General features: G+C 38.9%; 3 protein-coding genes across 8 annotated transcripts in view; 1 reads left to right on the top strand and 2 right to left on the bottom strand.

Moving 5' to 3' along the window:
* Window positions 1-2,658, bottom strand: part of NEMF (nuclear export mediator factor) — an 87,932-nt gene extending 85,274 nt beyond the window's left edge. Inside the window, exons 1-3 of the mRNA XM_069091965.1 lie at window positions 2,250-2,658; window positions 690-758; window positions 457-559 (exon numbers count right to left, since the gene is read on the bottom strand). Coding sequence (XP_068948066.1) covers window positions 457-559; window positions 690-758; window positions 2,250-2,308 — 231 coding nt within the window. The 5' untranslated portion in view covers window positions 2,309-2,658. The remainder of the gene's footprint in view (window positions 1-456; window positions 560-689; window positions 759-2,249) is intronic.
* A 14,268-nt stretch (window positions 2,659-16,926) lies between these two features.
* On the top strand, window positions 16,927-31,150 carry LOC138164280 (cyclin-dependent kinase inhibitor 3). Of its 6 annotated transcripts, none has more exons than XM_069091958.1 (8): window positions 16,929-17,082; window positions 17,879-17,961; window positions 22,755-22,810; window positions 25,485-25,529; window positions 26,445-26,667; window positions 29,284-29,315; window positions 29,990-30,090; window positions 30,750-31,150. In XM_069091958.1, exons 1-8 carry the CDS (start codon window positions 17,074-17,076, stop codon window positions 30,834-30,836), a joined length of 636 nt encoding a protein of 211 aa, XP_068948059.1. In that variant the 5' UTR covers window positions 16,929-17,073; the 3' UTR covers window positions 30,837-31,150. The 6 variants fall into 6 exon arrangements, with proteins under 6 accessions (XP_068948061.1, XP_068948059.1, XP_068948058.1 ...); XM_069091957.1 differs by having other exon boundaries at window positions 29,987-30,090; XM_069091959.1 differs by lacking the exon at window positions 16,929-17,082 and adding an exon at window positions 17,436-17,584 and having other exon boundaries at window positions 29,987-30,090.
* Window positions 31,151-32,549: 1,399 nt separating this feature from the next.
* On the bottom strand, window positions 32,550-69,653 carry LOC138164281 (protein cornichon homolog 1). The gene is made up of 5 exons (XM_069091963.1): window positions 69,468-69,653; window positions 53,731-53,799; window positions 49,364-49,476; window positions 48,633-48,776; window positions 32,550-36,979 (listed from the first exon to the last, which is right to left on the bottom strand). The coding sequence occupies exons 1-5, from the start codon at window positions 69,546-69,548 to the stop codon at window positions 36,952-36,954; spliced, it is 435 nt and encodes a 144-aa protein (XP_068948064.1). The 5' UTR covers window positions 69,549-69,653; the 3' UTR covers window positions 32,550-36,951.
* Between the last annotated feature and the right edge of the window lie 2,436 nt (window positions 69,654-72,089).

Here is a 72,089-nt window from a genome sequence, read left to right as displayed (position 1 = left end):
TATACTATTTAGTAAACCCATCAAAAAAGGAAATGAAGATAGTCTGACCATATTTGTTCTTAATAAAGCCATGCTGTCCCTTTGTGATTACCACCTCCTATTCTAGATTTTCGATAATTATTTATAATTATTAATAATATTTAATTTAATATATTAAATATATGAATTTCATTAAAAATTATTTAATTGAATAATTAATTATAATATAATTAATAATGATAATAATAATTATTAATAATACATCCTAGAAATCTACCAGGAATCAAATTCTACCTCTGCATTCAGAAGATGAAATAAATGAGGTTAAGAAAAATTAAGTGAATTTGCACAGCATGTCTTTATTTTAGTAACACTAAAAAAAAAAAAAAGAAAACCAAACAGGTAGAAAATGAATTAACTCTAAATGAGTAAACTGCAATTTTAAAATTTAGCTTCTCCTGTCCAAGTGAAAGTTACCTTCATTGCAAAGCTAGATGGCATCATATTCTTTGGCCATTCAAACTCTGTCGTGTGAATTCGTATACCAGATTCAAGTAAAAGTGTAACTTTGAAGTCTGGTCTGTGGAAAAAAAAGAAAAAATATGCCTAAAAAATACTATTTGCCAAAGAAACAATTGTGAAAAAAAATTAAGGTTAAAATTAATTTAAATTTAAATAATCAGATAAATAAAAATATAAAATACTCTTACTTTTGAAGGCGTATAAGGTATGTCTTATTATCCACATCATAAATATTGTGTACTCTCATTCCTAACAAGCTGTAAGGCAAAAGAAAATATGTAACAAATTACATTTGCAGAACTGAGAAAAACAATGGTAGAATACAGGGGTGCATCAACAATATACACAAATTTACAGATCTAATCCAATCTCTTTTTCCTCTTTTTTTTTTTTTTTGCCTTTTGGAGGGCAATTGGGGTTAAGTACCGTAACTTGCCCACCACACGGCTAGTTTTTTTTGTGTGTGGGTGTTAAGTGTCTGAGGCTGGAACCAAAGGCCAGGGCTTTATTCACTGCGCCACCTAGCCGCCCCCTAACCCAATCTCTTAATTCCATAGATGAGGAAACAGCTAGACAGGTTAAATAACTCATAAACTCACTGAGGTAGGTATGCACAGAACCAGGAAAGAAACACAGAACTTGAGAAAGAAATAAATCACATTTAGAAGAGCTCTCAGGTCATCTAGTCCAATCTACAGCAGAAAAAGAGTCCCTTTTACATCTTTGACAAGTTTGCATCCAGCTTGACTGCGTGAAGCTGTCCACTCCACTTCTGGACTGCTCTAACTGAAATACTTCCTTCCACTAAAATGAAATCTGCTAATCCCTAATGTATCTATCCTCCAGCTTCTTTTCCAAATGAAAGCCCTTCAAATATATGAAGAAATGATATATCCCGCTCCCCTCTGGCACACACAAACGAAACATGGCCAGCTTCTTCAACCAATCCACATCTGGTACGGTTTCCAGTTCATTCCATTATGGTTGCTATCCTGTAGACTCAATCAAGCTAAATCAATGTTTTCCCTAGAACCATACCCTTCATTTTCATTTTGAACGCTATGTCTCTCCTAACGCGGTCTAAAATAAGATTTTTTTTGCTACCACGCGATACTTTATTCACAATGGCTTGAGGATAGAGATGTGAGATAGAAGACTAGCTAAAAGGGACAGAAAAGGACTCCGTGACAAGGGGCAATCCTAATTCCAACTCCTCTGACACCGCAGATCCTTTCCTACCCCCCATCAATGTGAATAAAGTGTCACAGGAGAGTCCCTGCCCCCCAAATTCTGACGTTAGACTGTACTAATAACTAGTGTAATGCAGTGAGAATGCTAATAACTCTCATTTTTCTCTTTTTAGTTAGAATCTGTGACTTCATCGCGCGCTGACACATGGAGTCGTGGGTAAGGTTGGGAGATTGAGCGTTCACCCCTGGAGTTAAGTTTAACCGTCTCTAAGCGCTGGTATCAGTGGGAGGCTAACGTGGCCATATGGCCACAGGTAAATGGCTCTCCCAGACTTCAAGCCCACCTCTGCATCCTCGCTGGGGCTCGGCTCGCATGTTTTAAAGATTAAAATGAGCTTTTACAGAATCTCGGTGCACGCGAGGCAGTCGTAAAAAGGAGTCGCGGTCGGCAGGGGATTGGCACTGATAAGTTCCAAGGCGGAAAGGGCCCACTCCGGGCCGGCCCAGCGGCCGCGCTGCGCCCGAAACTGTCAGGTCTTTCTGGGCGCCCCACCCTACCTGGCATTGAACTCGGAGACGATGGCGCAGATGTCGACGGAGCTGAACCGAGTCTTCATGGTGCGGGATCCCAGCTGCCCACCTTCCTGCCCGGCTCCCCACGTCGGCCAGCCCCTACCGACGCCAAGCCGCTCAGCCCGCACGCAGGCGCAGTAAGCGAACTGACGGCAGACCGGCGGACCCAAAATTCATTGAAACGCGCTTCCAACTCAAGCTGCACTGTCTACTTCTAGGTCCTTAAGTTAGAAACAAAGAGTCTCCGGTCCGCTAGTCTACCCTCTGGACGAATCGCCTGACTGCATATCACGCGAGAGCAGCCGCTGCTGCCGCCTTTCTTTAGTTTTCATCCTTTACGCATACTTTCCGAACTGAAGTCTTAGCGACCCCTGCTGGCACAAAAATGCTTTGCCGTACGTTTCCTGATAATTTTACTCGGTGTCCAGCAGGGGGCGGTACAGAGCACCGCTTTAGGGCGGAAATTTGCTGTTTGCAAGTTGAGTTGTCCGTTTTAACGAAGAGAAACCAGAGCAAAGTTCAACCAGCCACGCCACACGTGACGTTTTGTTTTAAACATCCTCTAGTGGACGGAATCAACGCTCCACTGAATCTTTTTTCGCCTTTTATTCCAGGCCCGAGGAATACATGGAAACGATTGGCCCCCAACCGATGGACGTGTTTTAACTTCTAACGTGATGCATCCATTAAATGCAAAATGCGGAAAAAAGAGACCGTGTCTCACTATCTTGCCCAGGCTGGAGTGCAGTGGCTATTCACAGGCGCGATCCCACTACTGATCGGCACGGGAGTTTTGACCTGCTCCGTTTCCGACCTGGGCCGGTTCACCCCTCCTTAGGCAACCTGGTGGTCCCCCGTTCCCAGGGGGTCACCATATTGATGCCGAACTTAGTGCGGACACCCGATCGGCATAGCACACAGCAGCCCAGAACTCCTGGGCTCAAGCGATCCTCCAGCCTCAGCCTCCCGAGTAGCTAGGACTACAGGCGCGCGCCACCACGCCCGGCAGGGGCGCGGGCCGAGCTGCGAGACCTCGAGGCTGCGGGCCTGCATGACGTAGCCCGGAGAGGGAGGGGAGGGGCGGGGACCCAGGGCCCCGTTAGACCGCGGCCTCTTCTCCGTAGGGGGGCGGTGCGGAGAAGCTGGGGCGGCTCTGTAGAACAAAATCGGGGCCAGTCGCCTGGCGAAGGTGGAGAAGCCCCGTGCGCCCGCCCGTGGCTAAAAGCGTGGCCAGACCCGCTCCGCTCATTTTCCCCGGCTGTCCCTCTTCATCCTTGACCCCTGGCTTCCTTCGGTTCCACCTTTTCAAGAGCCCTGTCTTGGTCCCTCTTAGTGACCTCCAGTTTCTCCTGTGGGTGCCATCGTTTGCATGTTGTCCTCTCTCGTTAGGCGGTAAGCTTCTGCCAGGCGGGGACTGTTTTATGCCCTTCCACATCCCCATCGCTTAAGTGTGCCTAGCGGGTGGTAAGCACTGAAACGCTTGCTTACTTGACTTGGGTAGCCCCTTAAAACTATGCCAAAAGGAAGGTTAAAAATAAAGAACAACGAAAAAAAAAAAGAATCTCTTAAAATATTCCTATCAGTAACAGCATTCTTTTAGCCTCCCAGTTGTTACTAGTAAGTTGAAAAGGGATAAGGTAGAATTTTTATTTATGTTTAAACCCACTCATTTATTGCTACATCTGACAGAGAAAGTTTACTTTCAGTGCTTTCTCTGACGGAGCTGATGAGACTCGGGGAATTAGGGAAATAGAGCACTGCCTACACATAGAAAGTATGGGTGTTTGAATGCCAAATAGGAAAAACAAAACACACAAAGAAAGCTTCATTGTTATAGTGGTTCTTGGCTTTATGTTTCCCAAGCTGAAGTATTCCATAATTAGCGGCAGACCATCAGTATCTGGCCACTTTATACCTTCCCTTTTTTCCTTAGTAAAAAACGTGATCAAGAGAAGATACTGATCTGCTGGGCTGAGACATCTTCTAGGGAGCTGTTCGTTCATTTCACAGCCAGCTGAACTCCCCTGGACATCTCCATCAGCCCTAAAAAACCTCTTCATCCTCCAAGATTTAAGATTTCTTAACCCAGGGAACTGTCACTTTATCAATATATTATACCTTCTGGACTCTCCCTCTAACTAGAGGGTAGAGGGCTCATCCCAGAATCTTAAAGGAGGGAGCCCAATCCAGGCACCTCCTAATTTCCCATCCTCTGCACTCCTATGGACTTCCTCATGCTCCAAAAGATGGTTAGTTTCCCATCCTCTTCATCTTCCTTTTGTGCCTTGTCTTCCCCAATTAGGTTGTAAGCTCCTTCAGTTCGAGAACTATCTTGGCACATAGCAGGTGCTTCATAAATGTTTAGTGACTATCTGGCGTATGTGCATTATGGTCTCTCTGTAGAACATATATTTTGGCTCCTTAATAAAAGACATAGGGAACACTATCTGCCAGAGGTTGAGGTCTGTGACACCGTACTAAAGGTACCATTACCTTGTTGGGATGATTGGTCACCACGTATTCTTAGCCAGGTTTAAATCTGGTCAATGATGGTCTAGGCTCTGGGAACTCCCTTGAACTCTTATAATGGCAAGCAAAGAAGTAAACACCTTGTTTCATTTCTTTAACACAGAAGTAGTTAACACCTCCTTTCAACTCTTCAACACAGAAGTAAACACCTTGCTTCAGTTCATGATTGTATCGAGTATTAAGATCCAGAACTTGTGAATCCCACAACTTGTGAACTTCTGTTGATAATGCAACAGGAAGGGGAGGAGCTAACTTATATAAGAAGAGGCCCAGGCTGGAGAGACCAGAATTGAGAAGGGAACTCTTGTGGTAGAGAAGGAGAAAACTTGTGGTATCTCAGCACTCTATTTGTCTCTTCTTTCTGTGTTGATATTTTTTTTTTTTTGTGATACTTTGTACAGAAGCCCTGAGACCTTACTGGAAGCCCTGAAAGAGGATTTTCTGGTTGTCTGTTCACAGAAGTCCTGGAGGAGGGATTCGGAGGTCATGGGATTGTACTGATGATCTGTGTTGGGTTCTCAGACCTTGTTTTGTGGGTCTGTGTTGATTTCCATGTTGATGATTTAGGTTGACCTCTTGGACCTTGTTTGTGGGTCTCTGTTGATTTCACAGGCAGATAGTGAATTGATGATGGTGCTGGCAATATGCATGAAAATTATTGTGACTCTGTTAAGCTTTGTCTTCCCAGAAACAGGAACTGTGAAGGACTTGAGGTGGACTGGACACTGTGAGCTTACTGGACAAGGGATTGGACGAAGAACTGGACAAGGAACTGGGAACTGCCTGCCTTTGAACCCAGGTGACAGCTGTGTAGATTTGGGCAGGAGCTGGGACCATGGAAGAGGAACCACGAAAGCTGAGAGCCAGCCTCAGTCAAGATGAAAAGAACTCTTCTTGGGTACCTGATGCTGACTGAGAAGATTATGATTTACTGTGACCTAGGGGTGGAGAACTTTGACCTTTGTCCATAAAAGAGACAAGCCTCCTTAAGGATGATTAAATTAATTAAAGACTTTCTAAATGACTGAATTACTAAATGATTGTACTTTGTTTAAAACTATGTGGCCACTTTGGTGAAAACTATTTGGCCATTTTAGTGATAAATTATTATAACATTGTGAATGCTGTACTTTGATTTCTGTGAATGTTTTGCCTTAATTTATTGTTGAATAAATAGAGAGTTCACTATACTATGTAATCAGAACCTTGAAGCTGTTCACAACAGCAGTCCTCTGGAAAGCTGCTTTACAACTCTCCTGAATCTTCCCACTTGGTCTGGCTTTTTCATGCCTAAATCTGATACCCTTAACCTAACCAGGCCCCACATTGCTACCACAAGATTGCCTCCACCTGCTTCCCACCCTTGATACCATCAAATTCCCATTCTCTTGGTTCCAGGGAATCTGACCTCTAGTTATCCCAGTCTCATCAAGATGCTCCTTAGACCCCTGCTTTAGTCACCCCAGACTACTAGAACACCCCTAGATCCTTCCCACAGTCTTTCTGTATATAAAATCCATCTTGCATTCATGAAGGTGCTCAAATTCAATGTAGTTGAGATTCACTCTGGCCTGCTTGTCAACACAAGTGTTATAAGTGCTCAGGCTCCTTAAGAGTCTACCCAGTAGGGTGAATCTTTAATAAACTTTGCTTTTCTTTGGCAGAGAGAAAGCTTAAGTCAAATTCATTCAACCGGACATGATATGTCAGTATTTTGGGGTCCCGAGCACCCCAACACTTTAAAATCCAACATATGGTTCCCTCACTAGGAAACACTGCTAATCTCAAATTCTTCTCCAGCTAAGACTGGAAGGTATCTAAGCCTCACCCTCTCCCTATCCCCTTCTGGATCTCCAGTACCTTGGAGGTGCTTTTCAGCCCTGACCTCTCAGGTTCCATTAAGACAGACAGCTTGGAGGTTATCTCATTCTCAGCCTGACACTTTCAGGTTCTCAGTCCAGTGGTTATGTTGGAGGCCATTGACCTGGGCACAGCTTCTGAAGCATGGAGGACAAGGACAGATGCCCCCTCCCGAAGTGTATGCCCAGTCCTTTCAATTCTCTCAATGCCAGGGAATTGGGAAAATTTCAGGTACCTTTTTGTGGGGTTTATTTCTCTTGTTTTATTTTGTTTGTTTTTCAAGCCTTACTCCCAGGTCCTCCTTTAGGGAGGAAGGGATTTCCAGTCCCCACACTTATAATGGGTCAATCCTTTTTAATTTCCAAAAATTCACTTTTGGATTGTCTTTTACAAAATTGGGGAAAATTTAATTTCTCTAAAGAACTTAAAAAGAAAAAATTGATGTTCTTATACAACACCGTTTGACCTTGGTATCATCTAGAGGGCCACAAAGCCTGACCGATTTGGGGGAATTTAAAACATAATACTCTCTTGCAGTTAAAATTATATTGTTGCCCAGAAGAAAAATGGATAGAAACTTGCTACATAATGGTCTCCTCCCACTCTCTGGGAATCCCATTCTCAGGAAAGATAGTAAGATACTCATACTTATAGCCCTTCCCAAAAGGGAGAATGGGGGCCAATTAAATGGCCCCCCTCAGGGCTTTGGCCCCCTCTTCTTCCCTGCCTCAGTTCTCATCACCCTCCCAGCTCCTATCCCCACGCCAATCTCCCCTAGCCCCTCCTGCTGCTCCCCAACCTCCCCTAGCTTCCCTTGTTTCCCATGCTCCCCCCTCCTTGGTCACCCCCTTTTCCCTTTGGTTTTCCTTCCCTTTTCCTCTAGCCTAACACCCCTCATTTCCTGCCTCCTTCACCTTCCACATCTACTCAGCTTCTCCCCCCATGGACCCTCCCCCAAGGTGATTTCTGCTCAGGTTCCAGCCACTGGTCTTACTGAGATGCCTCCCTTTGCAACCCATTCACTGGAGGTGAGACTCACTCAGGCCTCAGGCTCTGGGATATCTCCCCCTCTGATGGCTCCCCTCCTCAGTTACCAGCTGACCTATTCCCTTGCCAGCTGGATTTCCCCAGGGTTTGCAGCCTAATTCAGTTAAACCAGAACTCCCCAACCCCTCCCTCTCAAGAAATGGGACTTCTATCACCCTTCCAAAGGCCCCATCCCACAGTGCCCTCAGGGCTTTTTCCTCTGAGGGAAGTGCCTCCCTCACCCAGTGGGGAAATTAGAGTGCATGTTCCATTCTCTATTTCAGATACACTCAAGTTAAAGAGAAATTGGGGAGATACTCTGAAGACCCTAAGTTTACTGAGGGTTTTAGGACCATATTTCTACAATTAGGGCTTTCTTGGGGTGATATGAATGTCCTCTCCACTTTTTATTCCACTGAGGAGAAGAGGAGAATCTGGGAACAAGCCCAAAAATTTGGGGATAGTTTGGCTAGCAATGACCCACAAAATACCCCCCAGGAACAGTTGCTGTTCCCACTAGTGACCCAAGATGGGATTATCCAAAGAGTGAGGAGGGGAGGCTAGGTAGCACAGTAAATAGGAGCACTGACCCTAGAGTCAGGAGGACCTAAGTTCAAATCCCACCTCAGACACTTAACACACACTAGCTGTGTGACCTTGGGCAAGTTACTTAACCCCTACTGCCTGCCTTCCCCCCTAAAAAAAAAAAATCAAAAAAATAAATAAAGAAAGAAGAGAGTCTACTCCTGATGCGCAGATACCAATCACTTTAAAAAAAAAAAAAAGAGTGAGGATAGGGGAAGAGATATTTTGGTATTTTGCCTGTTAGAAAGCCTAAGAACTGCATTTCAAAAGCAAATAAATTTTCAGAAAATTAGGGAAATTATTAAGTGAGAAAAGGAAAACCCTGCTCTTTTCCAAGACTAGCTGATAGAAGCTATTAAGAAGTATATAAATTTAGTTCCTCACTCTGTAGAAGAGACAGTAATCCTTAACATGTATTCCGTTAATCAGTCTGCCCCAGACATTAGGAGGAAACTGCAGAAATTGGCAATGAAACCCCAAACACCTCAGGCCCAATTACTGAAAATGGCCTTTAGAATCTTTAACAACAGATACCTAGTTGCCGCAGAGGAGAGAGAACACAGGCAGATACATATCTTCCAGTCTTGTTTTTCAAGCCTTACTCCCAGGTTCCTCCTTTTCTTGTTTTTGCAGCTTATGCAATATTGAAATTAATTTTTCCTTGAATATTTAGTAAATTCATTTATGAAGCAAATTTATTCTGAGTTTTGTCTTTAGGATTACATTTATGGTTTGTTCAGTTTCTTTTCTCTTTTATGAGCTTGGGTTATTTAAATTCCCTGTTTCTTATTTGGCTAATCTGGCTGGGTATTATTGTATAATTGTGTAAATATTCATTTCATTTAAATGGTCAGTCTTGTTGGTATATACTTGGGCAAAATAATTTCTAGTAAGTTCCTTTATTTCTTCCTCTTTTGTTGTTAATTCTTTTTTCATTTTGGATATTAGTAACTTCATTTTCTTCTCTTTTAAAAATCATACTAGCCAATTGTTTTTCTTGTTCTTCCCCACCTCCCCCCCTAAAAAAAATAGCTCTTTGTTTTCTTGATCAATTCTTTTCTTTTACTTTCAATTTTGTCAATCTATGATTTCCAGAATTTCTATTTTGTCATTTGGTTGGGGGTGTTTGTTGATTTTCTAGTTTTTCCCAATTCATAATTCTTTCTTTTTCTTCCTTTGTGAATAAAACTATTTAGAGATATACATTTTCCCCTAGGAATTAATTTGACTTAATCCCAAAAGTTTTGATACCTTGTCTCATTGATTGTAACTTTCCTTAGTGAATTGCCTGTTATTTATAGATTTTTTTCTTTGATCCACCAATTCTTTAGGATTAAGTTAGTCTGTAATTAATTTTTAAAATAATTTATTATGAACTCATCTCCAATTAAATTTAATTCTTTTTTTTAAATATCATTTATCAAATATAAATTTTATTGCATGGTCGTCAAGAAAGTTTGTGTTTAATAGGTCTTGTTTTCTGTATTTGTTTGTGAAATTTATGCCCCAATAAATGATCAGTGTTTGTAAAGTTGACAAATGCAGCTGAACAAATAAGGATACTTCTTATTACCATTCAGTAATTACCAGATAGTTAGTCTAATTTGAAAAAATTATAATCAAGATCTTAAAGTTTTTTTCTTTTATGTTTTTGTTAAATTTGTCTACTTACATGGAGGTATCTAATTCTTATAGTTTTACTATTTATTTCTCTCAGTAAATCACTTAAAGTTTTCCTTTAAGAAACATTTAGATGCTATGCCGTTTGGTGCATATATTTACAATATTGATACTAGTTTATTTTTCTATGGTGCCTTTCTGTATAGTACAATTTTTCTATTCATCTATTAATTATGTCTATTTTTGCCATTGTCTTGTCTGAGATCATTTTTGCTATCCCCCATTTTGAGTTAACCAGAAACATGACAGATTTTATTCCAGTCCATTATTTTAGCTTTTTGTGGATCTTTATGTATCAAGTGTATTTCTTATAAACAACACGTTATTGGACTCTATTTCCTAATCCAGTCTGCAATCATCTTCCATTTTATGAGTGGGTTTATCCCATTCACATTCATGATTATAAATGATTGTATATCCTACCATCTTCTCCATTTTTCTCTCTTTGCCACCCTTCCCCATTTCATTCTTTACAAATAAGATGGTGGCCAGTAAGGAGTTTGCTAAAACCCTTTTGTTCTGTCCTTTTCCAGCTGTGTCATGATCTATAATTGACACAATCTGCCTCTGTGTCCTTGTCCTGCTTTTCTCCCACTTACCTAGTTCCTAATTACATCATGCTCTTTACTTGTCCTTTTTAATCTCTCCATTCACCTTCCAAAGTTGGAGTTTGTTTTGCATCACTATTACTTCCCTTCATCTACCCTCCCTCTTAATCCTCTTGTCCCCTCTCCCCATTCCCAAATCGAGTTTAATGTATTTCTATACCAAGCTCTTTGTGTTCAATCTCTCTTGTTCGGTTTAGATGAAAGTGAGGTTCATGAGACCTGCTGTCCAACTCCCTCCTACTTGTTCATAGTCCTCTTGTATACCCCAATTGTGTAAGATAGTAAATTCCATCCCCCTTTTCTCCATTTTTTCCCTGAAGTAATCTGCTTTTGTTCCCTTTTCTTTCCTTCCTATATAATTCAAAGTGGAACAAAATCAGCCCCATGTTATCTATGTTAGTCAATTACCTCTATGATACTCGACAAGGACATTAGGGGTTTTTTTGGGAGGAGGGAAGGTTTTTTTTCCCCCTAGCCCCATTATGATATAAACACTTCACCATCCTCTGGTACCTTTTCTAATTGTTCAAATTTATTTACCTTTCTACGTAAGGTCCCTTCTGGTTCTACTTATATAATCTATGATCTAATCTGTGTGGGTACTCCTTTCAAAGAAGATATTAACATCTTATCCTTTGTGATTCTCATCCATCTTAAAAGGCTTAAGGCTTCCTTTGAATTCTTTTAATATTTTAGGGGTGCCAATGTGGCACTTTAGCTGTCCTGTTTATTTTCATGCTTGTAAATGAACTACTCACTTCTCTTTTTTGGTCATACACATGTCATATCACAGGGGAATGGTATAATGGAAAGAGAGCTAAATCTGGAGTCTGAAAAGAAGGGTTTCACTCTATCCCAAAGCTGTTACTTAATAGCAAGATCCTGACCTTCCCCTTGCCTCAGTTTCCTTATTTGTAAATTGAAGGGGTTCTTGGAATACTGAGACTTTAAGGTCCCTATTAGTTTTAAATTCTCTGATCTTATGTCTTTTATGCCATATCTCATAGGAAAGTCATTGTTGGTAAGATGACTTTCTTAATGTAAACCATTGCCCAGGTTCCCAAACCAAAAAAAAAAAAAAAAAAAAAGGAGGAGGAAATTTGACTCTGGACTCATATAGAACCTGGATTCATCTTAGGGGATATCCTGACCTTCTAGTGGAGTCAAGATTTTTCTCACATTTTATGGGTTATTATATCCTTATATTGGAGTCCTGGGGAAACCTTTTAAAGTTTAAGTATTGTGCATGACTAGTGTATGCCCAAGAGAGACTAAAAGGGCCCCTTTCTAAAAATATCTGGTATAAAACAGCTATTTGTTTTCTCCACCACAAAATAAATTATTAAAACAGCAAAAGCTCGTAAATATGCCTTAACAAATACTTAAAACAAAACATTAATCCATCATACCTATTATATTTCACCAGGAGGCAAGGAAGACTTTGTGAGACTTCTAAGCTAGTATTTTGTCTTTATTCTATAAATGTTTAGTACAACATAAAAGTTGAAAAACATCAGAATAAATCAGACACATAATTAAACTCATGGTAATGTGCACAAGGCACATTTCAAGTAATTGTTAAAATAATGAAGTACAATCGATGAATGTTTGTTTTAAAATGCATAAATACACAATAATGATTCAAAAATAGACAAAAAGTTTTTTAAAACATCTGCATAGAAAAGGCAAACAATCGCTTCTTATTATTATGCTTGTTATTATGTCATATATATATATACATATATATTGTTTATTACTTGTATTATCTCACCCTGTGATATGCTCTATGTTCACCTAATCATGTCCTGCACCATGAGTTTATGAGTTTTCTCATATGCTGGCAGTACCTTGACCCAGTGGTTTAACTTTTAACTTATAAATACAGATTCACTACCAGGTTCCTAATCCCATAAACCTTCACAATTAATGCATCTTTGTATATTCCTTACCACTCTTATTCTAGATGGTTGGACACTGTTTGATATTTTGAACTATTGCCAACTCTGACAGTTTCAAACGCAGAATATAGTTTCTCAAAAGAGTCAAGTCAATGACTGTCCTGTTCTAGCAATCTAAAAGCACACAAATGGCTAGAGTTCCTTCTTCAATCTTGGAACTGTTAGATTCACCTGAACCTCAGTGTTCTTTGACCTTCTAAGAATTTTTACCAGTCTAGTTAAAATGTCATCAAACTGTTGGGTGATGACACTGTTTAGGTGATAGTTACAGTATCCTAAGATGCAAAGAGGCATTTCATTCATTGCTGTGCACTGATGGCAGTTCTTGACAATTAAGCCAAATTTTCTCATGCTATTTAAGGAGAAGCAGTCCAATATGATGTTGTGAATAAAATACTAACCAGGAAACCAGGTAAAGTATTCCTCCCTCATTAAAAAAAAAAAGTTTGGGTGGCTAGGTGGTGCAGTGAATAGAACACTGACCCTGGAATCAGGAGGTCCTGAGTTCAAATCCAGTCTTAGATACTTAACGCAAAACTAGCCATGTGACCTTGGGCAAGTCACTTAATCCCAATTGCCCTACCTTCCCCCCTCCAAAAAGCAAAAAAAAAAAAAATGTTAAAAGTTTGAGGCTGAAACCATAAAGACCATGATTGCTCTTGTCTGATTTGTCAATCAGCTATTGCTTATAATACAGAAGGTTAAGTAGTTGTTCTGCCCCTCAAGAACCAATTGGCACTCCTTTAGCACAGGACTAAAATCCAGCTGGTTGGATGCTCAAGTTAAAACTGCTTGCAAGATCCTGCTCATGTGTTCAACTTAGATACACACTGTCTGAGGACCTCACAAAGTCCAGATCTTCTAGCTTGGTTGGCCCTTTTTTCCCTTCACTTTCAGGATGATCCCATCAGTGGTCATTTTTTTCTTCCAGAAAAAAGTACAATTACAAGAAACACCTTCTCTAGGAAAGCTGGAACTAATAATTCAGGATCTCTGATTATGATTTCTCTTGGTTATCTTCCTACCCATCAGATATTTTCTTTTCAGTCTCCTTCGCTGATTTAAGTTCTACTTCATGGTCCTTAAAAGTGGGCATATCCCCAAGGCTCTATACTAGATCCTCTATTCACTTTCTACTCTTTGCCACTTTCTTAGTGATAGTGATTTCATCAGTTTCCACGGATTTAATTATCATCTCTTTGCAGATAATTCCCAAATCTATCTATACAGTCCTACTTTCTCTCCTATGTTCCAGTCATTCATTTCCAGCTGCCCAGTGGCTGTTGTATACTGGATGGCCCCTATGCAACTCAATATCAACATGTCCAAAATGGAACTTACTATTTTTCCTCCTGATCCACCCCTACTTCTGAAATTCCTCATTTATCTTGATGACACTGTCATTCTTTCATTCACCCAGGTTTGCAACCTGAGTGTTATCCTTGACACCTCACTTTCCTCACACTAGCTCAGGACCTTATCAACTCTTACCTAAGCTATTGCAATATCCTATAGAGGGGAAGAGGGTGATTAACAACAGCATCAAATACTGCAGAAAGAACCAGAAGAATGAGTATTGAGAAAAATCTGTCAGATTTGGTAATTATGATATCATTGGTAAATGTGTATCAAAGAGACAGCTAAACCAACTGTCACACGGATGTCATGAAATAGTATAATGACTACAGAAGAGCACTGAAAGACAAACTGTGGCAAAATTAAGTAGAGTCAGGAAAACAATACAGGCTGACTACAACAATGTAAGTGGAAAGAATGACTATACAACAATTGAAAATGAATGTTGTAATATTATAAAAAACAAGCTGGACTCCAAAGAAGAGATATGAGAAGACATTTCCCTTTGCTCTTTTGCAGAGGTGGGAAAAGGTTGTGGTTGTGGAATATTACATAATGTTACCATATTTTTTCCTAATATATTAATTAGTTTTGCTGATTTTTCTTTTCTCTCTCTCTCTCTCTCTCTCTCTCTCTCTCTCTCTCTCTCTCTCTTTTTCTTTCCTCCAAGAAGGGGGAAGGTGAGACATACAAGGGAACGTTTAAGCAATGCAAAAAAAAAAATCAATAAAAACTTATTTTAACAAACAAAAAGACATCCTTGGTAACTTTGGAAATAGCAGTTTCAGTTAAGTGATGAGGTTGGTAGCAAAGGGTTGAGAAGTGAGTGATAGACGAAATGGGGGTAGTGGGTATAGAAACCTTTTTTTTAAAAAAGAAATTTGACTAATATAAGGAGGAAAGATATAAGATGAGAAAAACTTGGGTATGGTTATAGACATCAGGGGAAGGAGCCCGTTGATAAGGATACATTAAAAAAATAGAAAGGTGGATAATTGTCAGTTTTGACAGGAGAGGATTGGATGAAGTTTTAAGTAGAATGGTTGGCCATAGTAAGAAAGTGAGGGGATAGTGTCAAGGGTTTTTTGAGTTGGAGAGAAGGAAATATTGATGGCTATTTTCTCATTTAAATATGAATCAAAGTCCTTGACTGTGAGGAGAAGGAGTGGGGCTTGAGGAGAGAAGAGATTTGGTATACCTTCTGTGAAGAATGAGATAGAAAATCAATTAGGAAGAAATAAAACTATGTCTTGCGAATAGAAGATCCATTCGACACTAAATTGCATACATTTGTAGTGAGCCCAATCGGCTTGGCTGAATGAATTTCTCCAATTCCATTTAGCAGCATGTGAGTAGAAACAGAAGCAGCAGATACTGCCTCACTAGGTTTTGGATTTGGCAAGATGTGAGTGGTAATAGAACAAGGCAGCACAAGATTAGAAAACAGACGGTAGTGTGGAGTTGGAGTGGTTGAAACTGAAAAAGGAGAGTATGTAGCCAGTGCAGGGATGAGTACCTGAAAAAGTACTGATGATGGGGGATAGGATCCCAATAGGTTCAGCAGGAATTCTGATCTTATCTAAGACCAGAAAACCTGCAATATCGTCTGGAAAGAATTCAAGGTCTCAGGCTTAATTGGAGTGAGAGTTGTAGAAGTTTATTGTTACGCGTCCTTTTAGGGGACCTGCAAGTGAGAGGGGTACATGCTTTTACCTTTAAAGGGTAGGGCTGCCATTGTCAGGGCTGACCTGACAGGAGGGGCCTCAGTCCTTAGACAAAGGTCAGAGCTGACCCAGAGGAGCTTGTGAATCATAGTTCAGATAAGATTTGGGCCAGGTCGTTAAGGAGACAAAAGGCAAGGACAAAGGAGGGTGTGGGCCAGGCCCCGAAGAAATGTAGAGATTAAGTAAGAACAAAGGGGTCACAGCGTGTTGCCTAGGTGGAGTGTGGGATAGGGAGAAGGGGCAGAGCTCAAGGATGGGAAAGGACACATTGCAGTTACAATTGAACAGACTGGTTTTACAAGTTGGTTTCACAAATTGATCTAGACCCCAGGTACCCCATCACTAAGAGGTGGACAGATTGAAGGTCACCCTGAGAAAGATGAAATAGTTTTGGGAGGAGTAAGAGATAGGGAGAGTTGGGAAAAATAGGAGAATGTGATTGGAGAAAGAAATGTGACATTCTTTAATCATGGAAGTAGAGCACTTGTGGATGATGGTAAAATCAAGGGTATGATTGGTCATCTTTATGTGCAGCCGAAGTGGAGTGGAAGGCAGGAGAGTTTGAGGAGGGACTTCAACAAGTGTAATGAACTCCTCAAAGTATTAAGGCAGAAATTGGTCTGTAGAAGACTGGGAGATAGATATTAAATTCCTGGAGAAAGGAGACTGTGTGGAATGGGAGTGGATGGAGGGAGACTGATAGATAATTGCTAATAGGAACTTGATTGGGCGATAAATTTAAATGGAACGATTCTCAAAGTAATAGAATTTGCGAAGTGGTTGGTGGCGGAAGAGTTTGGAAATGGCCCAGAGTGAATCCCTCTGCTGGATGTGTAATGGTTGGTTGGGGTTGGGGGCGGGAACTTGGTAATGAAATTATTGGGTTAAGTCGCTGGGGATGCAGTGTTACAGAGAACAGATGTCTGTGAATGAAGGTAGATAGAAGGGGATTTGATAACTGTGGAATGTAAGTAGCGCAGTGGAAGGGGCAGGCTGTGCTGGAATGACACTTGGCGGGACTAGATTTGTTGTGAATAGTTTTGAGTTAAGGGTTGGGTTGGCTCCCAGTCTGCCAGCTACTTGCAAAACAGAGATTAGATTTAGAGAATAAACGAAATTGCTTTCGATCTGTCTCGTGGGGCAAAAAAAAGAAACCTTCCCACAAGAAACTCCAACGCGGACTTTGGCCCTCCTCACACGCTGCAGGTTCAGCCAAGCGCCCCTCAGGGGGCAGCTACTCCCGCGCGTCTTTCAAAGACCGAGTGGAACCAATGAGCAGTTGGAGGCGGAGACTGCTGTGAGAACGGGGAGGTGAAATAAAGCAGGGGCATCTGATTGGCCACCGGGCGCTCCCTTTCCCCGCCTCACAGAAGGACGGTACCAATAAGCGCTTGGAAAGCGGGAGAAGGCGGACCCTCCAAGGGAAAGGGGGGGAAGCTACGTGCCCGACATCGGGGCTCCCCGCAGCCTCGTCCTGAAGGTGATGAAGGTGGTGAGTATGGCTGCCGGGGGGGGGGGGGGGCTAGGCTTGCTTGATTGGCCGGCTCTACCCTTTCCCTAACCTCCGTGGACTGGGGGTAGGCAGGGGAGGGCCCTTGGCCCGCTGCGCTCACCTTAGGTAACTTTCTGCTCTCCCCGAAGGGAACCTGGGCGAGGACAGGGCCCGGGAGCATCCCCAGAGGCCCTGGGGGGAGAGACCCAGGGTTGGGGGGGGCGGGGCTCCCGGGCTGGACAGGGTTGGGAGTGGGGCAACCGCAGCCCGAGGGGCGGGGCTCAGGGAGCCGGGGAAACCGCTCTTCTCCCGGCCCCCCCCCCTTCGGCTTGGGTCATCAGAGCTTTCATTTACAGTATGTATGTACAGTATGTATGCGCAGTATCTGCCTCACCGAAGCCTCCAAGTTATCTTCGAGAAATCCTGCCCTGGAAACTCTCTGCGTAGTTGAACTGGTTTAGCAGCCGGTGAAAAGGTGCAGGGGTCCAAGCAGCCCGAATCGGTGTGAATCTTGAGGGAGAGGGCTCAGTTAACAGTCATTTGTGGTACCTGGAGGGTGAGGATGCCCTGTCAGTGTCAGCCTCCCTGGAGAGGGCCAGCTAGCTTCCCAAATCCGTGCCCAGAACACCTACTTCGGGCACAGTGGCCTTCTTTTCAGCTCATGTTACTTTTTAAGGACATGTGAACGATAACATCTAAGCAATCATTTTTATGTTGGAAGCAAGCTTTTGCTACAGTGTGGTCCTTTTTGTAAGCTATACACTTATCACTTTGGTATGACTGTTTTCTTTTGAAGCCCAGTACAATGCAGACAAGTGAGTTTGACTCATCAGATGAAGAGCCAGTTGAAAACGAACAGACTCCATTTCAAGTTTCATGGTAAGTTCTTATACTTGATTAAAGAAACGCCTGTATTTTGTTGAGAACATCCTGTTAAGATCTTGGCATGTGACTGAGCGTGTAGTTCAAAGAATGGGGGTCTTGGAGTCAGGAGAGACCTGGTTTAAATCCTGCCTCTGACCATGGGCAAGAATCATTTAACCTCTTTTAGCTTAATTTCCTTATCCAAAAATTTCACAATACCTGTGGTACTTAGCTCTCAGGATTCTTCTGAGGACCAAATGAGAATGTGTAAAATGCTTTGCAATTCTTAGAAATGCTAGCTAAAGTATATTATTATTAACAACACCTTGGAAACGTAAGGTAATTTGCAACCACTGATTATATGCACTGCTTAAGAGAAAAAAAAAACCCCCTTCATTTCCCTCCTGTTTTATAATTTATAAAAAACTGAAGTAGGAGCACATAGCAAATAAGAAGCATAGGCAAAACTCTAATTATCCTTATCTTGGTATCTAAATGTTTTGATTAGTCAGCCATGAAAGATTTGGGCTGAAATCGAGGAACTGGAAATTTGCCAATTTATCATCACAATCTACTGCATTGTGATGCTTTATTCTGGGATAGAAGCTTGGGTTTTTCCAAAGTTTTGCCAGTTGAAATAAATTCTAGCAGGTCCCAAACCATGCAGGAAAATTCAAGCATAAGCCCAATAATAGACTGGACTATTACCATTTTCTGAAACATGTTTCACCGCCCTTTAAGACCAGCTAGGCCTGGGAAAAAAAGTATATACTGGACATCTAATTCTAGCTCTTTCCGTTGATCCACATCCTATGTATTACTCAGAACCACAGTCAGGACTAGTGGTTGGCAAGGGCAAAAGCCATCAGAAAATTCTGTTCTCTCTGGCATATAGGTATTTATTTTTGTGTAGATGATAACATCACACAGGAGGCTGCTAAATGGAACTGGAGGATAACTCATAGTTGTACTAATTGTGTATGATGAATTACGTATTATAAATTTATGTTATCCAATTTTAACTGAGCCCTCAATATAGTAAGACTAATCTTTTATTTCATCCTGATTCCCCATCATTTTCTCCACATACTACCTTCTCTTCCTTCTCAAGAGTCTATACCTTCCTCTCTCTAAACTTTCTGATTTGAAGAACTCAGTTATTATTTTATTGAAACAGTTGAGGCTATTCTCTTCATTTCAAAACCACTTGAACCCAATCCCCATCTTCTCCTTTTTTCTAGTATCTCACAAAAAAGTACCCTTCTTGACAAGATCTATGCATGTATTTGAATCCATTCCCTTCTCTAGCATTTTGTAGCCTCTTTCAGCCCCTCTTTTTTTTAAACCTCAACCTCTCCTTTTCTATTGGTTCCTTTCCTTCTACATTCAGACATACTCTAAAACTCCCCAATCCTTAAAAAACCTTCACGAGGCCCTCCTGCTGTCATCATGTATCTCTTCCCTTTGTCAGCTAAACTCTTTGAAAAGGCTGTTAGTACTTACTGCTTCCATTTCCTCTTCTCTCCTCACTCCTCAACATTTTGTAACTCAATTTCCAACCTCATCGTTCCACTAAAACTGTTCTCCAAAATTCCCAGTGATCTCTCAGCTGCCAAAGCTCATGGTCTGTTTTTCAGCCCTAAATCTTCTTGACTTTTCTGTTGCATCCAACCCTGTTGGCCATCCTTTGTTTTATCTTGGATACCCTCTTTTCTCTCGGGTTTCACACTTCCACTCTCTCCTGTTTCTCCTGTGTGTTTGAAAGCTCTTTCTTAGCCTCTTTTGCTGGCTCATTAACAGGATCACATCTCCTTATTGTTTCTGTATCACCAAGGTTTGGTCCTAGGCTCTGTTTGCTCTCTGCATCCTCTCATCAATTTCCTCTAGATTTTCCTCTAATCTATGTAGATAAGCCATTATTTTTCCTCCCACAGCCATCCCTCTTATAAACTTTATATTTCTCTTGAAGGCACAACATTCTTCCAGTCTCCTAGCTTCTTGTCCTTGGCATTATCCTGGACTCCTCATTATCCCTCATATCACACATCCACTCAGTTGCCAAATCTTGCCATTTTATCTCTACGACATCTCTTGGAATCAATCCTTTGTCTATATCTGTCTCTATTTACTAAACTTTCACCAAAATTATTTCAGGCCTCTCCCCCCGCCCCCGACTCCTAATTGGACTCTCTGTCTAAAATAACTTCTCCACATCTGCCAAAATAATTTTTCTTAAGACCATATCTGACCATGTTTCTTTCCTACTTAACTCCAGGGGTTCCCTGTTCTCTCTAGGGTAAAATATAAACTACTCTGTTTAGCTTTTAAAACTACATAACCCATCCCTAATTTGTCTTTTTCAGACTCACTGGACATTTCTCCTGACTAAACCAGATAGCTTTCTGGTTTCTCACACAAAACACTTCATCTTCTATCTATCTCTTTACTTTTTCACTGGCTGTGCCCCTATGCCTAGAATTTACTCTCTTCCCAATGCCCCAGAGCCTAGCAAAGTGCCTGACACATAACATGTGCTTAATAAATGTTTTTTGATTGAACACAATTTTCATAATAGGCCTAAGAGCATAAATGCCCTGTCTTGGATCTCCTTAGAATCTGTTAGCAATGAGGGGACATAGATTTTATGGTATATGTAAAGCCTTTGTAGGGCAGCTAGGTGGCATGGTGAGCCTGTGGAATCTGGAAGACCCAAGTTCAAATCCAGCTTCAGACAATTTACTAACTGTGTGACATCCTGGGCAAGCCACTTAACCTTTTTTACCTCAGTTTCTCCTCATCTGTTAAATGAGCTGAAGAAGGAAATGGCAAACCACTCCCGTAGCTTTGCCAAGAAAACCCCAAAAGGAAAGAATTTTTACAACCTATGTCACTGATAAAGGACTCATTTCTAAAATATACAGAGAATTGAGTCAAATCTATAAGAATACAAGTCATTCCCCAATTGATAAATGGTCAAAGGATACGAACAGGCAGTTTACAGAGTAAGAAAATAAAGATATTTATAAGCATATGGAAAAATGCTCTAAATCCCTATTGATTAGAGAAATACAAATCAAAACAACTCTGAGGTACCGCTTCTCACCAGTCAGATTGGCTAAGATGACAAAACAGGAAAGTGACAAATGCTGGAGCGGATGTGGACAAATTGGAACACTAATGTATTGCTGGTGGAGTTGTGAACTGATCCAACCATTTTGGAAAGCAATCTGGAATTATGCCCAAAGGGCTATAAATAATTTCATACCCTTTGACCCAGCAATACCACTTCTAGGGTTGTATCCCAAAGAGATCATAGAAGTGGGAAAAATATTTATAGCAGCTCTTTTTGTGGTAGCAAAGAATTATAAATTAAGGGGGTGCCCATCAATTGGGGAATGGTTGAACAAGTGGTGTTATATGCATGTTATGGAATACTATTGTGTAATAAGACACGAGGAACAGATGGACTTCATATTTACCTGGAGAGGCTTATATGATCTGATGCTGAGTGAGAAGAGTAGAGCCAGGAGGAATTTGTACACAATTACAGACACAGCATATGTGTGACGACCAACTTTGACAGACTGGACTCTTCTCAGCAATGCAAAGTCATAAGTCAACCCCAAAAGACTCATGATGGAGAGAGATGTTTACATCCAGAGAAAGAATTGAGTTTGAACCCAGAGTGAAGCAAACTACCTGCCCTTTTTCTTTTTTGGTTTTGTTTCCTCTTTCCCATTCTTCATCCCATCTGATACAATCCTTCTCTATAACCTGACTAATGCCTAATGTGAAAGTATTTGCAGATACTATACTTGATTGTATACTGCCATGGGGGGAGGGGGAAGGGAGAGAAAATTTGAAACTCAAGGAATTGTGATAATGAATCTTAAAGTAAACTAAAAGTAAACAAATTAATAAAGACCAAAAAAAAAAAGTGGCATCCATAAGCCAGGAAAAAAGGGATCACAAAGAGTCAGATAAAACTGAAACCTAAAGAACAACAAAGCCTTTGTAGGCCGTCTTAAAAGTAAAAACCTATTTATAGCAAATACAGCAAAGAAGGAATCCTATATTAAAAACTATACAAATGCAAATTTTACTAATATTGCTTTTGATACTGTTACAGCTGGTTCTCTGCAGTCATCAATCCTGTCAAACGAGTATTTTCTTTAGTCCCTTTCCCCATTCCCCTCTTTACTTGTGCAAGCACCATGGCAGTGTGGTGTGCTTTTGACTTTGTAGACAAAGAAGTAAAAAAAGTTGATCTTTTGACTTACTGTCAAGTAGCAATTAACTTTCAGTTCAAGTAGCATTATCAAACATCCTAACCATCTAAAACAAACTCTATTCCAATTCCTAACATATCAATGAAACCCAAATATCCCCTAAAACCCAGGAGCTAAGAAGAGATAGGTATATTACATCTCCCATTTTCCCTCTTGGTCTTTATTTTTTTTTTTTTGCTAGTTTATTGTGGACAGGCTGTATATTAGTAGCAAATGATAACTACATGCTTATGTCCTACATACCAAGGAGAGCAGAATTTTCAGGTATTAAAAACAAGTAAATTGATATACACTTGCTATGTATTTAAATGTTTTATTCTGGTTGTAAATTGTATAGATTATTAAGGTCATAAGACTAATTCTTTAAAAAATGGTTTAAAACGTATAAAGTTGCTTAATCACTCTAGACTTTGGATATCATTAACACGTGGATTATTTTTATCATCTGGATAATCTAACATAAATTTACATTTTTAATATTTCTAACGATAACAGTCAACACTTTTTATTTCTTTTTAGGCTACCCTTATCCATTGTGAATTGTTCTCAGTTTCTAGGTTTATGTTCTCTTCCAGGTGGGTAACACTGCAACTAGATTTCTACTTATACCATTAAAGCAGTTTTCCATTATTAGTTAAGCTCTATTGGTTATTCACCATATCAAACACTAGAGGAATTTTATATATTACAACTTCGCTGTTTTGTAGAGAGCTATATAAGTATGTTTATTTAGGAGAAACAAAGTGATGGAGGATAATGTATCCCTTAGACACTCCCAGTTCCAGAGTTACAGCTCTATAAAGCCCTGGGAAAGTTGCAGATATTGATTTAAAAAACAAAACAAAACTGAAAGGCAGAAAGATGTGACCTTTATTGAGTTAGAACCACATTGTACCACAAAGGACAGGGATAGGAAGTTACAGTTCTTTGAAGGTCCTGAGCAGCCATTTGTGGTGCTTATTTTTAAGAATTTGGAGCTATATTTGTCTTGTCCTCAAGGAATTTATGGAATAGTAGAGAAACTCAGACAAAGTTTATGAAAACTGCCATTTATAAGGATTATTAGAAAGTTCTTAGAACTTTACAGGTTACATTAAATCATTCAACCCTAAAAAAAATCTTGAACAATATTGATATAAGCAGGGTTTTTAAAAGATGCTCTTGGATTTTTTTTTCTTAATTCAAGCTACATAGAATTAAAAGAACTGTAATTTTTAGAAAACCTATGACAAATGTGGAGAGTAAATCATTTCAGTAGGGCTGTATCATATTAAATGATAATTGAACTGTAAACCAAAATGAGTCTTTCTCTTACACTGGTTTCCTTTAAGCTATAGCCACCCCTTCTATCCCAGCTTCCTCTGGTAAAACACATAGAAGAACTCAGGATTTGGAGTCAGAGGAGATTTGGATTAGAACCCTAGATCTGCTGCTTTCTACTTATATAACAACCTCTAATTAGGCCTCAGTTTCTTTATCTGTTAAATGAAGAAGTTATTGGACTAGATGATTTTTAAGGTTCCTCTGAGCTCTGAAACCTGTGGTCCTTAATTTTCCTGCCTCTTCCCTACTTGTTTTTTGATTCCCTTGGTCTTAAATCATTCAATCCACTTTCCCTTTCATCTGGACCAGTGGTCTCCAAACTTTGGGGCACATAACCCTATCAAAAAAATTTTTAAGCATGAATACCAATTCTACACATGTTACAATAACATACTGGTAATTGTGTAGCTTAGAAAATATAAAAATAGCTACTTTAATAGGATGATATAAAGATGAAATAATGTTTTGAAAATATTTATTGGTTCAAAAATATTTTGCTTTCCCCAAAATATTAATAATGACATTTTTGATGAAAGCAATTGTGATTGAATAGGCTTTGTTATTTTTGAAAATTCTGGTTTAAGAACAAGTGCTTATTATGTGCCAGACACTGTGCTAAACCCCAGGGGATGGAAAGATCGAGGTAAAAAATCCCTCATGGTTCTCACATTCTAATTGGAAAGATAATATATGCAAATAACTGTACCTTAGATACACACAGGAAAAAATGGAGGGAGTCTCAGAGGGAAGGCATTATTAGCATTGAGGGGAACAATGAAAAACCTCTTTTAGAAGGTGGGATTTAAGACTTGAAGAGAGCCAGAGAAACCAGGAATTGGAAGTGAGGAGAGAGAACAGTCCAATTAAGGGGGGCAGCCAGGGAAAAGCCTGGCATATGGAATGTCATATTTGAGAAACAGGAGGCTAGTGTCTCTGGATTGCAGAGTACAAGGAAGGGAGAGTACAGTGTAAACGACTGGAAAGGTAGAAAGGGACCAGGTAAGGTGAACAAGATTTCATATTTGACACTGGAAATCATAGCCACTGGAGTTTATTGAGTTGGGGGGGGGCGGAGCTAGGGAATGATATAGTCAGTCTTATGTTTTAAAAAATTTTTTGAGAGGAAGATGGAGTGAGGAGAGCCATGTGAAGATGCTAGAGGGAAAGGATTTTTCCAGTTCTTCAGGTACCAGGTCAGTCAGTCACAAAAAGAAGGGGAAAGATTTGCAGTGAAGTTAGGTAATTTGCATGGTAACAGGTGAAAGGAGAGGCAGTACCTTTGTACCTTGGGTACACCCTGAGTTAGATATTACCAGGAGGGTACAATATAGCCCAATTTTCCTATCCTCAATTGGTTAGCATTTGAATTATATCATTGCTGTTCTAATCAGTTTAGAGACAATTGATCTAACTACTGAGCATTCTGGCTCACATTTATTACTTAGCCTGTATTCAGGGATCCAAGGTATTCCCCTCACCACCATCCTAGACTTCCTCAAAATGTGTGTGTATATCTATTTATCTTTCTACCCATCTCTCCCTATATATCAATCTATCTAGTAGTATTACATTGTCCTTGCCTCGAATTCTCCCGTCTTTTCTTTGACCCACCATAATTTGATCCTACCTTATCTGAACCACCCACAGAAGCCAGTCTCATTCCATTCCCAAATGCCTTATTTTTGAGAAGGGGCTATTTAAAGCCCAAAGCTCTGCAGGTATTTAGAGGGATGTGACATGGGTCAGACCTGTTGAAAATAATGCTTTAGGTGTTGCTCCCCTTCTAATGAACTTTTTATCTCTAAAACAGACCTTTTAAAATGAGCAATGCTGAATAGTTAATTTAAATCTTGTTTTTTAAACCAAGACTGTTATAGCTAATCATCGTAACTCACTTTTCCTCATTTGCCTTCTTACCTACCGTAGGTTGTAAATTTAAAGATGTTAGGAGAAATCTCCAAAAGGACATGGGTAAGTGTTATCTGATACATTGTTCCATTCAACATGCAGAATATTTATATGTGAAGAGGAAAAATGTATTGTTACAGTGTTTTATCTTGACATAAATTTAGAATACCTCATAGCAGTTTCTTTAATGCAGTTGTTAAGAATTTTATGAGGAATCAAACAATTGGCATTTAGGGAAGTGGGTATCAAAAGCTGCAAACATTTCAAAGATTTAACATTGTGCACACACCCAAGCATAGTTCCTTTTCTTTGATGTGGCCCTTATTTTATTAACATATAAAACTACTCTTCCTGGTAAAATGTACTAAAATAGAATAATGAAAAACTCTACTCTTCATGTTTTTGAACATGAACACTTTTTCATAAACATTGTAGTAGCAGAAATGAAGCACGAAAAGTGAAACACAGACTATCAGTCTTGAGTCAGAAGTGTCCAGAGGTGGCCAGCTAGGACACCTATCAGCAAGCATTATGAAGCATTTACTACATACCAAGCATTGTACGGAGTCCTGGGATTACCAGTAAAGGCAAACACCCGTCACCCTCCACACACTATATATCATCCACTTAAACTGGTCTATTTGCTCTCTTTGTAAATAGCACTCCATCTCCTCTCTTCACACTTTTTCATTGGCTATCTCCCATGCCTCTAATGCTCTCCTTCCTCAGATTCACCTCTTTGCTTTTCAAGACTGAATTCAAAACTTAACCTTCTATAAAAGGCTTTTCCTGAGATTACCTCCCTTTATATCTTATGTATTCCTAGTTATCTGCATATTGTTTTTGCCATTAGAATGTGAATTCATTGAGAAGAATTGTGTTTGCCTTTCCTGCTTTTAATAATTTAGAATTTTGTCTTGTCCATCTTCCCTGTTTGATGTTTAATATTAGTTTTTTACGTTTCTGGTCTATTGGCAGAAGAACTAAAGAACTATGGTATACAGGATATATTTGTTTTCTGTACCAGAGGAGAGCTGTCAAAATACCGTGTACCAAACCTTTTAGACTTCTATCAGCAGCATGGAATCATCATTCACCACCATCCCATCCCCGATGGAGATACCCCTGACATAGACCGATGTTGTGGAATTCTACAGGAGCTTGCAGTCTGTCTCGAAAATAACCGGAAAACCTTAATACAGTATGTTCTACTTTCCTTCATATCATTTGTGTAAATGGTTCTGGTCAAAATAGTTTTCCCATAGGTCAATCAGTAAACATTTATTACGTACCTACTATGTGCCCAACATTGTGTTACGTGCTGGGGATACAAAAAAAGTCAGAAGAGTCCCTGAGAGAGACAACATTCAAACAACTGTGTTCAGACAAGCTGTATACAGGATCGATAAGGAAAAGTCCACAGAGAGGCTAGGTTAGGAAAGGCTTCCTGCGGGTGAGTTTTTAGCCAGAAGGAAGACTTGAAGGAAACCAGGGAAGTTGGTAGATGGAGTTGAGGCGGGAGGGGATTCTAAGCATGGGGGACAGATAAAAATGTTCATGCCCAGAGCTGAGAGACGGAGTATCTTGTTTAAGGTAGATCAAAGAGCCCCATGTCATTGGACTGAAGAACACATGGAATGGGAAGGGTAGTATAAGGCATGAGAGACTGAAAAGGAGGGGATGAGGAGGGAGGTGTTGACAGTTTTTCATATTGAAGATCATAGGGAGCCACTGGAGTTTATTAAGTGAGAGAGGTGATAACCTGTTCTAGGTTATAACTCAACCAATCCTAGTTTCCTTCTCTTTTTGAAGAGAGCAAGCATCTCTGGCATCAAGAGAATAACATCCAAGTAATCAGTGATGAAAATAGCAGAAAAGATGCTGCATATGACATGATGTGTGATTGGGTGTTTCACCAACACATAAGGAACGCTCTCATTGTTTGGCAATGGTTTATTCAGGTCAAGCTGCTATTGTAAAAGCCAAGAAAGCTGGGAGCTAGAACAAGGAAAGAAACAAAGGAAAAAAGGAAGGGCTGTGTATAGGAAGACATCAGCAAATATAATGGGCAACAGAAGCAGTGGTGGGAATTAATCTTACACAGTAAGAACTGCCAGCAGAACAGGAACTGAATGCTGCCCATCTCAGAAGAGCATTGTTGTGCCGCATGAAATAAACTGCACAGTTGTCCTGCAATTCTTGACAGCATAGTGGCAAAGCTACGGTGTTAACCCTATCTCTGTTCCAGTGCTACTTGAAAAGGCTCAGCAGTACTTGCACTGAGAGTCCGAACTAGGCTCTGGTCTAGTCCATACCAACTAGCTGTGCATCCTTCAGCATGTTTGTTAACTTGGTTTGTGTCTGTCAATCTGCAAAATGAGATTTCTAAATCTTTTCCATCGCCGACATTTCTATTATTCAGTAAGTCACTGATCATTTATTAGGCACGTACCATATGCTAGGCACTCAGCATACACAATCATTTAGCTGAGTATCCTTATCCCTCAACAACTTAAAACACTGCCAAATGCAGTTTGACCTGGCCAAGTGTTACAATATGATAATGTAGTATTAGGTGTCCTCACAAACTGATAACCCCAAAATTTTGTAAAATAATTTTACTTTATTCATTCCATGTTTATGAGGAAGGGGCAGATTACAAAACAAACAATTAAGACTTGTTCAAGAAATCAAGTTCCAGGCCAGCTCTTTCATCCACTGCTACAACTAGAATATAAGTAATTTGTGTTTCATAATGATAATGTAGTGTGCATACATATTTCATTTGATTCTCACAACAACCCTGTGATACTAGAGTTATCCTTACTTTGCAGAGGAACTGAGACTCAAAACTGTTCAGTGTTGTGCCTACAATTTGGAGCTAGTAAGCATCAGACCAGAATTGATCCTTGGTTCCTTCCTGACACTAGGTCCAGTGTTATTTTTACTGTGCACTGCTTCTCTTGACTCATGACATGACAGTCTGCGTTTTTGGCAGGAAAATATTATGTTTTAGAAAGATTTCTACCAAAAAAGTTAAACATGCTGGTGTGCTTTTAAAGTATTAAAATGAATGTTTCCTAGAATGTTCATACTTGGAATAGCTTATTTTCTTAAAATATTAGTTAAGTTCATGATTGCTGTATGTTAATAAGTTTGCATTTATTCCACATCTACTAAAGCAAGGTTTGGATGAGTTTTATGTAACAAAGAAATTACTGAAATGTAGTCTGTTAAGCAAAATTTCTAAATGTGTTTCATTCATCCCTAGGAGGTAGACCTTTAGAAGGCTAATAAATAAAACCTCTAGAGGTACTTGGGAGTTCTATAGTTTTCCATCTCAGAGATAACTTATCACAGAAAGAGCTAGTTTAGAAATTAAAAGATTTGGGTCTGTTACTGTGATGTAACTTTGGGCAAGATATAAAATCTCTGGGATTTCTGGGGGCGGCCAGGTGGCTCAGCGAGTAAGAGCACCAGCTCCAGTGTCGGGATGACCTGGGGATTGAATCCGGGCTCAGATATTAGCACCACACCCAGAAATAACTGGCCGTGTAACCTTGAGCAAGTTACTTAACCCCAATTGCTTTAAAAAAAAAATCTCTGGGATTTCTAAAAAGGGTTTAATTAGCTTATCACTAAGTTCCTTTTCAGCTCTGAAATTGTATAAGCGGATAATTAAATTTTTGCTGTTATTAAAAAAATGCCAAAAAGAAAAAAACAAAAACCCCAACCCCTCCATATTTGTCTTTTATTTTGGTACAACTAAAGGTCACCCACAACTGGTACAAATCCCTAAATTTTATTTCCTTTTCAGTTGTTATGGAGGACTTGGGCGATCTTGTCTTGGTAAGGAAAAATTTTCTCTGTCCACATTAAATAAATGTTCACATTAAGTAAAGCAGCCAAATTACTGTTTCTAAGTTGTGTTTGATACTACACCAAAATAAAACAAAAACATAAGTCTGAAAATATTTAAGCCCTTAACTTTTTAACATCATGCTTTTAAGTATGGGAGATTCCATGTTTGTACCATGTGCTTACTATATCCATACACATATATTAATATATGCACACAGGAGTTTGGCTACTGGATAGAGTGATAGGCTTGAAGTCAAGATGAACTGGATGAAAATTCTACCTTTAACAGTGTGGCACTTGGGAAGACTTTGCACTTAACTAAGATATAGGTGGGTGGTGAGTTACCAAGTAGAATTCCCACATTGGCAAATAAGAAATTCAGGTATCTCTCAGGTATTCTTAAATACGTATGTAGGCTTATTATATAAAAGAATATAGTAAGCTTTGAGAATTCATTTGTCAAAAATGGCCATCTAGGTGTGTTTTAAAAATAATTTCATATTTTCTAAATGGCTCAGTATTATTAAAATAATAGAAACAAAATAGCATATAAACTTACTCCTGTTTTAACAAGTAGTGTTATGTAAAATAATCTTAAATGTTCTCTTCTGTACATCTAGTAACACTATTGTTGAAATTTTTATACCATTTTAAAATAGTAGCAGCTTGCCTCCTACTATACTTATCTGATACAGTATCACCGCAGCAGGCAATTGACAGCCTTCGAGATTTAAGAGGATCTGGGGCAATACAAACCATAAAGGTAATTTATAATTTGCTTTTTTTGAGTATTTGGGATAGGGTTAGATTAGAGTATTAAAAAATATGATTGAGCTCTAATAAAGACAGTACTTTCAAAACAACATTCTTAAGTTCTTTCTCAACTCCTCCCATTCTGGGAATCATCTCCTCTGTTGTAACCTATCAGACCTTTTAAAAACTTGGAGCAGAGAACTATTTTTTTGTTTAAAATGCCTTTTCTAGAGCTCCTGATGAATTTAAAAGTTCCTGTTTATGTCACCAAAATTTGGTATAGTGGGTGACTTAATCAATATTTAAAAGCAATAATGAAAACTACTTTGGGTCTTCTAGTCTTATCTACAATTTTCTCATCTGGTATTAATAACAGCTTGTATTATTAGCATTATTTATCTTAGAGAGGGCCATGTCACATTTTATTTTATTTCCTGATTAGACTTGCTTATCCCCCTTTCTTCAGTCAGTTTGCTTGGGGTGGCTGTGGAGGGTCAATATTTGATGCCAAGAGCTCCAAAGCTGTGATTTTTTAGTATTAGTCTTCTGCCAACTTTGCCTCAGGTATTAGGGCCAGAGAGACTGAAGATGCCTTTTAGCACAATGTTACCTTGATTCTTTCGAGCAGTGTAACTTTTTATTTGAAAGTACTAATTCTAATTTTTCCAGCAATATAATTATCTCCATGATTTTCGAGACAAACTGGCTGCACATCTGTCGACAAGAGACTCAGTATCAAGATCTGTATCTAGATAAAGAACAATGTCAGTTTACTACACATAAATAAGATCCTTTCTGTAATTTTATACTCATCAGAAACTTGCTAGAGTAACCAATTCAAATGAAAACATGCCTATACAGATGTATCTCTAAAGTTTTGAGTTTTCACATTTTGTGTTATTTGGTGATATTGATGCATAAAAATATCCTTCCTGTAAATGGGCCCCTTGTCTCTTTTATATGGGTATTATATTGTATGATTGCATTCAGCATCATATAGATTATTTGTCATGATCCCTCTGTAGTGCTAATTAGTAAAAAGAATAAAACCACCCTGGTCCTTGACTTGACTATGAGAAGACTGGAAATTCCTTGGGTACCTTGGTTCTTGATTTTTATTGATTCTGGCCGACTAGTTTTTAATGATTTGCATTGTTACATAATTTTTTTTTCTTCTATGTAGTGTCCCATCTGAATTCCTCCCACTTGCATTAAAACTCAACTAAATTAAGGAAATCTAACCTAATTCTTCTCAAACCAATTTAGTAGAGGTATCCTGTTTTAAATTATGCTCCAGAAAATACCCAAACTCTCATGAATTTGAGACAAGGAAGACAATATTCAAGATCACTTATTTAGCTATAGGCAGATACCATACTGTATAGGGTACTGATATCTTTGTCTATCAAATAATCCAAAAATACCTCAAAGAAGTGCTTAAAAATATTTATCAGTGTTTTCAAGAACTATACACTGCAGAACCTGTTCCATGACACAAAATTCATTATATTAATGTCTATTTTAGTTAATTAGAAAGTTAACTCATAGTAGCACAAAGAAATATATATAAAAAAAAAACTACATATCCGGGGTGGCTAGGTGGCACAGTGAGTAAAGCGCTGGCCCCAGAATCGGGAGGACCTGAGTTCAGGTCTGGCCTCAGACACTTAACACCCACACAAAAATACTAGCCATGTAACCTTGGGCAAGTTACTTAAGCCCAATTGCCCTCCAAAAGGCAAAAAAAAACCCAAACCAAACGAAAAAAACCCCTACGTATCCCATTAATATCCAAGTGAAAGTCCTAGGAACTTAAATTATTATCTGAAACCACACATCACTAAAAGCAAGGGCATTTTTGATCAGCAAAAATTCAGGAATAATGAATTACCACACAGAGATTTCATGAGAAATCACATTTTGCAATGTGAATAAAAGTATAACCTAAACAAACTTTCTAACATCAAATAGTTTTGAATCTTGATTTTGTGTTCACATATTAGAAATTATGCTGCCAATTCAGTATATTCAGGATGAGGAGGGTAATGTGATTAACTAAGCTCAGCTAAATACTGTTATATCTAAGTTTCCATTTAAATGCCATTTTAATACTAACATGTAGAGTCCACTTCACTAAATTATTTCTAAACAGCAGATATTTTCTATATAATAGAAAAAAAAAAAGATAAAAGAAACTCACTGCTCCAAACACTGCAAGGAAATGTAATATATGGCATGATAGTTGGAGGAAATATTTCTCTGCCTGAAAAAAAAATTCTCTGCCTGATCTTAGATGAAGGAGTTCATTAGGAATGATGTGGCCAAAATGGGGGGTGGAGAAAATAAAAAATAATCTGAAAGAGTTTGAAAATCCACAAACAAATCAAATAAATAAGTAACCGCATTTTAAATTAATAGCTTAATGTGCCAACAAAGGATGCCATTAACATAAATAACACAAACCACAAATACTTTGTGACGGTTTTTATTAAATATACAAATGCAGAATAAACCCATTGAGCTATAAGGACCAATTTTAAGTGCATTTTCTTTGATCACATATAAAACCTTTCTGAGGTTAAAATGTGATAATTTTAAGAAAACAAGCAAAATTCTAAAACTATATTTTGTCTTGTCAAGTCTCAATGTCCAGACTTTTCTCTTGTTCTAGTATACTACTTAATTACAACTTAAAATCTGAAATACATCAAGATATTCCCTAAGTATATGTAGTTAGACAGTGAACACTACTAAAGCATCTGAAGCGACACCATTGCTACACTGTAGCACCACCACATAGTTTTGTTTTCCAACTCCCAACACACCAAATGCCAGAGCTAAATTTGGTGATTAAAGATACATCCTTAGTCTAATTAAAGCGGTATCTTCTATAAGTACAGATAGTCACCTGAAACAGTAATAGCTATCAAAGTAGAAGAGCCGAACCCTGCTTTTTCCTTAATACAAGCTATTATGTACTGATTTACTGAGATTTATTAATACCAAAATATTCTTTGCACAGTAGTAAACAAGTATAATACTAAAGAGCTTGTTTCTGGTAAAATAATTTATAAATTATTTCACTTTTTATACCTGGTGTAAAAAGTTGCAAAAAATTTAAGAATGAGTATCTTATATTACTGGTGGTATAGTTATCAAGATTTTCTTCCCCACTAAAACTATTATTGCTATGTCAGAATATAATTGTTGTTCATCAGTGCTTGTGAATAACTTGCAGTTATACTGTACAATTTCTTGTCAGACACGTTTTTAAGATCAGAGATACAAATACATGGATTTACAATTTTGTTAAATTTCTTGGTACAAAATGTCCAAACCAACAGAAAATCTACTATATATAGGATTTTCTAGGTACAGTCTAATATCAACTTAAATAAAAAGTGATGCTCAACAAATAATGCATCTTCAGATAAGCCAAGGTAAAGGGATGTTATTTAGTTTGTTCTAAAGCAACAGCATCTAAGAAGGTATCATATGTCTATATCTGTATTTCAACTTAATTGTACTTGACTGAATAAATAAAAATTACATTTTACAAAATGTGTTGTCGATTTAGGAAGGCTTGGGGTGAGGTAGCCAATGGTAAATATTTTCTACAGGAACTGCAAAACCATTAAAAATCTCTAAACTGGGGGCAGCTAATGTGGTGCAGTGGATTAGAGTAGAGCACTGGCCCTTGGAGTCAGGTGGACCAGTTCAAATTTGACCTCAGACACATGCCTGTGTGACCCTGGCCAAGTCACTTAATGCCAATTGCCTTGCGAAAACAACACACACACAAAAAATAGCTCTCTAAACTGTAGACAAACGGCTAAAAGGACCACCTTCTCTGGACCACAGCTTAGAAAATGTTTAATAGCCCTTTAGGCACAAATCTATTTGACTACCTAGACTTAAATCAAGATTTCCTGGCCACCTCATACATGACACTTGTTAAAAGTTGTATTGTATGGCTGTCCTCATGTTTCCTTCCCCTCCAAAGCATTCACACTATTTGGCAGGGACTTTGGTGCTTTAACTATCACCAGAAAACATCCTTTATCCATCTCACCTCTCCATCACCCTGCATGAAAACAAAATACTCCCCCAGGTCATAAACATAACATGTTGGGGGGTGGCTAGGTGGTGCAGTGAACAGAGCACTGAGCACTGGCCCTGGAGTCAGGAGGACCTGCGTTTAAATTCGGCCTCAGACACTCAACACAAAAACTAGCTGTGTGACCTTGGGCAAGTCACTTAATCCCAAGTGCTCCCCCCCCCGAAAGCAAAAACAACCCCCAAAACATAACATGTTGGGGGCGGGAGAGGAATAAATCTTATTTTATTTTGTGTATAAAATTTCTTAGCATTTGTACATAGCTACACTTCCTAAAAGGTCACCTTCAACAAATGGACATGGTGGCTAAACAGTCAAGAACTTGTGGCCAAACATTTTTATGCAAGACAATCTAGTTCAACATAATCTGTTATATCCACATCAAAAAAGTATTACTATGGCCTATTGGATGGAAATTGAAAATAAGATAAAGATGTTCCAAAGTCTTTTTTTTTTTTATTTTTTTAAAGCAATTGGGGTTAAGTAACTTGCTCAAGGTTACACGGCCAGTTATTATTTCTGGGTGTGGTGCTGAGTATCTGAGCCCGGATTTGATCCAGGTCATCCGGACACTGGAGCCGATGCTCTTACTTGCTGAGCCATCTGGCCGCCCCTAGATGTTCCAAAGTCTTAATGCAGTTTCAAGCTATTTAGGCCTGAAACTGCACTAAACTAAGACTTTTGGAGCATATTGCATATCCAAGTATGATGATGTTCTTATTTAAGAACAGGATCTACCTATATTAGAAAAAACTTCATATTTTTTTTTAGGTTACACAGAATTCAAATTATAAAACACTGTTTATGGAGCAGCTTAGGTGATGCAGTAGATAAAGTACCAGCCCTGGAGTAAGGAAGACCTGAGTTTAAATCTGGCCTCAGACACTTGACACTTACTAGCTCTGTGACCCTTTTTACTTAAGTATCTTACAAATTTTGATTCTGTTAAATAAGGTAATATATTTGAGATGAACTAAATAATAGTAGAAAAAGCTTTTGAAGTACTTTAAACCCCAGGAAGCAACAGCTTAAAATTCATTACATTGTAGAATTCAACATATTTTCCTGTAGCTTAGAAAACTAATTTGCTTTTTACTGGAAGAGACTGGGGGGAAGATATATCAAAACTGTGGAAGACAGGAAAGAAAGGTCATAGATTTGGTATTTCAAAATACTATTTTTGCACGTAGACAGACAAATTCCCAGTATTCTAGCCATTCTATCCCAAATGGGTATGCAGGAGTTTTAAAACATTATTTCACTTTTTAACTATATAGGAAATAGCATCTGCTTTAAGAAAATTTTAATACAAATTTTTTTACAATTGACAAAAAAATCCACTTCATCACTTTATGAAAAGTTGTATTTATTTTAATGTGTTCAAATAACTTAGGTTATTCCAAAGTCTAAGAAGTCACTCTATATACACTTGCCTCAACTTTCTGATGCCAGTTAAATCACAAAGACATTTATTAAAACTTGAAGTGACTATGATTTATAAAACCTACTACAGATGAGAAGGCAGCAGTCTAGATAAAAGAATTTTTACCAGAAATCAGTTTATTTAAAAAAAAAACATTGAAAAAAATTTTAAAGTGCCATTTTAAACCCTCAAAAAATGTGAAAAAACCAGCAATTTCATGAATCTGTCATATAAAACATATATCATTAAAATGACAAAAGAAAATCAAGGATTAATGTGCCTAGAAATTTTAAATGTCCCTTTTAGAGTCAGGAATGAAATTTAAAAACAAAAAGAATCATAATACTGGTTTAGAAATATAACTCGTATGCATTTATTATAGTTGTTTGTAGATTAAGCAATTTTAAGTAGCTATCTGCAATTTTTAAAACAATGCACTGAAAAGAAGTCTTAAATTTCAGACTTTTATTGTATTGCACTAAGGAAGAGCAGGATAGTTACACAATGTTCTCTCTCATTTTCTGTTCTGAACATCTTAGGTATAACTTGTAAGTCCTTAATATCTTTTATCACTAGATTGTAACAATAATTAGAATACCGAATTTCTTATTGACTGCTACAAATGAAACCATTTAAAATAACTTTAAATGCATTCCAAGATAATTTAGTATATATTCTCAATAGATTCACTTATGCTTAAGAATTAAAGTATATGAATTTTATGGAACTATTATGGGAGACCCTAGGTCATGCAATATAGAGGGCTAATATTTAAATGTTAAGGAAAAAAATCCCACCATCCTTATATCTGCAAATATATCCATGTAATCTACATGATATATGAAGAAACCTATGAGGCTTCCCATAAGCTCACATATACAAAGTTTTCTGTCCTTCTAAAGCACTTGATCTCTATAGCTAGTTTATAATCAGTCAATATTTCAATAAAACCAAAATAAGCTACTAGAAGCTCCTGTAAACAAAAACTTTTAACAGACTAAGGACAGTCAGTAATTAATACAATTATTCAGAAAATTATGGCTGTTCCTAGGGAGTACAAGTTCAAACCAGTCAATGCCAGAGGTAATCATTTTATACTCATTTTATACGTAATTCCATTTAATTTCTTTGTCTAAGCATAACATATGAAAACAGTCTTTCCACAAATCAAAAACGTGGAAACATTTTAAAAATAAGTAGTCTTTTTTTTTTAAAGTAACTGATCATATTCCATAAGCTAAATCTTGGAAACAGGTTCTTGTTGGACAGAATCCTTTCACTTTTGTGGCTTTTGCATGCACTTAACTGGACTGAGTGTTGCATATCTCATCTTAAGAGCTCACCAAAACATAAATCATGCTGAAAAGAAGAAGAAAAACATTGTTAATTTAAGGCAATTGATTCCCAATCAAGAACATTAACGGCAACAAACAGTGCTCCTCATTGTACAGCAAACCAGGTGGGGTAAAACTGCTCAACTGTTAGAACAGCACTGAAATATACACATGGGCTTAAATACCAGCCTGAAAGAAAGCTCAAGAGCTCTCACATTTCAGCTAAAAGGGAATTCATCATTAGAGAACATGAATACTGCTGAAAAGTTACTAGGCAGGGGCAGCTAGGTGGCGCAGTGAATAGAGCACCAGCCCTGGAATCAGGGGGACCTGAGTTCAAACCCAGCCTCAGACATTTAACATAAAAACCAGCTGTGTGACCTTGGGCAAGTCACTTAACCCCAACTGGGCTCCAAAAAGCAAAAAAAAATTGTTACTAGGCAGCAGTTAGGCTAAAGGGACCAAAGAGAAAAGGGAATTTCCTGCCCAGGTAAAGTCACTGGAGGTGTTCAAGCAGAGGTTAGATGAGCCTGTGTCACGGAAGATGTGAAAGGATTTATCACCTCTATTGTTATCACCTCTAACTTTCTACTTCTAAGATTCTCTAAGTCTCGTGTAAATTTACTTACCTTTAGTATGATGTAAAAAAAGGGACTCAAATTGTTCCAATTTTATAATGAAATTCAATGGCAATTCACAAAATCTTTGCAGGAACACTTCTATTCATACAGTGAAGATACACTGTTATTTACTGAAAATCTATATTCACTTTAATAATGCTAAAAACTGGCACTTTTCTTTCAGATGTTAGCCTGCTATGTTCTTCATGCATATAATTATGTATTTTGTGAAGAGAAGCTTGAATCTAGCCTAAAGGTACACCTTTTTTTTCCTCAAGGGGAATAAAGAGAAATGGCAATGGAATAGCATACTGCAAGAATAAATACCCATGTGAAAAATCTATTAAGCTGAGAAGCAAAACGTGGTATAAAACATTTAGGCAAGTATTAATTAAAGAGATTATAACACCTAGCTGGATGGAAGAAAATATATGAATTAAATAGTCAAAAGCTGGAATGGGGGAGGCAGAGAGCTTTCTTAGGACAATTCAAGTATCCAGATATCTTCTTAAGGTCTTAATCTAATAAAAGCAGTGAATGATTAATTGACTTTGCTGGTAATTTCAGCTTTTACAAAGGTGTTAGAAATGCTATTAAGGATCCAATTCTAATCAACAAGGAAGAACTCAGGTGATATACTGTTAATAACATATGTATATATGTGTATGTGTGTATGTGTATGTGTGTGTATATATGTCTATACAGAGGGGGAAAGAGAGCAAGGGCACATTGACTACAGCCAAGTACTGTGCTGAATACCAAGGAGATAATTTTAAAAAGAGATGGGACCCTGCCCTAAAAAAATCTATACATTCTAATGGTGATAACATATAGAGAATAGGTAGCCAGGGAAGGATGTTTTGATCTGGTAAATCAAAGGAATATCAGGCAAAACTGAATGTATATACTTGAGATTTCTTGGGAGTATATTTCAAAAAAATTCAGAAATTCCCCAATTGATGGTCAGGGGATATGAATGGGCAATTTTCAGAGGAAGAAATTTTATCTGTGAGCATGTGAAAAAATGTTCTAAATCACTATTGACTGGAGAAATGCAAATCAAAACAACTCTTGAGGTACCACATTTCACCTATCAGATCGGCTAAGATGACAGAACAAAAAAATGATGAATGCTGGGGAGGATGTGGAGAAGTTGGAACACTAATGAATTGTTGGTGGAATTGTGAGCTGATCCAACCATGCTGGAGAGCATTCTGGAACTAGGCCCAAAAGACTATAAAAAAGTACATGCCTAGCAATACCACTTGTAAGGATATATCCCAAAGAGATCACAGAAATGGAAAAAAGACCTGTATGTGCAAAAATACTTATAGCAGTTCTTTTTGTGGTGGCAGAAAGCTGGAAATCAAGAAGGTACCCATTAATTCGGGAATGGCTCAACAAGTTATGGCATATGAATGTAATGGAACACTTACTGTGCTATAAGAAATGAGAAGCAGATGGACTTCATAATAATCTGGAGAGACTTAAACTGATGCTGAGTAAGGAGGGCAGAACCAGGAGAACTTTGTACACAATTACAGACATATCATATCTGTGACAACTAACCCTCAGCAATGCAAGGTTAGAAGATAACTCCAAAAGACTCATGATGGAAAGAGATATCCACATCCAGAGAACTGCAGGGTCTGAATGTAGACTGAAGCAAGCTACTTGATTTCTCTCTTTTGTGGTTTGTTTTGTTTCATTCCTTCTTTCTCATTGTTCACTCCACCAGCTACAATTCTTCTTTACAACTTGACTAATGTTTAATGTGAAGGTATTTGTAGAACCTATATTTGATTGCATGCCACCATGGGGGGGAGAGGGGGGAGGAGAGGGAAGGGGAGAAAATTTGGAACTCAAGGGATTGTAGAACTGAATGTTGTAAACTAAAAGTAAATATATAATTTTTCAAAAAAAGATTTGGAATTGTTACTGCTTTGCTTAAATAAACTGAATATTCTTTGACCTAGTGAAACTGATTCTCAGTCTTCACCACAAAGAGAACAGAGAAAGAATTAAATTAAAAAAAAAAAAAAGATTCCCGATGGCTTAAGACTAAAAGGGAAGTTGGCTCAAGAAGGATGTAAGACTCTCAAGAATGAAGGAAATCTTGTCATCATGTACTGGTTATAAAGTACATAATCATTTATTTTTTGGTATCCCAAGGACATAGCTTGGTGTTTTGAACACAAAAAGGTACTTTGTAAATAATAAGTTTATGGATTTATGTATGATCCTTTATTTAAATATCTATTTTTGTTAATGAAAAAAAATGTTAAGGAAAAAAATTTTTCTTTTACAACCAACCCCCAAATAACTTTGGAAATAAAATAAATAAAAGACCACTGTGGCTATATAAAGAACTCTAACAGTCACAGATTTTTAAAAGCCGAGTGTAAGAGATGGAAGAGTCACAGAGGATGGGAAAGTCTGGACAGGCTGTGATTTGCATCAAGGAGACAAACATCGATATAGACCGGATCACACATCCACAAGTACCTGATGATTTTAGGTGACAGTACCTTTCTTTTAGCTGTTTTTGTATTCATTCCCATCTTTCATACATGGCTTTTAAAAATCTGAACTTGTACTGCTAAGAAAAGTGACTGAAAGCTTATCTTCTGACCCAGAGATTCCAATGCTAGTCATATAGCAAAAGGAGGCCAATGAGAAAAAGTTTCACATATAAAAAATTATCGATAGCAACATTTTTTGTAGTAGCAAAAAACTGGAAACAAAGATGTGAATGGCTCTCTGGGGAAAGGCGATAGAAGATATATCCTGAAATGAAGGTGATGTAAAAACAAAAGATAACAAAATAATTAAAAAATGAAATCAAATCTGAGCTTGTTAATATGCTTCCTGTGCGGCCATACCATTCTATTTTTTCTTCTTGCCTCTCAAGATGACTAAATAAAACCCTGTGTGAATTGAGGCTTTCAATAAATACCACAGACAAAAAAAATCTGTTAAAAGATGTAACTGAAAGATTACAGAGATCAAGGTCCCAGAGGGGTAGAACTTCCAAAGTTTTATGGACTGTTCTTATACAGTAAGGAGGCAAACAATTCCTTTATTCTGCATGCATTTCTATCAGGGAAACTAATCTTTAGACTAGAATAAAAGTGACTTGACAGGGAATTGAAACTTAAGATAAGGGAGGAAATGGTAAGTCCTCAATTACTCTGTCAGACAGCCCAAAACAACTACATCCCAAGTACTGATAGATTGATATTCTGAAAACTAACGGGCAGTCAAGATTTCAATTTCTAGAAAAAAAAATTAGCAGGCACTATTAGGAGGATAGTTTTTTGAGCACTTAGAAATAAAAACAGCGGGGCGTCTAGGTGGCGCAGTGGGTAGAGCACTGGCCCTGGATTCAGGAGGATCTGAGTTCAAATCTAGACTCAGACACTTGACACACTTACTAGCCGTGTGACTTTGGGCAAGTCACTTAACCCTAACTGCCCTCCAAAAAGGAAAAAAAAAACAGTGATTACAAGTCTTTAGTTCATTAGAAATATGTCCGCACAGCTTTGGAGTCATATATTAATACCTGGGTTCAAATCCCATCTCTGAGATTTCCCCATTGTGGAACCCTGAGAAAACCACTTAACCTATCGGATCTCAGCCTTCTTATCTGTGAAACACGGGTTTTGAACTACTAGACTGCCTTCTCTAAATCTATCAAAGAATTATCATAAACATATATAGACATAGATTTCAAGAAGGCATGTCAGAAACACTGGTTCAGAAGCTGCTTGGAAGACCAGATCCAAAGAACATTGATTAATGAATGGATTTATATTAACCACAACAGTATACTTTGGTGAAATTCTCTAGGGTTCTTTGTTCACTGGACAATTTTGGTCCAATTTTTATCGACTTGGATGATGGTACTTCACTTCTCAAATTGATAGGCAATAAAGCTGGCATGGATAGACAACACGATAGACGATAAGAACTGGGTTGGTGACGGGCTAGAACACTGGGTCATATCTAATAAGATCAAATCTACTGTAGGTAAAGTCTTGTACTAAAGTTCAATTGTACAAATAAAGGACATCAGTTCATATTAAAAAAGACCTGGAGGAAAAAAGTGGTAAGACCATCAATTTAGTATTAAAAAAAAAAAAAGAGGGCATGGAACTGAAGTAGGATCAGAGGGAAACAGACAAGCAGAATAGATTTGGAAACAACATGCTGAAAGTATCATATGCTTATTAAAGTAATAGGATTTACAGTTTTATATACAAGCCTTTTTTTGGTACACAGGGAAAAAGGTTACATTTGTTGGTGTTTTGTTCAGAGTAACAAAAAAATTTATCTTAAAAAAGCTAAAGTTTTTAGTGAAAACTCAAGGTGAGAAGAGTCAACAATAGTTGTCAATTGATTCCTTGTCTCCCCTCAGAAATGTTTCATGTTACCTCTCCTCAAGACTTTCAACACCCCATTCTACTCATCTGATGACTTTCCTCTTACTTGACTAAGAAAATCAATCCATGAACTCCTTCTTCTTCTCTCTATAAATGACCCAGAAGCATCTCAAACAATATATTCAAAGCAGAACAGACACAAACATATATGTGCAGTGCACAAGTATACATATAAATATACACACATGTAATAGATATATATGTATATGTCTGGGAATTGTTTGCATAGAGATGGCATATGGCAGTTAGGTGGTGTATTCCATAGGAAGTCCCGAGTTCAAATATGGTTTCACATGCTTACTAGCCATCTGCCTCAGTATCCTCATCTGTAAAATTGGGACCATAATACCACCTACCTCCCTGGACTGTTATGAGGAACAAATGGGATACTAATTGTAAAGCAGTCATCACAGCGTGCCTGGCACATGGAAAGCACTATGATAAATGTTAGCTATTATTAATGGTATTTTATGTATGTGTATTAACACTCTTTGCATTTATTTTGTACATAAATGTACTCATATTTTTATCTTTAGCATCTAGCACTCATGTATGGCACACAGCATAGAAATGATTGCTGTCTGAACAGTATAATATGACAAAGATATAAATGATATATAAATATATATATATATATATCAATATAAATTGACAGAGGCATGGTACAAAATGTGAGGAACAGCCCAATTTTATTCTTAGTCAGACTCTATCTGCAGCAGTCCCTAGTTCTAAATGCTACATTTTAGGAAGGATATTCATATGTGAACAGCATACAGAATAAGGCAGCCAGAATGGTGAGATAATTTGAAATCCTAGTCCAGGAGAATAGGTTGAAGGAACTAAAGATGTGTTAGCCTAGAGAATAGGGGACAAGAAAGTCATCTTCAATAATCATAACCCTAGAGCTAGAATGAACAGTAGAAGTGATCTATGGGGCAGCTAGGTGGTGCAGTGAATACAGCAACAGTCCTGGAATCAGGAGGACCGAAGCTCAAATTTGGCCTCAGACATTTGAACACACTTACTGTGTGACCTCGGGCAAGTCACTTTAACACCAATTGCCTTGCCTTCCCCTCCCCCCCACAAAGAAGTGATTTAATTCAACCCCCTCATTTTACAGATGAGGAAACTAAAATCCTGGGATTAAGTTAAGTGACCTACTCAAGGTCATAAAGGTAGTGAGCATAAAAGGCAGAATGAACCAAAGTTCTCTAATGCTAAAGCCAGTGTTCTTTCCTTTGTGCCAAATAATCTGATAAGCTTCCATGCTGAAGTAAGATTTGACTTGATTCTCTTGGTTCTAGAAGTAATAGGACTAATTAGTAGAAGCTAATAGCTAAGAAGTAGTAGACTTTGTCAATGGAGAAGCAAAACTTTTAAATAAAAATTCTGTTCAAAAATTTAAATGGTCTGCCTTGGAAGCCAGTAAGTTCCCCATCACTGATAATATTTAAGCTAGGGCTGGTTATCACTTAATTTATGCTTCTGGTGGGAGTTGGACTTGATGACCTTGGAGTCCCCTTCTGACTCTAAAATTCAACAATCATACAACACAATTATCAAAATTGGTATGGGAGCTGGAGTGGTGTAAAGGGTAGAAGGGCACCATCATAGCCTCTTTTAAAACAGCTTGATTATAATATATAGAAAAGCAAGGGAAAAGACTACACGTTAGGCTTAGATGTTCATAAAAAGCTCATGGTAAAAGTGGTAAAAAAACAAACCAACCCAAAACTATAATTCCAGTTTATCAATTCCCAAATTTGAATAGCCGTCATTCTGTTGCCTTTTCCATATATCCAATCCCTGACCTGTCTTCTAGAACAAGGTTCTTAACCTGTGATCTATGAACTTGTTTTAAAAAATATTTTGATTACTGTATTTGAATATGCTTCCTTTAGAAATATATGTATTAGATGGAGTAGAGGCAGCAGCCCAACTAAGTCTCTCAACATTTCCCTCCAACTAACTTTAAAATAACTTCCTAAATTGAATTTTCGAGTGGCAAAGCCAACGAAAGTCAGGGTGAGACATTTTTCTGGCCTAATAAAACTCAGGGAGATCAGAAGTTGTGACATGGGAGGGGAGGCCTTTCCAGAGCACACATACAAGGCAGGTGGCAGCAGCAGCAGCAGCAGCTTTGAGGACTCTCAGTACAGAGATGAAAGGTGGTTGGACAATTGATGAGAAAGAGGCTCCACGAGATTCATTGATGGCACTGGGTACAGTTGTCAATGATTGGCAACTCTATCGTCCATATTTAGCTGCAGGTCCAGTGAGGAGAGGGGTGCTTCTGGCTGATCACAAGGGACAGGGGAAGAGGAGCAGCAGTGCTTGCGGCTACAGGGAAGCAGGGGGTGTTCCTGGGTAAGCAGTGACTATACCTCTCCCCTGATCACACCACCTTGTTAGCACCAAATAACCTGCGGACACAGCAACCCTCGCCAATTCCCTCACCCCTCCCCACCAAGAACTAGTTGTGAAAACAGCAGCAATAAAAAGCCTGAAGCTTGAGGCAATGCCTCCCCACATCTAAGTGAGCAGAGTTCAATGCTAAGAAATAGGTTTGGAAAAATGAGCAATAAAAAGCTATTATGTTGTCAGAGAAGACATAAATTCAGAAGACAACAACAATGTGAAAATGGCTACAAGCAAAACCTCAAAGGAAAAATGCTAATTGTACATTAATCAACAAGAATTTCTGAAGAAAGGGGCAGCTAGGTGGTGCAGTGAATAGAACACCTGCCCTGGAATCAGGAGGACCTGAGTTCAAGTCCAGTAGCCTCAGACACTTAACACACTTACTAGCCATGTGACCTTGGGCAAGTCACTTAATCCAATTGTCCAGCCTTCTCCCTCCAAAAAGCACAAAATAAATAATAAAGTTAAAAGAAAATGTGAAACATCTCATTGGAAAAGCAATTAACCTAGAAAACAGATCAAAGAGAGATCATTTTAGAATTATTGGACTACCAGATGATTCAAAAAAGAGCTTAGACATTGCCCTGATATCTTAGATCCAGGGGGTAAAATAGAAATCTAAAGACTCCATTGATCACCTCCTGAAAGAGGATCCGAAAATGAAAACTTCCAGGAATATCATAGCTAAATTCCAGAGCTCCCAGGTCAAAGAGAAAATATCGCAAGCTCCATAAAGAAACAATTCAACTATTGTGGAGCCACAGTTAGGATCACAGAAGATTTAGTGGCTTTTACACCGAAGAAACAGAGGACTTGGAATATGATATTTCAGAAGGCAAATTTGAGCTAACCTGCCCAACAAAATTAAAAGGGATATTTAATGCAAACAAAGGACTTTGAAGCATTCCTGATGAAAAGACCAGAGATGAACAGAAAATATAACATTCAAACAGAAGCATAAAAAAGTAAACATGACAGAGAAATCCTAAGGGGCTCAATAAAGTGAAATTGTTTATATTCCTATGAGGAAAGATGGTTCATGTAACGCCTAAGAACTTTATCATCATTAAGGTGGTTAAAAGTAGTTTACATAGATACAGTCTATTAGGTTTGGATGATCTTTAAAAAAATGAAGGGGTAAGAAAGAGGGATGAACTAGAAAGGGGAAAATTTCCTCACAGAAAAGAGGCACACAAGGAAGAGATTTTACAGTGGGGAAAGGGAGGTGGTGGGCAATGCCTGAACCTCACTCTCATTAGAACTGGTTCAAAAAGAGAAGACTGCAGATACACACACGCTCTCTCTCTCTTTCTCAGTTGGGTATAGAAACCTATTTTTACCCATTAGAGAAATATAAGTAGAAAGAGATAAGGGGAGAAGGGAACGATAAAAGACTGAAGGCTGATTAAGGGAGGCATTGGTTATAAGCAAGATAAGACTTTTGAGAAGCAACAAGATAAAAAAAAAAGAGAAAGAAGAAGAAAGGGAAGAAAATGAGATAGAGGTAAATACAAAGTAATTGTGAATGAGATTGGGATGACCTGACCCATAAAATGGAAGTAGACAGCAGAACAGATCAGAAACCAGGATCCAGCAATATATTATTTATAAAAGACACACTTGAAACAAAAAGACACACACAGAATTAAAATTAAGACTTAAAGCAGAATCTAATACACTTCAGCTGAAGTAAAAAAAAAAAAAAGGCAGGGGTAAGCAATCATGATGTCAGAACACAGCAAAAATAAAAGCAGACCCAATTAAAAGAAAGAAATCAGGGAAACTTCATTTTAATTAAAATTTACTGTAAGCAATGAGGTCATATAAAAATTTTTATAATAAGTTTCTCTGATAAGGGCCTCATTTCTGAAATACATAGAGTAATGAGTCAGTCATAAAAATAAAAGTCATTCCCCAATTGATCAGTAGTTATAGGATATGAACGGGTCGTTTTCAGAAAAAATCAGTTATTTATTGTCATATAAAAAATGTTCTAAATCACTTTGAGAAACACATTAAAACAACTCTGAAGTAGTTAAACTGCATAACTTCTGACCCAATAATACTATTACTAGCTATATATCCCAAAGAGATTAAAGAAAAAGTACCTATACATATAAAAATATTCACATCAGCTCTTTTTGTGGTGTAAAGAATTGGAAATAGAGGAGATGTTTATCAAGTGGGGAATAGCTGAGTAAGTTGTGGAATATGATTGTGACAGAGTACTATTGTACTATAAAAAATGATGAGGGGAGTGTTTTCAGAAAAACCTGAGAAGGCTTTTATGAACTGATACAAAGTAAAGGAAGAAGAATCATTGTGTACAATAACAGTAATAGCAATGATATGATGATGATGAACTATGAAAGACTTGGTTTAACTGATTAATATCAGGATCCAAAGGACTCATGATGAAAAAAGTGCTTATCCACTACCAGAAAGAGAACTGATGAACTCTGAATGTAAACTGAAGTACAATTTTCTCATTTTTTTTGGGGGGGGGGAAATGGGGCAATATGGCTAACACAGAAGTATGCTTTGCATGATTTGACATGTATAACTGATACCATATTGCTTGCCTTCTCAGTGGGAGGGAGGGCACAGGAAGGAAGGAGAGAATTTGGAACTCAAAATTTTAAAAGAAGGTTAAAAATAGATTAAAAAAAAAAAGAAGGGAGAGTTTGGACGAAAAGGTAATGAGTTCAGTTTTGGATCTGCTGAATTAAAGATGTCTTACAGGACATCCAGTTCAAGATGTCCAAGAGGCAGTTCCAGATGTGAGAATGGAGGACAGAAAAGAGTTTAGGGTTGGACAAACAGATCTAAGAATCATCTGCATAAAAACGATAGCTGAACTGATGGGAACTGATGAAAGAGTTCAAACGAAGAAGGAAAGAGGGCCCAGGATAGACACAGATGGTAGGCACAAAGGGGTGACACTCATAGATAGTGGGCATGAAATGAATAAAGACTCAGCAAAAGGGAGAAAGGAAGAGTAGTCAGAAGGAGAACCAGAAGAGAACAATATCATGAAAAGTAAGTGGGAAGCACATTATGAAAAAGGGAATAAGTATTTAAGTGTCTATTATGTCAAGTTCCTTGACCCCAACAGAGGAAAGTCATTCTGGTCCTCTTTAGAGAAGGAAGGACAACAACCAACCAAGTAAGTACTAAGCACTGTGCAAACTACTTTACAAATATCTCAAGAGAGGAGGGTGTCAAAGAGAGGAAGGTGAATTATAGTGCCAAAGGCTACAGAAAGGTCAAGAAGGATAGTGACTGAGAAAAGACCATTGGATCTGGCAATTAAGAGATCATTAATACATTTGGAAAGTGGTGTTTAAAAAAAGAAAAATGTATTTTTTTTTGGAGGGCAATTGGGGTTAAGCAACTTGCCCAAGGTCACATGGCTGGTAAGTGTGTCAAGTGTCTGAGATAGTATTTGAACTCAGGTCCTCCTGACTCCAGGGCTGGTGCTCTATTCACTGTGCCACCTAGCCACCCCAAGAGAAATGTATTTATATTTATTTTATGCATTTAAAAACATAATTTGAGGAATTCATAGGCTTTATCAGACTTGCAAAGGGGAGCCCAATACAAGAAAGGTTAAGAGTCCTTGGTCTAAGGGAAAGAAAATATGTCTATACGTCCAATGGAAATCAGGGTGGAGAAGTCAACAATTCCTCAAACTTGCCAAATGGCGATTTTTTTTCCTTTCACAATATAAAATCAGTATGAAGAAAACAGTATATAAATCTTATAGATAAAGATAATTAGGGACATGTGACTATTCTCAGTCTCTGCAGGGTTTTATAGGAATCAAACATTTTTTTTTTCTTCTTAACACCCAACAATGTTCTTTCATTACCATCATTCAGCCATGGAAAGCAAGGGTCATCCTCCATAGACTGAATTAATACATGTGAGAAATCAAGGTATCATTCAAGGTTACCCAACATCTTTCCAAATTTCAAACTAGTTCATTCTCCCAGGTATTATGTATGTGCACAGATTTATGTACACATATGTACATACAAACATGTACACATACATGTTTTTATGTTCATGCCTATTATACCTTACGATTCAGGCATTCTTATTTTTATGCTAAAAGTTAAAATGGTAAGCTTGATGGCTACAAAATTGTCAAGCAGTCAAATTACTCATCTTCCATTATATTTTTCAAACTTACCCATAGAGGTAGTAAAAAAATGATAGCAGGTAAAAGGCTAATTTGCACCATCCTTCTTTCTGACAGTATGCTAGAATATCTGCATTCATGATGGTTGTAGGATCATAAAGTCCTGGTCCACTCATCACTGGTCTACTCATATACCTGTAATGAATATATTTTATTAGCCACTCAGAAAAGAAGGTAAACTTTTATATAAGGGTTTTCTTCCTCTCAAAATCAAGAAAGATGAAGCAGGAAATCACATGTTTCTAATTCCATATCACAATTAAATAATGAAAGATCTATAATAATTTCAGTAGCAAAACTGAACCCTAAAACACAGTAAATGTAAACAATTTGTTGAACAAATCACCTTTAGTGCCAAATGCTTTCAGAAATCCAATAAAAAGGTGAATAATTAAACGAGAGACAGTAATGTCATTTTAATGTGTCCAGATAAAGCTATGAAAAATTATACAAATTAGGAATTGCTCTTGCATATCTCAGTTCTTATTACTGCAATAAAATACTGAATGGCCAGGTAGCTATCCTTTTTGTCATCAGTTTCTAAAAAAAAATTTTTTTTTTAGTTTTAAATGCTACATATAAAGTATGTTATATGTTATATACAAAGTTATATATGCCCACCTGTATGATTATTAAAATTAGTGTTAATTTGTAAGTTTTAAATTTGGGCTAATGTAATTATAATGAAAAAAAGGCATATTAGAAGTTTATCTAAATATTACCTCCAAATATGATATGCCAAGAGCGGCATATTGAGACCCAGCGTAAGCCACTCTGCTGCACAGAGAAACATGACACAGAAGAAAGCATGGATGAGATATTCTGGAAGTACAAGCTGGAGGAAAAATAATGATCAGTTATCTGTCTGAAAGGTTAAAGTTAATATTAAACGAAGCTCATTATAAATAATGTAAGAAACAAATGTCAATTAAGAGCTATTTTTCAGAATCAAGAATGAAAAGGGGCTCTGTTCAGGATTTTATGTCTAGACTGACCTTTCCTCCAACAGCAGGATTTCTATGCAGACAGAAAAGACAGAGCCTGCACTGCTCTGAGGAAGAAACCCAGAAATTTCACAACATAGGGCACGCCGACTGCAGCTATTCTAAGTTGTTGGGCATGTGACTTCACCTGGAGAGGAATTTCCTCTTCCAAAGCTGATTAGCCCCTTCTCAGCCACTTACAATCCTAGAAAAGTCCTGAAAGAACTCAGGTGTTCCTGACTAGGAAGACAGTTCCTTATCCATTACATTATGCTGCTTTTCCTCACATACAATGTATATAATTATTCAGTACAAATAGACAAGTTCACTGGTACACAGAACTCTTTGGTGAGGGAACCCTTTCTAACCAATGCTGATTAAGAGAGCTGCCTAGAGGTTAAGGGACTTGTCCAGGGTCACAGGGCTAGTATGAGTCAGAGGCCTGACCCAACCCCACAGCTCCTTGGCTTCGAGCCTAGCCTTCTGTCCACAAACCTACACTGTACCTCTATTACAATATAATGATGTTCAGGTGTGGGGAGGGGACTCATAATTCTAATTAAATAGATGGTAGTAAAAGTGACCATCCATAATTTTTAGAATTTTACATTACTACTTAAAAAACAATTATTATGTACTTTACTTTCTACAACTATACATGACATAAAATAGAAAAATGAGATATTTAGCCACATGCAACATAAAAGAAAATATTTCACAAAACCAAAGCTTCCCTGAATAGTTTAAATGTTAGAATTCTTAAGTTTTTAAATAAAAGTTTAAAATGCTATGTGTACAAACCATATAACCACAATATTATATTCTCTATGCAATGATCAGCCAATAATTTCTGCACAATGTTAAGGATGTCAATATGAACAAATGCAAACAAGCTTTCTGCAATGTAGGAGGGAAATTAATTATATTTTTTGGTATTTCTAGTAAGTTCATTTTTGAGGTACCACCTGAGAAGTTACAGATAATAAGACTGAGAATTTCAGATTAATGAAAGCAAAGCACACAAGGACAAAGATTGTTAATAGAATTTCATTAGAACATTTAATATAAATTAATGTGAAATTTTACTTGGCACATCCAAGAAAATGTGAATCATGTAAACCTTAAAGTATTATGGAAAATATATGCATGTATAAGTGACTTATGTAAATACCTGAATGAGGTAAAAAACATGATTTTTTCATTAAATATTTTAGTAATATAATGATTTTATTTCTATTTTATTTATTTTTGCTTTTTGGAGAGGGGAAGGTAGGGCAGTTGGGGTTAAGTGACTTGCTCAAGGTCACATGGCTAGTTTTGTGTTAAGTGTCTAAGGCTGGATTTGAACTCGGGTCCTCCTGACTCCAGAGCCTGTGCTCTATTCACTGCACCACCTAGCCACCCCTCCTCACCTCTTTATGACTTAGTTCAAGGACTCCTTCTATAGAAGTCTTTCTTAATTCCAACTGTCAGTGCCCTCCCTATGCTGTCTTTATTCTGGAGTCTAGAGATTATTTTACTTTTTGTCTTTCTGGACTCATCCCCTAGCATATAGTAGGCAATTAATATGCTTTAATGACGACTGGGCATACCAAAATTGTCTTTATAAAAGACCTTTGCTATAAAAATATTTTAAGACTGCACTACATCTAAGATGGCGTTCTAAGACCTCAAAAGGTTGACCTGTATTCCTCTAACTCAGAACTGAAAGGATTTTAATAACAACAAAAACCAACTCATAGTTATTATCCTGCTTATTATTCTTTCCATGATTCAATTAAGGTTAGTCTACAGATAACAGTATACTCATTAAATAAACCTGTCAACTATTTAAACATGTATCTTCAAGTTAACACCTGTGGATAATACCCAAATAAATAAATACTTTTAAACCTGACTTCTAAAAATATGACTAGCCAAGCATTTTCATAGAACTTCTCCTTTAATAAATCAAGGGCTTCTATAACTTTATTTTAAATCCAAAATATGTATCTCATAAAGCTATATTAGTGATACTAGTTAAAACTTAATTCTAGGGGCAGCCAGGTAGCACAGCAAGTAAGAGCACCGGCCCCAGTGTTGGGATGACCTGGGGATCGAATAGGGGCTCAGATACTCAGCACCACACCCAGAAATAACTGGCCGTGTAACCTTGAGCAAGTTACTTGACCCCGATTGCTTTAAAAAAACAAACAAACAACTTAATTCTAACAAGCCCATTTTAATAATTCTTTTTCTAGAGGGTTAGAACACTATCAAAATACTGTCCCAAATGTTTAAAACTTATATTTAGTTACAAGGATGATAAATATAGACTGGGAACTGCGGTTCTATCATGAAACCCAATTCTCCCCATAAAAGTCTAAAATGCATTTTTATAGATCTGTCTTAGAAAACTGTACTTTCAAATAATTTTTTGTGATATTTCTTTAAGAACTACAATTTTAAAAAGTACTCTTCAAAATTACTTCATGCAAATATAATTTAAAATGATAGAAGATCTAACTTAAACATGCATAATAAATTGTCCTTTGTTAAAGTTTATACAAAGGCAAAAAGATGTATCATTTTCTTCCCCCATACTTTGGCAGAAGTAACTTTCAAAACAAATTTTAAATAGGGAAAACTGTTAGATGCACAGCTATTATGTCGACAATCACTTTATTTTGTAGTAGGTGCATCAAAATAACCCTTCTTCCATTTCCTCACTGCAACATTAGTATATCCCAAGTACATGCTTCTTTTTTCTAAACCTGAGAACTTTTCTTTCTATTAAGAAAAACAGAAAAAACAAGACACATCTAAACAGAATGTCACTATTTAAATATCAAGCAAGAAGGCGTCAAGTAAATACTTAAAAAAAATTATGCATGTGAAAAAGGACAGACTCTGCAGTATCAAATTGTTACTGTCAAACACTGAAATTTCTTATTTTTCTGACAGCAGGAACTTGAACAATTTCATAGTCCAAACTCTAGTGTTTCCTAGTGAGCAGGTCAATCCTTCTTGTTCTAACTCTAATTGGACCCAGCCAAAAGAGCGATCATTTAAATAATACCTACTGTGAAGATTAAATGGAAAATCATAACAAAGTACTTTCCTTAAAACTACTTGGTAATAAGCACTTTTTAAAGTACTCCTTCCTGGAAAGCCTATGAACCTCTGAGATAACATTTCCTTAGTTCCTAATCAAAAAGATGTAATCAAGTCTGCTACAGACTAATCCATCTAAAAGAGTAATAAATTCAGTACTCCTAAGCACTGACAAACTTCCATTTAAGGTACATCTATTTAGAAATCACAATAGAGGATTTATATATCAAGAAAACTAAAAGAAATTCCCATTACACCTATGAGGCATAGGCCCTGAGAACAGTATGAAATTCCAGGATATTCAGAAGGGGAGGAACAGGAAGTTGAAAGGTATAATAGGTTAATTTTACTTTGCAGATTCTGTTGTATATGACAGCACACTTACAAGGGACCATAACCTCAGACTATTATGACAAGCTATTACTACTGTGGTTACTTTAATCAAAATTTCTAGAATTCCCCAAATCAAAAACTAACAAAATTTGTCAAATAACCTAAATATTGTTGTAGCCATAGCACAGGAAAATTACGCGCATAAGCATGTAACAGTTTTCCCCATTTGATCAGCAAACATTTGCACACAAAACAAAAAATTTTGAAATTACAAACCTGAACAGGAATGAAAGAACACCCCAAACAAAACATTTACATAAATACAATGTTCCTAACCCTCCCCCACAAAATGAAGGTGGCATTAAAACATTAAACTAAAAAGCAGTACACACCTTTAATGCAATTTTGACTCTTTTAATCTTTTTGACCTTTTCAACTGTCTTTGTGCCGACAATGTAAAAAGCAGATTGGGAGAATGTTAGTATGACAGCTGACAAGATCACCAGCAGATTAATAAGTCAGAATATTCAAGCATGAAAGGAAAAAAATAACTTTCAAAAGTCTACCTATTTAAAAAAAACACACAGGTGCTACTTAGATTAATAATGGCCATTTATAATTATATCAATGTAAAAGCCTTAACAGAATAATGAGAAATACTTTGTTATATTGTAACTTACAGGATTGAGTGTATTACATTGGTCTATAGGATTCTTGTAATCAGTCTTCAGTTCATCAAATGCTATAATCTAAAATAAAATTAAAGTAATTAGGAATTTTTTTCAGCGAAAATCCACTTTTAGTCCCAAATATTTAGGCAATACAACAACTGTATATTAATAACTACTTTTTAACCAATTTAATCGTACAACTTTTGAATTATACTGGGATCATAGATTTAAAGACCAAAAGAACCTCAGAGGCCCTCTACTCCAACCTCTTCATTTTACAGATGAGGAAAATGAATAGGGAGATTATCCAAGTTCATATAACTAGTAAATGTCAGAAACAGGATTTCAACACTGGTCTTCCTGACTCCAAGTCCAGCATTCTACCCTCTTCATCATAATGCCTCTAAAAATAACTTAGACAAGGTTTACAAGATTTTAAAGACTTCTTTTAAGTTACTGTTACCAGTGTTTCAGCATTACACTGATATTTATTATTATTGACATTTCTTCATGATCTCAATTTGTTCCTTATTTCAATCTAACAAACATTTCTTATGTGCCACATACTGTACTAAGAACTAGAAATGCAAAGAAAGGTAAAAATTCAAAAACTGTCCTTGTGCTCAAGTAACGTATCTGTTAATGGAGAAGACTACATGTTAACCAATAAGCACATATAAGACATGGAATAGAAGGAAGATGTGAGATAAAGATTTTGTCTAGTAATATGTGGAGTCCCGCTTCCATAGAGATTGCCATACAAGGATTTTGCTAAAGGATACAATGTTAGCAGAGAAGCACATTCTGTTGTGCCAAAAAAAGCGAGACACTCAGAGACCCCGGAGAGTAAAATTGGGAAGTGGATTTTGCTTTTTCTGTGGGACTGTCCAGAGTCAGGGCCAAATTGAACAGTGAGTCTGCACGGACAATGTGCCAGTTTTTGAAGGGACGCCTCGCACCAACAGTTAGGTATTACGTAAGCAGAAACTTGCAGAGGCCAAAAACAGTGATTGGTCAGTACACACCTCAAAATTCCCGCAAACACCAAATCTCCCTGACCCAGAAGCCCGCCCACCTCTGTGAAGGTGAGCTGACTGGTTAAGGGTGGAGATCCTGTGGGGAAGGGGACAAGGAAGAATGGGGTTTGGCAGGACAGGGAATTTACCCTAGGCTGAAAATCCTGCTCATTGATCCATTGGGGGAGGGATCATGCACAACATTGTCTTACTTAACTACTACTGCACATGCCTCATAGCCTTTATGAATATTAACTTATGCCCATGCATAGATTATCCCTCCATTTTCTGAACATGGGATCCATGCAGACCTGTGTCTACAGAAGTAACAGGTGAAGGAGCAATATGTAATGGGTGGGTTAGAAAGATTGTAACCTAGGTGAACTAGGACCAATCCCAGCTCTGAAGGGAGGGTCCAGAGACCTAATATTCCAGAGAATTAGGTCCAGAGACCTAATTCCAGAGAACTAATCCACAAGAAGCTTAGTTCAGCCTCTGTGTGTATGTACGTATGCATCCCTACTGGATACCATGCATTGGCTCTGGAGTATAAACAAACACTTCCTTCACTCACTTCAGTTCAAGTTTCATTTCTTAAGGCTGTGACTGAACCCCATTTTTTTAAAAAGCAATCAGGATGAAGTAACTTGCTCAAGGTTACATGGCCAGTTATTTGTGTATAGGTGCTGAGTATCTGAGGCCGGAACCGATCCCAGGTCTCCCGACTCTGGGGCCAGTGCTCTTACTCACTGTGCCACCTGGCTGGCCCTGAACCCCATTTCTTACAATGGCAACTTTAGAGAGGGAGGTTCAACACAGAAAGGTCTCCTGTAAGAGGTAACATTTGATCTAAGTCTTGAAGGATGGGATAGATTTCAGGAAATAGAAGAAAGGAAGAGTATTTCAGGTATAGAAGACAATCCCAGAAATGAAATATTGTAAGTGGGGAACATCAAGTACTGTTATCATTAGATCACAAAATGTGTGGAAGAAAGTGAAGTGATCACAAAATGTGTGAAAGAAAGTAAAGTGTGAAAAGACAGGAAAGACCCAACTCATGAAAAGCCTTAAATGCCAAGTTCACTTCACAGGTTACCTTGGAGATAAAACAGTGCCAATGGAGTTTACAGGGCAGGGAAGTGACATAGTCAAACTTAAATTTCAGGGAAATCTCTTTGGTAGTTCTGTCAGTTCCTTGAGGCAGGAAGACCAATAAGAAAGCTATTGCAATAGTCCAGGCCTAACCTAGGGTAGTGACTGTAAGAGGAAAGAAGAGATACAAGAGATATTGTGAAGAGAAGAACAACAAAATTTAGCAATGCACTGGACGTGTTTGGTTTATTACCTGTGTGACTGGTAGAAAGAATGGTGATGCCCTCTTTGGTAATGGAGAAGTATAGAAACAGGGAGGAAGGATAAGGGGGAAAGAGAGGAGAATAATGAATTGTTCTGAACATGTTGAATTTTGAGATATCCATGGACCATCTAGTTCAAAATGTCCAACAGGCAGTTGGAGATGTGGGGCTGGAGCTCAGAAGACAGGCAAGGGTTGGGATCTGAGAATAACACGTACAGAAATGACAGAAAATTCATGGGAGCTGATATTTGTATCACTAAATACAAACATAGAAGGTAAAAAGAAGAGGGCTCAGAACAGAACCATTTTGGATGGCCATAGTTAGAAGGTGTGACACTGATGAAAATCCAGCAATGGCAACTAATAGTCAGACAAGGTGTGGGGAAAACCAAGAAAAGAGAGCAGCTACACAAAAACACAAAGAGAAGAGAGTAACCAAGAAGACAAAGTAATTAATCCAGAGCCAAATGCTGCAGAAACATCAACAAGGATAAGGACTGAGGAAGAGAATGTTAGATTTGTCAATTAAAGAGATCACTGGTAACTTTGGAAAGAATAGTTTCAGTCGAATGATGTCAGAAGTCAAAATGTATAAGTTTAGAAAAGAAGAAGAAAAGGGCTAAGTGGGGCACCAAGCCTCTGCTTTATCAAGGACTGTGTTTATCCTTCATTTTCAAAGAGGACCATGGCATCAGGGAAATGATGACATGACTTGCAGCTAGCTGACTTTGATTGGAGTGACGGAGGGCTGTTCAGGGTCACCACCCTCACTTGTCTTCCAGAGCCATTTGGATCCAGTGGCCACATATTCATAAGGAAGAGTGGAGATGACCTGGAAAGCAATGAAAGACTCTGGCCCTTTTAGACTTTTTACGGCTTTTTCAGGTTCTGACTTTGAGGAAAGGCCCATTCAGTGAATAGGCCTCTTTAAGAAGTGACTCTAAGGGATGGCCTCATCAATTAGAAAAAAAGAAAAAAAAAGGGGGAGGGGAGAAAGACCCTCAGGGAGGGCCCAAAATACAGCCATTAAGTGGAGCTTGAGAGGGACCTATTGTGGGCCAATCAAAGAGCTTCATAGTGAACTGGGTTCAAGGTTTTGTGAAAGAAAGGCAGAAAGGCAGGAAAAAAAAAGAAGGAAATCTAGCCAGTAAACCCCAAGTTAAGTGGGAAGCTTCTGTCCATCAAAATTTATCTAAGTATATTTCATTGTAAATTTTCAAAATATTTTGTTTCAAAACTGGACAGAAATAAGATGAAATCATAGTAGGGGCTTAATAAATGTTTACTAACAATAAAAAAAAATCAAATGTGCTTTTGTTTTCCAAACAAAGGGGATCTGTACTTTTACCTGGTCCCACTTGTAACCAAAAGCATACATTTTGAGATAGACAAATGCAATTTTGGTGCTCAGATTCTGACCATGGAACATAGTGAAGTAAACTGATTCATATGGAACTGCAGTAACTAGCTTCATGAACAATGTGATTACTAAACAACTCTATGTGTCAATATAACAAACAGGCCAATTAAAGAACAAATAAATCAGCTTAGATGTTACCTTTTAATAAATTGAACGCTTCTTCCAATAGATCTGTAATTTCAATTTCCAGCCTTAGATCACAACTCCATCCATGGGTATCCTCATCCCAAGCAACTCTTATTTATTTATATTCTCCTATTACTTCCTTCACAGGGTTCCCACCCAAACTTCTGGGGGTTTTCCCCTCTATGTTTCTAATTATTTCCCACCCTCTTTCCCATATGGCAAGACACCACTTATCATAAACACATGCCTCTTTCTGGCCATAAGGGGGAGTGTGTCAGTAGCATAATCTTTGTGGGAATGTAACTGGACCTATTAATTCAATGATACAAGAAAGTCCAAAAAATAAAAAAACTGGAACCTCCTCTACAACATAAAATCTTTAAAAAGAAATCTTTTTTAATATCTTATTTTTCCTAATTGCATGTAAAAACAATCAATAATTTTTTCCTAATTCTGAGTTTCAAATTCTCTTCCTCCCTCCTCTCCCCATTGAGAAGGCAAGCAATTTGACATAGGTTATAAATGTGATATTCATGCAAAACACATTTCCATGTAAATCATTCTGTGAAAGGAAACGTGTTGTTCGCACACACGAAAAATAAAGTGTCTCTGATCTGCATTCAGGTTCTACCAGTTCTTTCTCTGGAGATGGACAGCACTTTTCATCATAAATCCTAAAGAATTGTCTTGGATCATTGTATGAAAATGGCTAAGTTATTCATAGTAGATCATCATACAATACTGCTGTCTGAGCACAACATTCTTCTATTTAAATTTTCATCAGTTCATGTAAGTCTTTCCATGTTTTTCTGAGAGCATCCTACTTATCATACAATGTTAAATTTTAAGAGTTGCTTGGGACACTGGGAGGTTAAGTGATTTGCCCAGAATCACAAAGCTAGAATTTGTTAGAACAAGGGCTTGAACCCTCGTCTTCTTGATGCCAAGGCAGGTTTTCTACCTACCATATTATAGTCCCTCTTAGCATCATCATGTAAGACAATGGACAGAGAGATTTACCACAACTTCCTGGTTTAAATCCTAACGATGCCACATATTACATATTTGACTTTAAGCAAATCACAACTTTTCCCTGGGAAGCCTCATATGTAAAATAAGAACACCAGTCTATAGTCTCTACAATCACTTTGAGCTCTAAATTTATGATCCTATGTTAATCTTTCTATCAACTGGGATCACTACTGTTACCAACCTCTAACAATGCTTATAAATGATCAGCATATCATATTTAAGACATTTCTCAATGTTTTCAATATACTAGTCTTCACTGAAAGCTCTTAGAACTTCTTTATTAATTTGCTTGAGTTTTACAAGGTTCAATTCTCCGGTTCTTTGAGTTTCAAATTTTCTCCCCCTCCCTCCCCTGAGCCGCCCCTGCAGGGTCCCCGTCCCCCCCCCCCCCCCCCCCCCCCCCCCCATGGCAGCATACAACCAGGTAGAGGAACTGCAGATACTTTAGCATTAGACACTGGTCAGAAAAGCTCTTAGAACTTCAAAAGGTGTTATACAAAAAATTAGGCTTATAAACAAAAGACACACTCAAACATATTTTGGTGATTCAGGTTCAGGATTGGAATGAAGTAAGCCATTACTTGGATCATCTAGGAGTTAACAAAGTCACATGGAATGAACAGTTAGCAAAGATAGTGCTGGGTCAGGTAGAAGAAATCTTCCCTCATTCCCCAACTTTCTCTATATAAAAACAAGTCTGATCAGAAAGATGAGTTGATTCACATAACAGTGGAACATACCTCAAGTCTGAAAGGCACTGACTCCTCAAAGTCGGGCTTTTTAAAAAATGACCTAAGTGACAATGAAGGTATGTCAACAGCATGACCTTAGCCCACTGGGCCAATCAAACTTCAAGGGCAGCTTTCCTACCTTTTAGGGAAAAACTCGCCCCAATTATGCAGAGAACTCTTTAGAGAAACTAGCTGAAACTACAGGGCCTCAAGAACACTGTTCCTACCATACGCCACCTGTTGATGTCAATATACTAAAGGTCTTGATCTTAAGGATTCAATAAGCCTAGGAGAAATAGCAATGTAAGAGAAATTTAGTGCAGACAAAATGAAAAAAAACACCAGAAATATAGGAGGGGAAAAGAGTAATTAGCATAATGGTCCCAAGAACATGTAAAGCAGCAAGGTGACGGAATATATAAAGTAACAAAGAATCAAAACTGTCATCTGATAGGTGATGTTTTGGACAGTCTCCAAGTAATGTCCTGATATAAACCTGTGACAAGACTATACGGCATCACAGTACAGATGATACTTCTGGAACAATCAATGCTCCACATTACAGGTGGGGGATGATCTGTAATAAAGCAGCCCAGAGGACAAGTACCCTCTTACGTGAAGCTCTCAGAGTGAAGACTGATACTGAGTCGAGGTGTAATCTCTCTCAATGTTTTCCACGCTACCATCCAGGACATTTTTCCCTGTGATAGTTGCTCAAGCTCTTTCTGGGAAAGAGCTGTTTTGAGTCATCTGAGAAAGAAGATCTACCAATTGTTTACAACCCAATCCATTTTCTGACCCTTCTGTGGGGAAGATTCTGTGCCAGAGACTGAATAAAGTCATCAATAAGAGCATCAACCAGAACTATGTGCAAAAGCTGACAATCCTTATAGAGTAACTCTTTTTGGAGGCTGGATATAAGAAACCTTGCACAAGAGAGGCCTCCAGCTGCCTCCTTCCTAGGTGACATTGATCTGTCACAGAAAAGACTTCTGGGAGGTGGACAACCTCACTGTGAGATGGAGAAAGAGAAACAATTTACCAGTTAAGGAAGATGCTCACTCTAATAGTCATTAGGAACTCAATAAGCAAAAATAGCAACTTTGTCCTTTAGTTACAGAGTTCATATGTTCCTGTGCCCCAAAAAAACATAGCATCATGGTGTTATGGGAATGGGAATCTGAAGATCTTCCCTGCCCCTAGGCCCTTTGATAGGCTTAAGTGACTCTGAGAACCTTCCTTGATTTGAAAATATACTCTCTCCCCACTAATAGGCTGAATGTTGTCACATGGAGCCTGTGGCAGGAGGCTTCTTTTTCAGGAATGCCCACACCTTGTTACTTTGTGATTGGGCAGTGGGTCAAGAGGGTTGTGATATTCTCTGAGCCAGGAGAAAACTATATTATACCCTAATGTGAGGTTTTGCTTTGGGGCTCACTTTGAGAAGAATTGTGTGATTTGACCAGCTGAGACTCTGGGTAGCTGTTGAGCCCTCAGCTTTGAAAGCCTAGATGTTGGTGCTTCCCTCTCTGGTAACTGACTTGGTATGGATGTAATGGTCAGACAGCTGGAAGCCCTGTCTGCTGATCTGTTTCCCTGTCTGCTTGTAACTTCTGTTTGTATTTTCTGAAGTTCAGGGTGATGACTTTCCCCCCCGAACTAGGTAAAATGATATATGTTTGATTGATTAAAGTAAGATTGTTAACCCATTCTGAGCTGCTTTCCTTTGGAGAAGCAGATCTCAGAACCTGTGCTAGCAGCCAGCCTGGGGATGCTTGGGGGGCTTGCTTCTACACATGGTACTCCTGTCTGGACTAGTAATGGTACTACTGTCTCGACCCCATGCTAGTAATGGCATCAATGGCTGTTTAGTTCTGCAGAGAGCATATGACTCCTGATGGATGCTGACAGGTTCCACAAACAACTTAAAGTATTAGGAAGGAAGAATAAAATTCCTTCATTGGTTCTGATTCCAAAGAGAGATCGAGATCTCACTTTCCCATTTGGCCTGATCATGACTAGTAATCACTGTAGAATTAGATCTTACAATTTATCCCTCAAGACTCTTACAATACCAGCCATGTACCCTGCAGTTTAGCCTGAAGGATTTGCCAAGACATCCATCCCTCAGGATTCCCCAATGCCAGAGCTCCTTAGGCTAGGAGGCAGGATTTAGAGGCCCTTTATGGAGAAAACTCCAAAAGCATGGGTCCCACAGAGTTATAAAGTCCCAGGAGGAGGGACTATCAAATAGCCTACTTTATATCTTTTAGCGCTGTAACCTATTCTTGGTCCCATTTGAAAGAGACACATTTGTGGGAGACTTGGTAAAATGACGGACATCAGAAGAACCAGGTGGAGAATATGGGTTCTTCAAAACCTAGAGTCCAATATACCTCTGTATTAACTTTTCTCAGAAGTAAGTTTTTAGCTGTCTTTTTTTTTTACATCACCTCAATTTTGTCCAGTACTCTTTCCCCTTCCCTCTCATATAACAGTTTATTAAAAAAAAAAAATCAACATAACTGATCAAATACAGTAAAAGTCAGAAGAAAATGTACAATGTACACTGGCGAACCTTCTTTTTCTTCAAAGAGATACAGTGGGAATATCTTTTCAAATCTCTTCTTTCAAGTCCTGAGTGTTATTTATAATTTTGCAAAATTCACTCTGGATATTTTTGGGGGGGATTCTTTCTGCTTACATTGTTGTAGTCTTTGTGCATATGGTATTGTTTTCTTGGTTGTGTTTATTTAACTCTGTATCAATTAATGAAGATCTTTCCAGGCTTCTTTGTATTCATTACGTAAAGCATAGTAATATAGTGTGTACAATTTATTTATCCATTCCCCAATGCAGTTTGTTTCCATTTTTTTGCTATCACAAAATGTGCTTGCTATACTCTGGTATATATGGGGACTTTCTTCTTATGTTAAATTTTTTTTTAATTTTAAACTTTTTAAAATTAAAAGGAAAATTTTAATATTCCTTTGGGGTATAAGCCCAACAGGTACTCTGGGTCAAAGGGCAAGGACATTTTTATTCACTTTTTTTCCAAACTACTTTTCAAATTGGTAGTAGTTGATTCACAGCTCCATCAACAATGTACTAGTGTGCTTATCTTTTCACAAACCCTCAAATATTAAGTATTCCCATCTTTTTTCATATTTGCCAACTTAAAAAATACTAGGTTAAAAACTGAGGGCTGTTTTGATTTGCATTTCTCTTATTATGAGTGATCTGGAGCATTCTTTCATGTGATTGTTTGTAGCGTGCAAATTTTATTTTTTGCTTTTTGGAGGGCAACTGGGGTTAAGTGACTTGTCCAAGGTCACACGGGCTAGTTTTTGTGTCAAGTGTCTGAGGCCAGATTTGAACTCAGGTCCTCCGGACTTCAAGGCCAGTGCTCTATTCACTGCACCACCTAGCTGCCCTTGTGCACAATTCTTCTGAGAATTTTTTGATCATATCTTTTGTCCACTTTATCTAAGAGGGAATGGTTATTTTTCTTTAAAAAAAATCAGTAAAAGGGGCGGCCAGGTAGCACAGCAAGCAAGAGCACCGGCTCCAGTGTTGGCATGACCTGGAGATCGAATCCGGGGCTCAGACACTTAGCACCCACCCAGAAACACCTGGCTGTGTAACCTTGAGCAAGTTACTTAACCCCGACTGCTTTAAAAAAGGAAAAATCAGTTAAATATCGATACATCTTGGATACTAAACCACTGTCAGAAAAATCTGATAAAAAGATTTTCCCATTTGACAGCATCCCTTCTTACCCTAGATGCATTCATTTTTGTCTGTGCACAAGTTTTTCATTTTCACATAATGAAAGTTATCTACAGATTTACCTCAGAGATATCATGGATTTGGCTCCAGCCCACAGCAAGAAAGTAAAAATCGGGGATGGAGCCAAGATGGTGGAGTAGAAGCAGGAAATCCCAGAGGCTCCGGCTTCCACCTTCTCCAATCCATGTAAAAAAGGGACTCTAAACAAACTCTGGAGCTACAGAACCCACAAAGTGACACAGAGAAGCTAACCTCCCGCTGAGGACTGCCCTGTAGGCTGGCAGGAATCCAGCACAGTGCTCTGGGAGCCCAGCCCAGCCCCACACAGAGGCTTTAGTCCCAGGGCAGGCCTGACCAGCCGCTGGCCAGAAGGACTCCAGATCAGCAGCAGCTGTGGCAGTTTCCAGATTTATCAATACATAGATGCGAAGGACAAAGTGAGACGCCAGTGCAGTCTGAACTTTGGGACCAGTAAGTGGGAGTGCATGCATGGCTTTTACCCCCGGGGTGAGAAGCCACTGATATACCGGCATAGCCCGCCAGTGCCATGTGGCACCTTCAGCTCCTGGCCTGCAGAGTGTAGGGGGACCAAGTGAAGTCAGAACTCCTGCACCAAAAAGCTTCAAAGGAAAATATGACCTGGTTACAGGCCATAGAGGACCTTAGGCAGATAAGAGAAGTGGAGGAAAAATTGGGAAGAGAAATGAGAACAATGCAAGAAAATTATGAAATGAGAGTCAACAGCCCGACTGAAGAAAGTAACACTTTAAAAAACAGACTTACTCAAATGGCCAAAGAGGCTCAAAAAGGCAATGAGGAGAAGAATGCCTTAAAAAGTCGAATTTGCCAGATGGAAAAAGAATCTCAAAAGGTCAATGAGGAGAATCAGAACTTCAGAATTAGATTGGAGCAAATGGAAGCCAATGACTTTATGAGAAATCAAGATGCTGTTAAAAAGAAAGCAAAAATCGCAATAAAGTGAATCACATGAATTTTTTTGGTTTCCCAGTGCATATATAAAAGTCACGCAGCTAGTTAAGTGTCTGGGGCAAAGAATTATGGGAAGATGAGGGGATATATCTTTGGCTACTAATCTGTTAGTTTTTCATGTTAGATGCTCATGCAGCCCTCACCTCGACAGACTGGGAGTACAATGCACATGCTGATCAACTAGCAAAGATTGCTACTCAACATAATGTCCCTACCAAATGGGTCCATGAAAAAGCTGGTCACTTAAGGGGTCCAGGCAACATACCAGTGGGCACAAGACCAAGGTATCAGTATCTCACATTCACTGTTAAAACAGGTGGCAGAGGAATGTCATCTATGTCACCTGGAAAAGGAACGAACTGTTCCTTGGGCAGTAATTGGAGAAATAGCAAGAGGAAAGGTCCCAACCCAAAGATAAAGGATGCAAATTTATATGTACTTGTGGTGACACCTATTCAGGTGGACTAGTGGCTTGTCCTTATAAGAATGCAACCAGGAAAAACACCTGTAAAACTCTAGATCTCAAAAGTCTATATTATGGAAGATTCAAAGTGACAATGGGTCACATTTCAAAGGTAATGAAATGAAGGGGTATTGTATACTAAACTATATAGAATGGATATATCATATTCCATATTATCCACATTAAGCATCAGGGTTAATGGAAAGAATGAATGGATTACTGAAAGAACAGTTAAGGAAGTGAATAATTTGTATCAACATCGGAAGGATAATTTTTTTTACAACTTTACATAATTTGATTAATAGACCATTGGGAGGAAGTACACCTCTAGCCAGAATGATGACCCCAAATCTGCAAATTAGAGAACAACAAACATATAAGATCCCAAATATTGAGTATTGGATTATGAGGAGCCGCAGCACTGTATCCAGGAAGACCTGGTTTGCAAGGATAAGATTTGCATTGTTTAGAGGACTTTTGATTGGATAGAAAAGAAATAAGAAACATTTCCACTGGAATATGTATAAGAATCCCTAAAAATCATTTTGGATGGATTTTACCTAAATCAGGATTAGCAGCTGGAGGAATACATGTATTGGCTGGAGTAATAGCTTCTAATTATCAAGGAGAAATTATTGTGACATTCCAAAATTCAGTGAAGAACCCATACAGTTTTTTTTTAAATGACAGAATAGTTCAATTATCATTCCTTGTGAAACAAAACCACTTGTAAAAACTGACCCTCCTCCTGAAATAACTATCAGAGGAACTGAAGGGTTTGGTTCAACTGATAGAATAAAACTGGGAGCTAAAGTATGGGTAAAATGGAAGCCCAATATTGTTCCAAAGGCTGCAGAAATTATAGCACATGGGAAGGATAATACTGTAACTATTGTTTATTCAAGAGAAGATGATTACCAAATTGTACCCCTAACTCATATATTCTACCGTGAGAAAGGCTATGATAGTGTGCTCGTGGACTCAAGAAGCACGGCTGACCCTATGTATACTCGGTTTCTGGTTATTGTCTCCTTGTTTCTTTTCTTGTTTTCTTTGTCTGTTCACCTTGTTTGCTAGATTTGTTTCCTGCAGACTTGGTACCCTCCACCTGTAGATGCCTGATCACATGAGCTGGATGTCACCCCCTGTCCATGACTGTGATGTGTCACCCCTGGACCTGGCATTGACCACACTCTGAATGCTGGCTTAAAAACTGACCTCTCACACAGGACCTCTTGGGGCAGGGACAGCTCTACGTTCATTTTCAGCAGGAAGTAGCTATTGGAAGAAGAGACCTTTGCCCCTTAACCCAAGATTTTGGGGTCACACTTGTTCGAAGGGGAATGATAGGGTGCTTGTGCTCAAGTCTCACCCTAAAATATTTTTTTCTGTCTTTATTGTTTGTTATCCCTGTTATATTGCTGCAAAGTTCTGTTGACACCAGCTATCTCTAAACTCCCACTGACTTATATAAGGGACATGAAAGATCCTGGGCCTGAATGTAATGGTAATAGGAATTTGAAGATCCCCCCTGTCCCTTAATAGGCCAAATGTCATCCCATGGAGCCCACAGGGGAGGAGTTTGCTGAAAGGGTGGAGCAGGAAGGAGAAAGAGAGAGTCAGAACAGCTGAGAGTAAGCAGCTTAGAGGCAGAATAGCTGGAGTGAGTGAGAAAGGGGCATTTTTGTTTAATGAGGTCTGTTTTGTTTTGAAGGTCTTATGGAGGAAAGGCTTGGGAATGTACCAACTTCTTGCTTGCTATAATGGATTTGGCTTTCTTTTTGAATAAATGTTTTGGTTCTGTCTTCCATGTGAAGAGCCTGTTACAATTTTTTTGATTCGCTGTGCTGCTGTTTTTAGAGCTAGTTGGGGTGAGTGTGGGCATGTCTACAAGTTTCTTTGGTGCTCAGAAAGGTGATGTAATCCAATGAGAGGTGTCTGCTCTGGTCTTTTCCCAGTAAGGGTCCCTATTCACCTGAAGCTCCTAGCACTGCTATTGGCCCTGGAATTACGATGAAATAGCCAACTTTTCTGTAGCTACAAGTGCCAGTACTTCTCTTAGCCTTGAAACTGAAACCGAGGCCTCTGTTCCCTTGCAAAAGACCTAAAGTATGCCTCACTGGAACCGTGACCCAGAACTGATTATGGCAGTAATGCCAATGAGCTCCTGCTGTACTCAGTGCTAGCAAAGAGTCATCCCCATAATCTCTTTCTGATCAGTTGTCTGACCCCCTTCCCGTCTCTGGTCCGAGAGTTCCTCAAGCTGCTGTTAATACTACTGATAGAGCCTTTGCTTTTCCAAACAGAATCTGTTATTATTTTATTGAGCTCCATAATATGCCCTTTTGACAATCTGATAGGTAGAGAATTAAAAGCATATGTAAATTAACTTTGGTAGTATTGTCACTTATTACTATATTGGAATCGTCTAGTCATAACGATTGAATATTCCTCCAGCTATGAAGCTGTCCTTTATTTCTTTAAAAACTACTGTGTAATTGAATCTATACAAGTATTTTGTATGTGTTGACAGACTGATCCCCACACATTTTGTAATTATCTGGAACAGGACTTAGTATCCCATTACTGCCTCTTGGATTTTGTAATTATTCTGTATTAAATATACTGGAAAGATCTGGAGGGCTTATTTTGCAGCCTGCAACTCTGCTAAAGCTATTGTCTCAATTAGTATCTTTGCTTATTCACAGTGTTACTTCTTTATCTTTTTGCCTTTAATCTTTTCCATTTTCTCATTACTATCTCTAGTATTTTCAGAGCTATATCAGATTATAGTGGGAAGAGTTTTGTGCTTTACTCTTGTATGTAATGGGTGTCTCCATTGCACATGATCCTCGATTTTGGTTTGAGGTTTTTTTTTTTGATGCTATGATAAAAAGTTCCTCAATGCTTATCCTCTGGAGAGTTTTCAGCACAAAGAAATGTTGTGGGGCAGCGATAAGAGCACTGGCACTGAAGTCAGGAGGACCTGAGTTCAAATCTGGCCTCAGACACTTGACACACTTACTAGCTGTGTGATCTTGGGCCAGTAAGTCACTTTACCCCAAATGCCTTGCCTGTTACCCCCCTCAAAAAAAAAAAAAAGGAAATATTGTACCTTGTCAAGGTTTTTTCTCTACAGAGATAATTATGTGATTAAACCCATTTTTACTTTTAATGCCTAATTATTTCAGTTATTTTTCTATTGAATCATTCTTGCATCTATGGTATAAAACCATCTTGACCAACTTGGTCATAATCACGATGAATGACTTCTTGAATAGCTGTACTCTGATAGGATATTATTTACAATTTTTGAATTGATATTCATTAATAATTATGGCCTACAATTCTCTTATTCTGCTTTCTCCTTCCTTGGTTTGGGTACTAGCATTATATTTGTCTTATGAAGGAATGTGATAAGGTGATTTTCCCCCTCAATTTCTGAGAAAAATCTGTGGATTATCTTCACTAATTATTTTTTAAAGTGTGAGAAATTTCTCCAGTGAATCCATCAGGGCCAGGCCCTCCCCAGCATCCCGCCCTTCCCTATTTCTGTAGTACCATATAGCTAGTTAGTTCTACTTATTTTTTTGAGAGTGCATTACAATTATTAATATAGTCTTCAGAATCTGCTTACTTGCAAAAGGCACAAAATGTGTCATAATGAAGAAAAGAAAAAATACAAAAACACAGGTGAATCCTGGATAAATTCAATCAGAGAAATGAATAACAAAGCAGTGAGATGAATGGTGCCAAAGGCATTTGAGAGGAATCACCGGCTTCTGCCTGAGGAGATTATAGAGACTTCATCAGGTCTCAGATTACTATAGGGCATTCTTAGATCAAAAAAGAACAATCTACCAAACGTTTATTGTTAAACTATAACATGCAACCGGACGGCCAATTTACTGAGTTACATCTGCAAAAGAAGGTGGGTCCCCATCATGGACAACCTGAACAGGTAATCATGACTGAGAACCACAGCCTGCATCCCTGAGGGTAGACCTTCTGCGAAGGGTCTGTAAGGAGGATGGGAACGACATGGATGGTATGGAAGCATTAACAGATCCCCTAAAAACCTCCTGTAACAAAACAAGTGTTCAGAAATAAGTCACAGCAAATGTCATATGTACCCAGCTTGTAAAATCAAGAGGCAGATTAATGTTACTTTCAATACACCCAAGCAAGTGTGTGACATTACATCCCGGTATCTGTGACGCACCCACAGCGTCAGGGACCTGGAAGTAAAGACAAAGAACAACGAGCCGTGCCCCTCAGAGAGCCCGCGTTCTCCGGGAGTGGAGACAGGAGATGTGGTGCCGAGGGTAAGGCAAGGATGAGGGGGAGGAAGCATTCCCTTGGGGTGCTCGGGCGCCACCTACTCCGCCGAGGAAGTTCACAAAACCGATAACGCCCATAAAGGGTCCCAAGCGTAAGCTGCGGCACCTCCCTCTGGAACTCCCACAGGAGGCACTGCCAACGGGCAGATCGCGAGCCCGGGAAAGCTTCGCCTTCCCCAGCGGACACAGGCTTCCCGGCGATCGGCGCCGGAGAAGCCCCGAGAACACGTCGGGAGGGGAAGGGTTAACAAGAGGGCCAACTCCAGCGAGCGAAGCCGCCGAGCCCGGGCTGGGCACCGGAGGGGGGACGTGCGGGGCTTCGTACTCAGAGGCCCCTCCCTCGCCGCGCCCGGCGTCTGCCTGGGGCCAATCTCCCACAGGGAGCCCGTTCCTCGTCCCCAAAGGCGAGCCGGAAGCAGCTGAAGCCGCCGCCGCCGCCGCCGCTTTTCTCTCCCTCCCTCTGCCTTCCGCTTGCTACTCACGTGCCAGATGGCGAAAAAGATGAGAGCGGCGGTGAGCAGCAGCGCCAGCATGTAGCAGAAGGCAGCGAACGTGAACGCCATGGCCCAGCGGAAAGACGAAAACGGCGGCAGCCGAGGCGACCCAGGCGAGGGAAGACCCGGGGCCTGCTGGGTAAAACCATTCACTTCCCCAGGCCGCCGCCGCCGCCGCCGCGACCCCGGCACGCTACGCCGCGCTGCGCTTGCGCACTCCGAGCGCGCTCCCCCGCCTGTGCTCGTGCCCTGTGGTGTCCCTCTGGTCGCGAGCGCGCACGCAGCCCGGGGGCTCGGGACGTTGGCCTTTCATAACACGTGGTATGTTGTCTGGGGCGGCTGCGTAGCTGCCTTTTACCCAACCAAGCCCAGGGGAAGGGAAACAAAGAAAACGGAGGCGTGCACGCGAATCGGCTCTCTTCAGTGCGCGCGCGCACGTCTGCTCGCCTCCGCTAGAGATGAACCCAGGCGCCCAGGGACCCGCCCGTGACGTGTTGGAGCCACATTCTCAGCGTTAGCGCCCCTTCCCTCCCGGAAGTGTATAGAAGAACTTTGCGTCACTCTTCCGCCGGGTCTGCCCAGCCTCATTCAGCCGCAGAACGTCCGAGGCAGACCGGCAGTGTCCCGCGCCTGAACAAACAGAGCGCCTCCTTGCTTGCTAGGACTTCGGCCGCATCACACTCTAACCCCCCATGGCCTATCTCGGGGTTCGGTGATCTCATCAGCTCCCGTCTACTTAGTGCCATCTCTATTGCGGATGATTCTCAGACCGACCTTCCTTCTCCTATCGCAGTCGCCTTTCAGACAGCTCAAACTGGATGTTCAGTAGACATCTAAAATTCAACAAGTAAAACAATTCATTATCCCCCCCACCCACCCACCCACCTTCCTTATTATTGTAGGGGGCAACATGATCCTCTCAGTCACTTAGGCTTACAACCTAGGAGTCATTTTGTTTCCTCCCTACATCCATCAAATAAGATTTCCCTTCTCTGACACTGCCACGGATGGGGTGCTTGGGATCTGTGTTTGTAATAGTTTGCAAAACCAGTTTGTAAAATCACATTTCCTCCCTCCCCCCCCGCCCCCAGCCTCAGAGCATTAGCTCTGCCCCTTCCCCCTGCCAGCGCTCTGCCCAGCAACAATTCAACTGTTTATTTCTGCTTGGAAAAATAACATGCTGCACTTATGAATCCTTCACTAAACCATCTATGAACATTTTAGCTTAGGCAAATGTTATCTCCCCCTAGTACAGTGGCCAGCTGCACCTATGAATCCTTCAATGCGCTATCTGTAAATTAACTCCTCAGCCAATTATACACATACTGAGTCTCTGTTAGCCTTGGTTCCCAACATCCATCTTGCCAAACATGACACTGATGGGTGGCAGACGAGGCACTTCTCGGTCAGCCCTGATTGCTAGCTGACTTAGTGACATTTCAGGCCTAAAACGACACCTCCTGGTAGCCCCCACCCCCACCCCTTGGGCTATTTCCCAGTAAATTATGGGCAATATGCCTTCACAATTGATATTAAAAGTGCATGTCCCTTTAAGCACTGACCTCTCCTTAACTCCTCCCTAATGCCACCGTTACTCACCTAGTTAGCATAGTTGACATCTGATTTACTACGGTGACTCCTTAAAAACTATACCTATGACTTCTTTAAGTTTGCAGGTTCCCTAAGAACTCTTGCCTGCTGTAAAGAATAACAATAAACTTTTACAATCCTGATGCAAAAGATTGCTTGGGTCCTATGAATTCCTTCCAGACTGCACAGCAGGGACTCTGGTCATTGAATCGAGCCCCTGTAAAACCTATTGTGCCCTCCATCACCACCGCCGCCATAGAACAGGTCTTCATCACTTCACACCAGTTCTATTGAAACAGCCTGCTGGTGAGTCAGCTTCCCTCAAGTCCTTCTCCACTCCAATTCATTGTCTATTTGGCCACCAAAGTGATTTTCCTAAAGCAGGAGTCCAACCATGTTACTTCCCTATTCAATAAACTTCGGTGGCTCCCTTCCAGGAGCAAATACAAAATGCTCAGTTTGGCATTCAAAGCCCTTTAGGACTTAGCCCACTCCTACTTTTCCAGGCTTTTTACACCTTACTCCTTAATACGCATTCTTAGATCCAGCGACACTGGCTTCCCGACCATTGATGATGCGTCTCTTGGGCCAGGGCATTTTCTCTGACTGTCTATCCCCCATGCCTCCAGCGCTTTTCTTCCTTATCTCTGGCTACTGGCTTCCCTAGCTTTCTTCAAGTTCCAGCTAAAATCCCATCTTTTACAGGAAGCCTTTCCCAACCGCTCTTAATTCTAGTGCCTTCCCTTTGTTAATTATTTCCTATTTATCCTGTATGTAGCACAGTACCCAGGCACATAGTAGGCACTTAATAAATGTTTTTTGATTGATCTAGCCTATTTTGTATATGTTTGCATGTTTTTCCCCGATTAGATTGTAAGTTCTATATTGCCTCTTTTTGTCCCCGAGCACTTAGCACAGCTCTTGGAGTATAGCATGTACTTAACATTTATTGATTTATTGATTAGCAATTCAATCCATGTCTTAGGGCCAGTCAAGCAGAAGAAAAATGAAATGTTCCTT

This window comes from Petaurus breviceps, unplaced genomic scaffold, assembly GCF_028583685.1.
Source record: "Petaurus breviceps papuanus isolate PSGF00001 unplaced genomic scaffold, PetGlider_PUasm1.0 189, whole genome shotgun sequence".
Classification (NCBI taxonomy): domain Eukaryota; kingdom Metazoa; phylum Chordata; class Mammalia; order Diprotodontia; family Petauridae; genus Petaurus; species Petaurus breviceps.
Note: the sequence above shows the minus strand (reverse complement) of the source record. Positions and strands in the feature narration are given on the sequence as shown.

What these genes read in the sequence shown, in the direction of transcription:
- LOC138164280 (XM_069091957.1), top strand. An exon ending in ACTCCATTTCAAGTTTCATG is followed by an intron (nt 17,962 to 22,754) that starts GTAAGTTCTTAT and finishes ATTTCTTTTTAG; the next exon opens with GCTACCCTTATCCATTGTGA. An exon ending in ACTTGGGCGATCTTGTCTTG is followed by an intron (nt 29,316 to 29,986) that starts GTAAGGAAAAAT and finishes ATTTTAAAATAG; the next exon opens with TAGCAGCTTGCCTCCTACTA.
- LOC138164281 (XM_069091963.1), bottom strand. Translation starts at nt 69,548, where the DNA reads ATGGCGTTCACGTTCGCTGCCTTCTGCTACATGCTGGCGCTGCTGCTC. An exon ending in TCTTTTTCGCCATCTGGCAC is followed by an intron (nt 53,800 to 69,467) that starts GTGAGTAGCAAG and finishes ATTTTATTTTAG; the next exon opens with ATTATAGCATTTGATGAACT. An exon ending in AATGTAATACACTCAATCCT is followed by an intron (nt 49,477 to 53,730) that starts GTAAGTTACAAT and finishes TTTTTCCTCCAG; the next exon opens with CTTGTACTTCCAGAATATCT.